The 72,089-nt window shown below is 34.9% G+C and overlaps 3 protein-coding genes and 1 pseudogene across 4 annotated transcripts; 2 read left to right on the top strand and 2 right to left on the bottom strand.

The window, feature by feature from the left end:
- Positions 1-15,833: 15,833 nt before the first annotated feature.
- LOC120186109 (leucine-rich repeat receptor-like protein kinase PXL1) lies at positions 15,834-19,022 on the top strand (the record flags this gene model as incomplete). Its single annotated transcript, XM_039190139.1, is given in 4 exon segments — positions 15,834-16,167; positions 16,170-17,042; positions 17,045-18,418; positions 18,514-19,022. Coding segments are annotated over 4 exon segments (2,991 nt in total), but the record flags the coding sequence as incomplete, so codon positions are not given.
- A 25,064-nt stretch (positions 19,023-44,086) lies between these two features.
- LOC120186087 lies at positions 44,087-60,263 on the top strand (annotated as a pseudogene).
- A 1,162-nt stretch (positions 60,264-61,425) lies between these two features.
- On the bottom strand, positions 61,426-62,766 carry LOC120186108. Its single transcript, XM_039190138.1, has one exon. It carries the CDS (start codon positions 62,764-62,766, stop codon positions 61,426-61,428), a length of 1,341 nt encoding a protein of 446 aa, XP_039046069.1.
- A 2,029-nt stretch (positions 62,767-64,795) lies between these two features.
- LOC120186088 lies at positions 64,796-66,621 on the bottom strand. 2 transcript variants are annotated; one of them, XR_005522178.1, is made up of 4 exons: positions 66,491-66,621; positions 66,162-66,364; positions 65,684-65,907; positions 64,796-65,199 (listed from the first exon to the last, which is right to left on the bottom strand). XR_005522178.1 is itself a non-coding variant. In XM_039190124.1 (3 exons), the coding sequence occupies exons 2-3, from the start codon at positions 65,803-65,805 to the stop codon at positions 64,902-64,904; spliced, it is 420 nt and encodes a 139-aa protein (XP_039046055.1). In that variant the 5' UTR covers positions 65,806-65,907; positions 66,162-66,483; the 3' UTR covers positions 64,796-64,901. The 2 variants fall into 2 exon arrangements, 1 of the variants encoding a protein (XP_039046055.1); XM_039190124.1 differs by lacking the exon at positions 66,491-66,621 and having other exon boundaries at positions 66,162-66,483.
- Positions 66,622-72,089: the final 5,468 nt, after the last annotated feature.

Raw genomic sequence — 72,089 nt, 5'->3', positions numbered from 1 at the left:
ACACCCCTTACAGACTTTGTTCACCCGAGCACTATGGCCTAAAGGATTAGTTACTATAATCTCATTACTCGTAGCTTCTAAGGGAATCATCAATTCCTTTACTAACTTACTCTTAATGTAAGAATAATTAGATCATGGATCAATCAGTACCAATACTAATTTATCGTACAGCTGAAAAGTACCTGCTATAATATCAGGGTCATCACGGTCTTCACTTGTCTTTAGATTGTACACCCGTGTGGTTGACCGAACTTCAGGTTGAGCAGAGGATCAGACGGGTTCCTTTCTCTGCCTCTTCCTCGTCCTCTTTGTGAGGCAAAACCAACTCTTTCAGATGGTGCAAGCTCACTAACCATCAATGGACAATCCCGGATAAAACATCCGGCATCTCCACATCGGAAACAAGTCCCAGCAGCCATCCGAAAAGCCCTATAATGGTTTTTCCCATAGTGCTGACACTGTCTCGCTTGACTCGAAGTAGATCTCCCAACACCAGATCCCACTGACTGCGTCTGTCTAGGTCTTGCCTCACTTGCTCCCCTAACAGATGATGCAACTGATTCTGATCTAGCTTGTGATCGAAATCCTGAGTCTCTTCCTCTTTTTGGTAGTACTGAGCTAGAAGAAGCACCCATCCTCTTTGATGTCTGAACTTTAAAATCCCTGAATCTCTCATTCTGAGCTCTTTCAAGAGCCTTGGCACGATTGATCACCTCTTGGAATGAGGACAAATTCAATACTATCAGCATCTCTTTCAATCTAGGGCGTAAGCCCTCCACAAACCATTCACAAGCCTATTTTTCAGTAGGCAAAAGCTCATATGCAAACCTACTCAGCTTGTTGAACTCACATTCATACTCATAGACAGAGCGGTTCATTTGTTTCAAATTCAAAAACTCCTGCTTCATCTGCCGAATAAATTGATCTTCTATGTACTTGTTTTTAAATTCATCTAAGAACAAAGACCAAGTCAACTGGTCACTAGATATCCTCATGGTGATGTTCGTCCACCATATCCTCGCCTGACCTCTCAGCAACGAGACAGCTCCATCTAACTTCTCCACTTCAGAACAGTGGAGACCATCTAACATGATTTTCAAATCATTTAGCCAAAGATCCGCCACAACCGGACATTCCTCGGCTTCTCCCTTAAATTCGGAGCTCCTAAACCTCTCAACTCTTTTGCTATATTCATTCTTTGAGTTGGTGGAGCAGAAGGTTGAAAACGCGACAGATAACGTCTAACGTTCTGAAGAATGTATCCTGATCTTGCACAGGCACTCCTTGAGATGCCTGTTCTTCACCTTCCCTAGCCAGGGCAGGTGAATTACTACTTTCAGCAGACATATCTTCTCCCGCTTCACTTCGGGAGCTATTATGTTCGGACATCTAATAAAATAAACACATTTTTATTTGCAAAACAACATACTCATACTATACCAGATCAGAAGTTCTCACTATTTGTTGGTATGTATCCCATTTAAAGACTCTATAGACTCTGGTTTATGCCTAGAATCGGCTAAACCATAGCTCTGATACCATTAAATGTAATACCCTCAACTCATATCCGACCCGGATACGAGTCTAGGATGTCACATTGACTAAACAAAACAATACTTAAAAAACGATAAAACATTCGAACTTATTTTATTAAAATAAAATAATATACATATATTAATACAAGTTTATCAAAATACTCAGAGCATACACAACTTAACCCTTTAGTTACATGCCAACATCCATTTACATAACAAAATGACCTACTGATTAAGTTGCTTCTTATCTGATAGTTACATGAGTAATGTTGTCCAACTGGTTAACCTCGATCGTCTACTTTATCGGATCTACGTGTGAAACACTCACACGCTAAGTCATCGACTTAGTGAGGCAATATAATAATAATAAAAAATATAAAGGAATTGCCAAAATGAGATGGTTTACAATGATAAGATGTATGGAAACAATGCAATAACCATAACCATGTTTCTTACACATATACTTGTCAAATTCACATTCATAAGTTCACCTTATTAAGTTCATTAGCCCATGGTACCATACTGAGAACCTAAGGTATGTGAGTATTCTGAGGTTGTGCACTATGTTGTCACCACAGCTCGTATAATTGCACCGAAGTGCCATGTAGAATTGCACCGTAGTGCCATATAATAATGTCCATAAGGATCACATATCATTCCTTAATAATCATATACATATACTAGGGATCAAGTATGTATCTCACAAGATTCACACATGTTCCAAAGAATATATATATATCCCGAAGGACCGCGTAGACTCTCTACCCTTGGCATGCCAACTATACCTATAGTTATCGTCTACATAACATGGGCTTTCACAATTCACATAATTTGTATCACATAGACATATTATTTTCATACCTTTATCACATAACTCATATAACTTTTTCTTGCATATTCATGTCACATAATGTATATGGTATGAATTCATGTCATGTATCATAATATGAAATGCGATCATGTATCAAAATATCGAATCTAGACTTATCACAAGTCTAGAATTGAATAGAATACATATTCATGCTATGCATATGCACTCACCTAGATTTCTTTGTCTTTCCCTCGATCAATCCTACTTGTCGATTGTTCCAGAACTCGTTTAGGCTCGATATCTACATAGTAATTCATCGATACTTATCAGTATACTAATTAGTATATTCTAAACTATCATTTCTTATGCTAAAAGAAAAGCCATTTTCATCTTTTAATGAAGGTATGCATCGATGCACTACACCATGCATCGATGTATAAATCCTATTCGATGTTTGTATTTAATGGGGTGCATCGATGCACTCCTTATGCATCGATGCATCGATGGCATTCGATGTTTGTATTTTAAAAGAGTGCATCGGTACACCTTGAACATTTCTGGGATTTATCCTTGATGCATCGGTGCACATTGAATGTGCATCGATGCACATTGCCCAGAAATGTCTTTTAAGCACTAAAATCTTTTCTTAATCTTCTCAACACTTATATATCCCCTCTTTTTATATCCCTAACTTGCATACTCTTACTTAAACTAATTATTATCCATTTAATACCTCTAAAACTTAGAAATCCAATTCTCCATATAGAATTTAAGAATCTAACCCAAATTCCAACATGTTCTAATTTGAATTCTAATACCTCATACTTCTTAGTTAGCTTTATGACAAGTCAAATCTCATTCTAATTCTTATTAGGAACTCTAATCCAAGATTTCACTTTTTTACTTCCTTTCTTTAATTCTTCATATACTCCTCATCTTATAGTTTTAAGATAATCTAAGTTTTCCTTAAGCTTAGTTATCATCTAAGGATCAATAAGCAACCTTAAATTCATTAAGAATTTAATCAACAAGAAAACTCACCTTTAGCTTAGTCTCTCGATGGAGAAGAAGAAGTGAAGAAGAAGAGAAATATGAAAACTTTTGTTCTCTCCATTTGCCTTCCACTTGGATTTAAATATCCTCATCTAATATTTAATTATTTCCCCTATTAAAAGACTCATTTACCCCTTTAGTTCCTCCTTCTTTGTTAATTGATCCTACACAAAACATTCCCATTAAATCTTTCAACTATTTAATTTATCTACTTTGGTTACTAAATTTTAGAATTTCACAATTTGATCACTAACCCGGTATGGAGGATGTTACAAATCTCCCTCCCTTAAGAAAATTCGTCCTCGAATTTTTATTGTATGAACAGATGGGGATATTGAAGTCGCATATCTTCTTCACGTTCCCACGTGGCTTCTTCTACATTGTGACTTCTCCAAAGAACCTTGACCAACGGAACTGTCTTACTCCTTAACTGTTTGACTTCATAAGCCAATATTCTCACTGGTTCTTCTTCATATGTCAGATCCGATTGGACTTCTACTTGTTCTGGTGCAACGATGTGAGAGGGATCAGACCTATATCTTCATAACATGGACACATGGAAACATGGAAAACATTATGGATCTTCTCCTTTTCCGGTGGCAATGATAACTGATATGCCACGGGTCTTATCCTCTTAACAACTTCATATGGCCCAATGAATCTAGACTTAACTTTCCTTTCCGACCAAAACGTAATACTTTCTTCCAGGGGGATACTTTAAGGAAAACTTTATCTCCAACCTCGAATTCAATCTCTTTTCTTTTAAGATCAAAATAGGACTTTTCCCTATCAGAGGCTACTTTGAGGTTATACTGAATTTCTCAAACTTTTTTTCCTACATCTTGAATTAAATCCGAACCAATAACACTTCTATCTTTGAGTTCATACCAATTTAATGGAGTACGACATTTCCTCCCATATAATGCCTCGTATGGGGCCATCTTTATACTGGACTGATAACTATTGTTTTAAGCGAACTCTGCTAGCGGTAAATACTTTTCCCATGAACCTTTGAATTCCATTACGCATGCTCTCAACATATCTTCCAAGATCTGAATAGTTCTCTCTGATTGCCCGTCAGTCTGAGGATGAAAAGCCATACTAAAGTTTAAACGAGTTCCCCATGTAAAGACTTCCAGAATCTAGAAGTGAATCGAGGGTCTCGATCAGAGACTATGGAAACAGGCACTCCATGCAATCTAATAATTTCTCTAATATACAGCTCAACGTACTTTTCCATAGAAAATATGTTCTAACCGGAAGAAAATGCGCTAACTTAGTCAATCGATCACCAATTACCCAGATTGATTCTCTTTTGTTCGGATTCAAGGGTAACCCTAAAATAAAATCCATCGTAAACTTTTCCCATTTCCATTGAGGAACGTAAAGCGGTTGCAATAATCCTGATGGAACTTGATGCTCAACTTTGACTTATTGACATATCAAACACTTAGATACAAATTCGGTGATGCTTCGTTTCATCCCTGGCCACCAAAATTGATTATTCAAATCCATATACATCTTGGTTCCAACCGGGTGCATCGTTAATGGACTACAATGATCCTCTGTCAATATTTCTTTCTTCTAATATTCATTGTCGGGTACCACAATTCTTCCTTTATAATACAAATTTCCATCTGACTTAACCTCAAAGTCTTTAATCTCTTTGCTCTTTACTTGCTCAATTCTTTTCAAACACGTTTCATCTTTACTTTGCAATTCTCCTATTCGTTCCAACCATGCTGGTTTAAGTTTTAACTATGCACAAAGACCACCGTCTCCAGTTAAAGATAATCTTGCATCCATAGCTCGTAATGCTGCAAACGTTTTCTTGCTTAAGGCATCTGCTACCAAGTTAGCCTTTCCGGATGATAGTCAATTATCACATCATAATCTCTCAAAAACTCCACCTATCTCATTTGTCTCAAATTAAGCTCTTTTTGAGTCATCAAATATTTCAAGCTCTTATGATCTGTATACAAATAACATCGTTCTCCATACAGATAATGACGCCAAATCTTAAGAGCGAACACCACTGCATCCATTTCTAAATCATGGGTGGGGTAATTCTTTTCATGTGGTTTCAACTGCCTCGATGCATACGCTACCACCTTCCCTTCTTGCATTAATATACACCCCAACCCGTTATGGGACGCGTCACTATATACGACAAAATTCTTACCAGATTCTGGTTGAACCAATACAGGAGTTTCTGTCAGAATTCTCTTTAAAGCTTCAAAACTTTATTGATATTCAGAAGTCCAAACAAACGGTACATTCTTTCTCATTATATTCGTTAAATGCAGCATTATCATCGAAAAATTCTTAACGAATCTTCGATAATAACCAGCAAGTCCAAGGAAACTCTGAACTTCAGATACATTATTTAGAACTTCCCATTCCATTTAGCTTTAACCTTATGATGGTCCACTCTAATCCTATCTGCCGAGATCACATGCCCTAAGAAAATTACTTCGTTTAGCCAGAATTCACATTTGGACAATTTCACATAAAGCTTCTTATCCCTGAGAATTTGCAAAACTAACCTCAGATGTGCGTTGTGCTCTTCAATGGATTTCAAGTACACCAGTATGTCATCAATAAAGACAACAACAAACTGGTCCAAATAGGGCTGAAAATCCTATTCATGAGATCCATGAAAGCAACAGGTGCATATGTTACTCCGAAGGGCATTACAATGAATTCATAATGACCATATCTCATTCTGAAAGCCGTCTTCGGAATATCTTTCTCCTGAATCTTCAATTGATGATAACCCAAACATCGATCGATCTTCAAAAATACCGAAGCTCCTTTTAGTTGATCAAACAAGTCATCAATGCGTGGAAAGGGATACTTGTTCTTGATGGTCACCCTATTAAGCTGTCAATAATCAATACAGAGACGCATTGATCCCTTCTTCTTCTTAACAAATAACACCGGAGCTCCCCAAGGTGACACACTTGGTCGAATAAATCCCTTTTCTAACAACTCTTGCAATTGATTCTTTAACTCTTGCAATTCTTTCGGAGCCATCCGATAAGGTGCCATTGCAATTGGAGCGGTTCCTGGCATTACTTCAATTTGAAATTCTACCTCTCTATCTGGAGGTAATCCTGGCAACTCAGCCGGGAAAACATCAGGGAATTCCTGAACTATTAAAATCTCATTCAATCATTTTTCTTTAGCTTTTGAATCTATCACATTTGCAAGAAATCCTTGACATCCCTGTAGCAACAACTTCTTAGCTGACATTACTGATATTACATTTGCTAAAGGATTAAACCTTTCACTACTCACACTTATCTCTGTTCCTCTTAGACTCTTCAGGGTTACCTTTTTCGATCTGCAATTAACATCTCCATAGTAACAGAACAACCAATCCATTCCCAGAATCACTTCAAACTCGTCAAAGGGTAATTCCATCAGATTAGCAGGGAATTCAATTCCCTGAATCTTTATGGGACACCCCTTACAGACTTTGTTCACCCGAGCACTATGGCCTAAAGGATTAGTTACTATAATCTCATTACTCGTAGCTTCTAAGGGAATCATCAATTCCTTTACTAACTTACTCTTAATGTAAGAATAATTAGATCCTGGATCAATCAGTACCAATACTAATTTATCGTACAGCTGAAAAGTACCTGCTATAATATTAGGGTCATCACGGTCTTCACTTGTCTTTAGATTGTACACCCGTGTGGTTGACCGAACTTCAGGTTGAGCAGAGGATTCAGACGGGTTCCTTTCTCTGCCTATTCCTCGTCCTATTTGTGAGGCAAAACCAACTCTTTCAGATGGTGCAGGCTCACTAACCATCAATGGACAATCCCGGATAAAACGTCCGGCATCTCCACATCGGAAACAAGTCCCAGCAGCCATCCGACAAGCCCCAGAATGGTTTTTCCCACAGTGTTGACACTGTCTCTCTTGACTCGAAGTAGATCTCCCAACACCAGATCCCACTGACTGCGTCTGTCTAGGTCTTGCCTGACTTGCTCCCTTAACAGATGATGCAACTGATTCTGATCTAGCTTGTGATCGAAATCCTGAGTCTCTTCCTCTTTTTGGTGGTGCTGAGCTAGAAGAAGCACCCATCCTCTTTGATGTCTGAACTTTAAAATCCCCGAATCTCTCATTCTGAGCTCTTTCAAGAGCCTTGGCACGATTGATCACCTATTGGAATGAGGACAAATTCAATACTATCAGCATCTCTTTCAATCTAGGGCGTAAGCCCTCCATAAACCATTCACAAGCCTATTTTTCAGTAGGCAAAAGCTCATATGCAAACCTACTCAGCTTGTTGAACTCACATTCATACTCATAGACAGAGCGGTTCATTTGTTTCAAATTAAAAAACTCCTACTTCATCTGCCAAATAAATTGATCTTCTATGTACTTGTTTTTAAATTCATCTAAGAACAAAGACCAAGTCAACTGGTCACTGGACATCCTCATGGTGATGTTCGTCCACCATATCCTCGCCTGACCTCTCAGCAACGAGACAGCTCCATCTAACTTCTCCACTTCAGAACAGTGGAGACCATCTAACATGATTTTCAAATCATTTAGCCAAAGATCCGCCGCAACCGGACCTTCCTCGGCTTCTCCCTTAAATTCAGAGCTCCTAAACCTCTCAACTCTTTTGCTACATTCATTCTTTGAGTTGGTGGAGCAGAAGGTTGAAAACGCGTCAGAATAGCTCTAACGTTCTGAAGAACGTATCATGATCTTGCACAGGCACTCCTTGAGATGCTTGTTCTTCACCTTGCCTAGCCAGGGCAGGTGAATTACTACTTTCAGCAGACATATCTTCTCCCGCTTCACTTCGGGAGCTATTATGTTCGGACATCTAATAAAATAAACACATTGTTTTATTAGCAAAACAACATACTCATACTATACCAGATCAGAAGTTCTCATTATTTGTTGGCATGTATCCCATTTAAAGACTCTATAGACTCTGGTTTATGCCTATAATCGGCTAAACCATAGCTCTGATACCATTAAATGTAATACCCTCAACTCATATCCGACCCGATACGAGTCCAGGATGTCACATTGACTAAACAAAACAATACTTAAAAAAACTGATAAAACATTCGAACTTATTTTATTAAAATAAAATAATATACATATATTAATACAAGTTTATCAAAATACTCAGAGCATACACAACTTAACCCTTTAGTTACATGCCACATCCATTTACATAACAAAATGACCTACTGATTAAGTTGCTTCTGATCTGATAGTTGCAGGAGTAATGTTGTCCAGTTGCTTAACCTCGATCGTTACTTTATCGGATCCTACGTGTGAAACACTCACACGCTAAGTCATCGACTTAGTGAGGTAATATAATAATAACAATAAAATATAAAGGAATTGCCAAAATGAGATGATTTACAATGATAAGATGTATGGAAACAATGCAATAACCATAACCATGTTTCTTACACATATACTTATCAAATTCACATTCATAAGTTCACCTTATTAAGTTCATTAGCTCATGGTACCGTAGTGCCACGTAGAATTGCACCGGAGTGCCGCGTAGAATTGCACCATAGTGCCATATAATAATGTCCATAAGGACCACATATCATTCCTTAAGAATTATATACATATACTATGGATCAAGTATGTGTCTCACAAGACTTCACACATGTTCCAAAGAATATATATATATATCCCGAAGGACCGCGTAGACCCTCTACCATTGGCATGCCAACTATACCTATAGTTCTCGTCTACATAACATGGGATTTCACAATTCACATAATTTGTATCACATAGACATATTATTTTCATACATTTATCACATAACTCATATAACTTTTTCTTGCATATTCATGTCACATAATGCATATGGTATGAATTCATGTCATGTATCATAATATGAAATGCGATCATGTATCAAAATATCGAATCTAGACTTATCACAAGTCTAGAATTGAATAGAATACATATTCATGCTATGCATATGCACTCACCTAGATTTCTTTGTCTTCCCTCGATCAATCCTACTTGTCGATTGTTCCAGAACTCGTTTAGGCTCGATATCTACATAGTAATTCATTAATACTTATCAATATACTAATTAGCATATTCTAAACTATCATTTCTTAGGCTAAAAGAAAAGTCATTTTCATCTTTTAATGAAGGTATGCATCGATGCACTACACCATGCATCGATGCACTACACCATGCATCGATGCATAAATCCTAATCGATGTTTGTATTTAATGGGGTGCATCGATGGCATTCGATGTTTGTATTTTAAAAGAGTGCATCGATGCACTTCATGTGCATCGGTACACCTTGAACATTTTTGGGATTAATCCTTGATGCATCGGTGCACATTGAATGTGCATCGATGCACATTACCTAGAAATGTCTATTAAGCACTAAAATCTCTTCTTAATCTTCTCAACACTTATATATCCCCTCTTTTTATATCCCTAACTTGCATACTCTTACTTAAACTAATTATTATCCATTTCATACCTCTAAAACTTAGAAATCCAATTCTCCATATAGAATTTAAGAATCTAACCCAAATTCCAACATGTTCTAATTTGAATTCTAACACCTCATACTTCTTAGTTAGCTTTATGACAAGTCAAATCCCACTTTTAATTCTTATTAGGAACTCTAATCCAAGATTTCACTTTTCTACTTCCTTTCTTTAATTCTTCATATACTCCTCATCTTATGGTTTTAAGATAATCTAAGCTTTCCTTAAGCTTGGTTATCATCTAAGGATCAATAAGCAACCTTAAATTCATCAAGAATTTAATCAACAAGAAAACTCACCTTTAGCTTAGTCTCTCGATGGAGAAGAAGAAGTGAAGAAGAGAAATCTGGAAACTTTTGTTCTCTCCATTTGCCTTCCACGTGGATTTAAATATCCTCATCTAATATTTAATTATTTCCCCTATTAAAAGACTCATTTACCCCTTTAGTTCCTCCTTCTTTGTTAATTGATCCTACACAAAACATTCCCATTAAATCTTTCAACTATTCAATTTATCTACTTTGGTCACTAAATTTTAGAATTTCACAATTTGATCACTAACCCGGTATGGAGGATGTTACAATATATTATTGTTTATAAAGTTTAAATTATATGGATAAAGAGCATATACAATAAATGAAAGATCAAGAGTCTAGAAAGATAGAAGGTTAAATCATATTCACATTTAACACTATATATTTAAATCACTCCTCATAGAGGTTCTTAAATATGTACATCAGGTAAACTTTTATTTGGAAAAATCATGAGGATAAAACTGGAAAAAATTAATAATACATCATAATTTAATATACATGACATATTATTTCATTAAATTTAACTTCTCAAATGTAACGATAGAAAGCATATTAATATATAGATATATCAAAATTTCACTTGAATAAATCTGTTGAATATCAATATCTTCACTATTTTATAAATCATGAGTGGAGAATTATTTTGGCAAGATATATTTTGTTCCATTATCATTTATGTACCATTCTTTAAGTTACGCTTTGTAGATTGTGTTATCTTCATATGAAACATAAAATACAACCTTTGATAAATTGCAAATCTCAACTCAACCACATACGTTCACGATTAGTTTTATGGATAATCAAAAGTTTAACATGATTAAAAAATTAAAAAATTGGCGTTTGTTTAATAGAGCACCAAAAGATTGTAGTACCACTATACGTGAAAATATAATTTGTTTATGATCGAGCCTTACGAGTATAAGATAAGTACCTTGCCTCTAAAAAACCAACTAAATTTGATTTAGATAAATTAGAGAAAAATAATATCATGTCTTTGTACTTTAAAGATAACGAAACATGTGTTAACATTATTCATGTGTCTTTCAGTTTGACAATAACTAGGTATTGTTAATATGTTGACGACAAATGATTTGACACGTCACATGACTAAAAAGATACACAAACACACCAATGACATTTAAATATGTTACTTCTAGATCAAGATCTTAATTATTTTCCTAGATTCGAAAATACATTTATTTACATCAAGCAACCTAAAAATTATTGGGGTGCAACATCTTAAAATCCCAAATCATAGATTCTTCGAATCTAACTATCAAAATATTTTTTTATGATTTATCGATTGACTTTGAATCTTTGAATATGAGTCTAAAAGGTTAAATTAGTTTGATTCAAATATGATTCGATTTGGGAATCATTTAGAAACTGAAAAGTGGTAATAAGAAGTTTAGGGACTATATTAAAAAAATGAAAATATATGAATTTTGCATGACAAATATTCCTTTTAATGGGATAATAGAATTAGTGAATAAATGTCGTATATGTGTCATTAATCCTTATTCTAAAGTTTATTTTATTATTATGATATGAGTAAATAAGTGGAAACACAAATTTCCTTACTAAAATGTGTTTATATATAGTAAGCTAAGGCATATAGTAAGCTCTGTTTAGGTGAGTGTAGTCAAAATTGAGTTTATATAAGTGTTTATGTTTTGAAGTGAAAAATATTTTTATTTTTATTAAAATTTCGCTAAAATGTTATATTAATATTAAATACATGAAATAACATTATTTTGTGTGTTTATGTTTTGGAGTAAGAAGTTCAAAAAATATTTTACAAAAATGTAAGAGTTAATTGCATCATATGTCCTCAAACTATAACTCTCATTTTAAATTAGTCCTTCAACTTTTGAATATTCTAATTCCATCCCTAAACTATGACTCTCATTCTAAATTAGACCTTAAAGTTTTGAACATTCTAATTTTATCCCTAAACTATGACACTCTTTCTAAATTGGTCTTCAAACTTTTAAATATTCCAATTCCATCTAAATATGTAATTAGTTCAACTATAGTTTAACCTAAATTTTATTTTTTTCAAACATATAATAATATAAATTGGCCTAATGATTTTATTAACAAGGGATGTGATTAGTATATACGTATAGTTTGAGATGAACTTGGAATTTTCAAAAAGTTTGGGGATCAATTTGTAATGAAGGTAATAGTTTGGGGATGAAATTAAAATATTCAAAATTTTGAGGACTAATTTAGAATGATAATCATAATTTAGAGATGAAATTGGAACATTTAAAAGTTTAGGGACCAATTTAAAATAAGGATCATACTTTAAGGATATTTGATGCAATTAACTCAAGATGTAAAATTAAATTACATTTAAAAATAATTTACACCAACCAAACATTGAAAATTGAAAAAAATCGTAAAATAAATTAGGAATTATCAAAAGAGACCCTCGTTAACAATCTCAAAGGCCTATTACTAGCCCCCAATACTGTAACATACAGACCCACTACAAAGGCACTTGCCCTGAAAACCCAATCTCTCATCTAATATTATTTAAATAATTCATACATTTTTTTATTAAGCTAATTAAGGTGATTGTAAAGTAATATTTGTTCTAAATGCTCTCAATCATTTGATAATAAACGTTTAATCACCCTTGCAGTCACTGGTGCTCGAATCCACGATCTCGAAGAACATTAATGATTTCTTTTATTACTGAGGTAAGTTGGTTCGAGCAAATAATTCATAGAAGTTAAGTACATGGAAATATTAAATTTAGATGGATAAATTTGATATAAGCAGCAAGAAAAAAACTATTAAATAATCTTTCATACAACTAAAGTATCTTCACTTAGTGATGAAATGATTGATGAAAATGGTGGGTTTGGCATAAATCCATGTGAACCGCATAATCTTTAAAACCCCAAATTGGTTCATCCATTATTATTTGTAATATATATAATCATGCATAGGCAGTTTCCATGAATGTCAATATGAGGAATGTCCCTACCAAATAATGAGGACATAATTTGAGTGCATTTTTTTAAAGGAAATTGGCCCTTTGCACATGGTCTCCAGCCTTCTCCACCTTCACTTATGCCTTGCATTATTACCCTTTCATGTATTATCTCTAAGTATTCATATTGGATTCTTATCATTTTTTTAGAAAGATAATTATAATAATTGCTAGAAGCCAGATGGGTGCATGTGCTTGGATATCAAGAAATGAGTGAATATAATTTTTTTAAAAGAAGGAATAGTGTTTGGTGGGCGAGAAATGGACGGATAGTTCATCCATGGGAGATCAAAATGGTTGAACTCTATAACATGAACATCAAGAGATGCTTTGATTTTTGCTATCCAAATTCATGTATTCGGACAAAAAAGATCTTGGATATATCCTTGGTATTGTTCATGTTTTCTATGTTTTTATAATATTTTAGGATTAGATTTAATGTCATTTTACAATTAACGTTTATTTCTTAAGACATGAAGAGTTGCTCGCAATCATCAAGGATAGTTTGCGATTGAGCTGAGATAAAATCAATATGTCAATGTACTATCATTGTCGTATGCATTTTTATATTAGTTAATGATGTTTAACTTTTATTGTCGATAATGATATTTGTTTGTATCTATCATTTTTCTTTGAGTTGGTTGGTTGAATTTTTAACTCTTTCTTTTTATGATCATATTTTACTCTTTAGTGACTAGTTTGTATACCTTGATGATTTTAGGAGAAATTATCGGTTGTTATGATTAATCTATCTTAATTTTTGTAAATTCTTATAGTTTTTTCACATTTGTTCAATACCAGTAACTATTATATTGAGTCTAAAACAGCAACTATATGTGTCAAGTTTTCAATTATATTTAGTTGAATTCAGAGATGCATCGGGGAACCGGTTAGGGGCAGTCATCTCCTGAAAGTTTTAGATTTTCATATAATTGAAATATTTTCTTTGTATTCTCTATTCATATAATATATATTTTCCTCCTAAAATTTTATAAGTTCACATCTAACATAAAATCTTACGAGAAGTTCGTCCCAGATTAAATTTATTACATTATTTTCATGTTTATTAAATTCATTATATTATTGTTTTATTCAAAATTATCAAATCTATCCAAGAAAGACCAATATACTCAAATACTATTAACAATTTTCCTAGATTAATGAAGATGATAGCTTTCAAGGAATCTATCGGCAAACGGACAACTCAGTTAAAATTATTCTCTACCTTGTAAGGAAAAAAATAATTTGTATAACCTTTACTTTATATTATTAAACTGTTCTGATTATGGCATAATGATGATAATGATTATGTGAGATGTTGCTTTGTTAAGAAGCCAAAAAGTACATATTTCTATATATTTTATAGCAAAACCAATGTTTAGAAATTAAAAGAAATGAATTCAACTATGTAAAATGCATCATTTGATTACCATAATTGCTATTTAATCAGTTATTTTACAAAATATGAGATGAATGTTTTTTTTAGTAAAATATGAGATTAATGTTGAATATGAGTATATGTCTGATTAGAGTATGTTTAGTTTTTAAATTTGTAGGTAAACTATATAATATAATATTGAATTTGACGTTTATATTATTGAACTATTATTGAACTCTTGGTTTCTTTAATTATAATATTAAATTTTGGTTTTAACTTTAATTATACACTGTTAAATTTTAATGACATGATGTAGATAGATACTTCCATCGCTGTAATGGACAAAAAACGTTGTTTTGACAACGACTATTGATATCCAAAATGATGTCATGATCTATCAATTTTACCACTAAACTTTTAAACATACCCATTTTTGACATTGTACTTTTTTGAAAAAATTTAACAGAGCTGTTTAAAAGTTTGGTAGTAAAAACGATTCATCCCTAAAGTTTAGTGAATAAAACGATATCGTTTTAGGCTTCAATAGTTGTACCAAAATAGTGTTGTTTTGTCCATTTCCATACACCATTTGGACTTTAGCAGCTTGGTGATATAATTGAAGTTAAAACTAAAGTTCAGTGTTATAATTGGAGAAATTAAAAAGTTAATAATATATACGATACACCGCTTAAAATTAATGGTATCTGAAATAATTTACCTTATATTTTTTATATTTAAATATGTATTGAACATATATATCAGATACAAATATTTTATAAAAAAGTAAGAATCGGAGTAACAAATAGTTTCGAATTTCTACTGCATTTGGTTGACTTACTATGATAAATGATTGAAGAAGATAACATAATGAACAAATTCTGGAAACACATTCCATCCATGTTTTAATGTCTAGGAGATTTGTAATAAGTCAAAGCTGTACAGTCATTAATTGCAGATAATTAGCTGGTGTCAATCCCAAGAACCCACGAACTGATAATACTAGCTAATTACAAGCTTAATTATTCTCTTATGTCATATATATTAACTTTCTTGGTCACTCTCTAGCTCCTTTGTTCCACCATAGCCATAAATGAAAAGCTTTTAGTTGGATCAAAACTTAGAACAGAAGAAAAATAAGAACACGATGAAACCCATATCTTGTCTGTTGTTCTTCTACTGTTCCATTGGTCTCTTTCTGGTTTCTGCTGGTGGGGCTGATGGGTTTCCAGTTCAAATGATGAAGAATCTACCTTGCAGTTGATGAAAAGTAGTTTGATCGATCCGTTGAAGAAGCTCGGAGATTGGAAAACGGCGAGTGACGTCGGTGGAACCGGATTGGCTCATTGTAACTGGACTGGAGTTTGGTGCAACTCCAGAGGCTTTGTTGAGAAACTTGATCTTTCCAATATGAATCTCAGTGGCATTGTGTCGGATCATATTCGAGGTTTGCGCGGTCTCTCGGTCCTCAACCTTTGCAACAACAGTTTCGATACATGGTTGCCGGAGTCATTCGCCAATCTCACTTCACTGACGAGCCTCGATGTGAGTCAGAACACTTCATTGGCGGCTTTCCTACAGGTCTTGGGATGGCTTCAGGATTGAATTATGTCAATGCGTCAAGCAACAATTTCTCCGGGTTTCTTCCCGACGATCTCGGCAATGCGACTTCACTCGAAACCTTGGACTTCAGAGGGAGCTTCTTGGAGGGCACGATACCTACATCTTTTAAGAATCTGCAGAAACTGAAGTTTCTTGGCCTTTCAGGCAACAATTTTACAGGAAAGCTTCCGAGAGATCTCGGAAAACTTTCGGCCTTGGAAACGATCATTCTCGGTTACAATTCGTTCGTAGGAGAAATACCGGGAGAATTCGGAAACCTCACCAATCTTAAGTATCTTGATCTGGCTGTTGGCACTCTCAGTGGTCAAATTCCACCATCATTGGGTATGCTTAAACAGCTAACCACAGTTTTTTTGTATAAAAATAATTTCACAGGAAGGATACCACCAGAGCTTGGAAATGTTACTTCAATGGTGTTCTTGGATCTTTCGGATAACCAGATTTCAGGAGAGATACCTGTAGAGCTAGCTGAGTTGAAGAATCTGCAGCTGTTGAATTTGATGCGAAATCATTTGAATGGTTCAGTACCTGCTAAGCTTGGGGAATTGACCAAACTACAGGCACTTGAGCTATGGAAAAATTCATTGACAGGTTCTTTGCCGATGAATCTCGGTCAAAACTCGCCTTTACAGTGGTTAGATGTGTCATCAAATTCATTATCAGGTGTGATTCCTCCAGGTTTATGTGATTCAGGTAACCTCACCAAACTTATCCTCTTCAACAACTCGTTTTCGGGTCCAATCCCTGTAGGTCTCTCGACATGTATGTCACTAGTTCGTGTTCGAGTGCAGAACAATCTGATTTCCGGACCATTCCGATAGGTTTCGGAAATCTCCCTGTACTTCAGCGTCTGGAATTGGCAAAAAACAATCTTACAGGCCAAATTCCAGTCGATGTAGCTTTGTCAACATCTCTTTCTTTCATTGATGTTTCTTGGAACCACCTTGAATCAACCCTTCCTTCCCACATTTTTTCCATGCCTAATCTACAAACATTCATCGTCTCCCACAACGACTTATCAGGGAAAATTCCTGATCAGTTTCAAGACCTCCCATTAATGTCTGTTCTCGATCTTTCGAGCAACCGTTTCTCTGGAGAAATTCCAGAGAATATAGCTTCTTGTGAAAAGCTGGTAAGTCTAAACCTCAGAAACAATCAGTTCACTGAAGAAATCCCAAAAGCACTTGCAACAATGCCTACATTAGCCATGCTTGACTTGTCCAAAAATTCCTTAGTCGGCTCGATACCTGCGAATTTCGGCACCTCACCGGCCCTTGAAATGCTGAACCTGTCGTACAATAAGCTTGAAGGTCTGCTCCCATCTAATGGATTGTTTATGACCATAAATCCTGAGGACCTTGCAGGCAATGCTGGTCTTTGTGGCGGCATACTCCCACCGTGCTCTTCTTCGAGTCCAATGAAAGCAGCAGAGAAGCCAAGGAAAATGCACATCAAACATGTTGCTGCCGGATTTATCGTCGGAACAGTGGTAATATTATCTCTTGGCATACTATTTTTTGCCGGACGATGGGCATATCGAAGATGGTACTTGTATAACAGCTTCTTCGGTGACTTCTTCAAAACAAGTAACAAAGAATGGCCTTGGAGACTAGTTGCATTTCAACGTTTAAGTTTTACAAGTAATGACATACTCGCCTGCATAAAGGAATCAAACATCATCGGCATGGGAGGAACTGGCATCGTTTACAAGGCTGAAATCCATCGTCCTCGAGCAGTAGTTGCAGTTAAGAAGCTATGGAGATCGGAGACCGACATTGAAAGCAGCGACGACCTATTTGGCGAAGTGAGTCTCCTCGGAAGACTCCGGCACCGAAACATTGTAAGATTATTGGGGTATGTTCACAATGAAGCCAATGTATTGATGGTATATGAGTACATGCCGAAGGGAAATCTTGGGACAGCTCTGCATGGTAAACAAGGAGGGAAGCTGTTGGTGGACTGGGTTTCAAGGTATAACATAGCAGTTGGTGTTGCACAAGGGCTGAATTACCTACACCATGACTGCCATCCCCCTGTCATTCACCGAGATATCAAGTCGAACAACATTCTTCTAGATTCGAATCTCGAGGCAAGAATTGCAGATTTCGGGCTAGCAAGGATGATGGTTCATAAGAACGAAACCGTTTCAATGGTAGCAGGATCATATGGATACATTGCTCCTGGTATGTTTACCATCTGTGATTTTGTACATCAGATTTCTGTCTTCTTTCACAAGAAACCATTTACTAATGTTTTGTTCAAACCTGTTTCATGACAGAATATGGGTACACTCTGAAGGTTGACGAAAAGATCGACATATATAGTTTCGGTGTCGTTCTGTTAGAGCTTTTATCGGGGAAAACACCATTAGATCCTTCTTTTGGAGAATCGGTCGATATAGTCGGGTGGACTAGAACGAAAATTAAGAAAAACCGAGGGCTGGAAGAAGTACTAGATCCGACCATAGCCGGCCAATGCAAGCATGTCCAAGAAGAGATGCAACTGGTCCTAAGGATTGCACTTCTTTGTACTGCAAAGCTCCCCAAGGACAGACCCTCCATGAGAGACATCATTACAATGCTCGGTGAGGCAAAGCCAAGGAGGAAAAGTGTATGTGAAAATGGGGGTCACCATTTTAGCAAAGAGGGTCCAATCTTTAGCAACTCACCTGTTATAGGGCTTCTGTAATTTTTTTTCTTCTTCTTTTCAGGCTAATATTGTCCATTAATTTCTTTTTTATGTACAAAGTTTCTTGAAAAGCCGGCTCTATTGCAGGCTCAGTTGCAACCATGCAGGCAACAAAGAGATAAATGCTCAAGTGAAATCAGAAATTCTGTTGAATAAAAGTATCTTCAATCTTTTCACAGAATACATGATAAACTTGATGACATGAACAAGTAAAATCTATAGTGAAAACATTTTATACCTATGCTGTTATTACTACCTGCGAACCTTTAACCCCTAAAACCAGACATGCGAACATAAGATTTATGTGAACCTTCATATATGCGGATCGTGTCCTGCGGACCACTAATAGTGATCGTATGTCAATCACCTACTCTCTCTGTGAAGTATCCCGTGTATGATTGCCACCGATCAAGTGCTGATACATGTGGTCTCCTAATTTAAGCAATCACTCCCTAGAACATCCAATCAATATTAATGTCACGATAACTTCTGATGAACACCTATCCAAGACATTATAAATAGTGATGCAGGAGAGAACAAGGGGACGGGAACACTTCACCACCAAACCAGATCAATACCATCAAAACTACAGCACCGGAATTATCCATCTACCACCTTCTACGGTTATCGATCACTTAATCAGTCAACACCTGTATTATATTTTGTAGGGTCATAAATAGACAAATCAACAGGACTACCATCAGGAACCCATCCACACAGAATCACCGTCCTTTTAGCTATCTGTTGCAATTTCATGAAAGTAACATGATGAAATAGTTCAAATGAAAATTGTTTCAAGTTATCCTAAGCTTTACTCGCACATATGAAATAGTGAGCATAAGGGACTTAAATTGCAGTTGTAGATAAAACGAATATTGTTACTGTAACACCCTTAACTACTATACGTACTCATATACAAGTTATAAATGTCACATCAATCATACAAAACAAATACTGCTAAAAAATCGGAAAATTTGTTTCTTTTAAAAGTCAACTAATATAATTAAAATAATAAAAATAACTAGTTAATTTAATAATCATTTAAACTAAAATAAAATACGATTTAATAAAATATTATTCATATATAATAATGTTCATTTAATAAACTAGCATGTATAGTTTAAATCAAAAAACATTTTAGGCATATCAAATCAGAGCATCAAAAATATAAATGTGTACATGCCAACTAAGAAATATCAAAAATATTAGAAAGATGTCATACTGATTCTGATTATCTGAACTAGATTTCAAAATATGGGATGTCTGGCCTGACTCCTTACTCCCCTGTTGACTTCCCTTTACCTACGTGTAAAACAATCACACGCTAAGTTTTCTACTTAGTGAGGCAATATAATAAAATAAAATAAAACTTTTAACATGTGGAACAAGTGATATCATATAAAAAAATATTATTAAAATTAAACTTGTATAAATCTAATTGCGATCAATAACATTATTTGCATATACTGGCAGTTATAAATTTATCTGTCAGTTCAAAACTCGTAATAAAAAGTTTACTTAAATAGTCTGACAATCAACAATATTGTGTCATATCAATTATGTACTACTCTATTTCAATTTGTATTATTGCCCACTATATCATCAAGAGAATATATGGTAAGCGAGTCAATAAACGAGTGTACACACTATTTGTAGTTTTATTATTAGTAACAGTTTGCACTTTTAGTATCAGTAATGTACTCATATTGTAAAACACAACATCACTGTACTAGTAATCCGATATGGATTTCACAATGTCACAACATTGTGAACCTACGGTACACATATAGTGCCAATATCATTAATTAGTGAACAACAATCATGTTGAAAACATTTTGATATTTCGATATAACAAATTAAGTTAAATGAATTTTAAGATTTTCCAAATGATTTTCTAAGTATATTCGATAGAATTATTCGAATATCAAAACATTACTCCAAATCTTTCAAAGATCATTTTTAATCTTTACTCAAAGTGTAAAATTAAGTTTTAATCTTAAAACAATTTCAAAATAATTTTACAAAGTATTTCGAACCATTTCAAAGCCAAAAATTCCAGATTGCTCAGAGGGAACCGATTCCCCCCAAGGGGGTACCGATTCCCCCCTGAATGGTTTGGCTCCAAGAATTCCAGTATGCTCGGAGGGAACCGATTCCCCCCAAGGGAGTACCGATTCCCCCTTGTATAACGGTTAAAATATTTGAATTTTACACTTAGGGAACCGATTCCCCATAGGGGGTACCGATTCCCTCCACGCTCCAAACTGTTTTATTAATTGTTTTCACACTAAAACGGCTATATTATTTTCTCTAATTATCTCCAACGTTCAGAAGTGATTCAAGGTGTATTTAAGCAAGCTTAGAAGCCATTGATCAAAAACAAGAAACATCAAGCAATTAGAATCAAGAGAGAATCAAAGAGAAAGCATCAAACCTCAAGTTTGAGCATTTCAAGCCTATTTTTCATTCAATGTTCATTTTGCTTTTAAGAACACTTATTGTGCTCAATTGTATTTATTCTTGAGTGTTCTTTCTTTGTTCTAGAATTGTGCAAACATATTTGCCTTGTGAGGTTTTTCTTGTAAGTTTGCAAATTTGTATTTCTCTTTAAGAAAAGAGTGTTCTCAAGAATTGGGGTATATTCTTGAGGGAGTTGTAAGGTTATCTCTTTGGCCTCAAAAGAAAGAACAAATTAGTGAATTTGTTGGAAAATCCTTAGTGTGGATAGCTAAGGTAGTGGACGTAGACTTTGGTTGATAAAGTCGAACCACTCTAAATCGCTGTGCAATTTCTTTCAATTTTTTACAAAAGCTTCAACCAAATTTTTAATTGCCAATTCACCCCCCTCTTGGCCATATTCGTCAATCGATTAACTCAACAATTGGCATCAGAGCCTAACTCATTTGAAGGTTTAATCACCTCTTGAGTCGATTCGAGAAGAGTTATATCGATAATCAAAGTCATCAATGGCCTCTGCTTCAAACTTCAACTCCGGTCTCGACTCGATGCCCGTCAACAAGCCTCCTTTCTTCAATGGAGCTAACTATGCCTATTGGAAGAATAGAATGATGTACTTTATTCAAGCAAGTGACATGGGAGCATGGAATGCTGTAGAAGAAAGATATATCAAACCTCTCACTCATCCAAAGTTGTGGAGTGAAGGAGAGACAAGAATGTTCCAGCTCAACTCCAAAGCCATCCATATCATTTTTTGTGCTCTTGGACCAGATGAATACGGAAGAGTTTCATCGTGTACAACCGCCAAAGAAATATGGGACAAACTTCAAGTCACTCATGAAGGTACCGATGAGGTAAAGAAATCTAAAATTAGTATTCTAACGCATAGCTATGAAAATTTCAGGATGAAACCAAATGAAGATATCAAAGTTATGACGGATAGATTTTCAACGATTGTCAATGGTCTCAAATCATATGGAGAGATCATTTCAAATGAAAAGCTTGTGAGGAAGTTAGTCTACTCCCTCCCAAAATCATGGCAATCAAAGAAGACGGCAATCATCAAGTCTAAGGACTTAACGTCCTTAACTCTTGAAGAGCTAATTAGGTCACTTCTCACTCATGAAATGATGCTCGAAGATGAGGTGGACCTCGACAAGATTAACGAGACACCAAAGGAGAAGGAGAAGAAGAAAAACATTGGAGTTGCTCTCAAATCCACAAAAGATGAGAGTGATTCGAATAACGATGACGATGACGAGGAAATGACATTGTTTGCCAAACGGTTCAGAAAAATGATGAGACCTTATCGAGGAAGAAAATTCAAACGAAATGAAGGCCTTAAAAATGAACCGAAAGAGAAGGACCCAATCATTTGCTACGAATGCAAAAAGCCAGGGCATGTTAAATATGATTGCCCACAATTGAAGAAAAAGGGTCAATCAAAGAATAAGCACAAGGCTCATGTGGCTACATGGAGCGATGAAGAAAGTTCCGATGAAGAGGAACAAGAAGTAGCTAACTTGTGCTTGATGGCATTTGGGGAAGATTCTAAGGTAACCTCTAACTCATCCGATTTTGATGATTTATCCTATGATGAGTTATTAGAGGAATATAATGGGTTGGCTTCGGATTATGAGAAATTATTTTTAAAATATAAAAATGATGTTTCAAAATTGAAAAATGAAAACAAACTCATATCCAAAACCAACAACGATCTTGAAAGTAAAATCAAAGATTTGCAAATCAAACTAGAAGAGTTTGAAAAGAAAAATTTAGATTTGCAAAATTTACTTTCAAAGATCAATGATGATCATCAAAAGAAAATTGATGATCTTAAAACTTCTTTTGATAAAGTTGGAACAAAACATTTTGAAAAAGGTGAAAATTCAAAATCCAAGTTTGATAGAAAAAGTTTTAGAAACTACAATCATAGAGGTCCCCAAAGAACCTCTAATGGAAAAATCGTTACAAGTATGTGGGTTCCTAAAGAACTCGTTACTACTAAAGATAAAAATATCCTACACAAATGGATACCTAAGGGGACTAGGATTTTGGAAACTAATGAATATGGACCCAAAAGAATTTGGGTACCAAAAATCAAAAATTAATCTATGTTTGTAGGGAAAGGAGCATTGCTACAAGGCATGGGAAACAAATTCAAATTCATGGTACCTTGATAGTGGATGCTCAAGACACATGACCGGAGACAAAAGCAGGTTCATTGAGCTTAACGCCAAAAATGGAGGAGAAGTGACTTTTGGAGACAATTCAAAAGGTCACATTGAAGGTATTGGTACAATAGGTAATACCTCTTCCATACAAATTAAAAATATTTTATATGTGAATGGATTAAAGCATAATCTATTGAGTATTAGTCAATTATGCGATAAAGGATTCAATGTCTTATTTGAAATTAATGGTTGTAAAGTCATTGACATTGCATCTAATCGGATTATGCTTGTTGGTCATAGAATAGGGAACATATACATGGTGCATTTAGATTCTTTTGATATGACTAATTTATGCCTAGTTGCTAAGGATGAACATGATAGTTGGTTATGGCATAGGAAACTAGGACATGCTAGTATGAGTGTTTTGCAACGGTTAATTCAAGGAGACCTAGTAAGAGGGTTGCCTAAGCTTAAATTTGATAATGATAAAATCTGTGATGCTTGTGCTAAAGGAAAACAAAAGCGAGTTTCTTTTAAATCCATTAATGATGTATCAACTAGTAGAGTTTTACAATTGATCCATTTAGATCTTTTTAGGCCAACTAGAACTACTAGCTTGGGTGGAAAACAATATGCATTTGTCTTGGTAGATGACTATTCTAGATATACTTGGGTTCTATTTTTAAATACTAAAGATGAAGCATTAGAACAATTCATCACATTTTCAAAAGTAATCCAAAATGAAAAAGGTTACTCTATAACTAGTGTTAGGAGTGATCATGGAACTGAATTTGAAAATCTTGGATTTACTGAATTTTGTAACTCTAACAGTATTAGCCATAATTTTTCAGCACGTAGAACCCCTCAACAAAATGGAGTTGTTGAGAGAAAAATCTAACTTTAGAAGAAATGGCTAGAACCATGCTTTGTGAAAATAATTTGCCAAAATATTTTTGGGCGGAAGCCACAAATACCGCTTGTTATGTTGTAAATCGAGTAATGATTAGGCCAATTTTAAAGAAAACTCCATATGAAATTTTCAAAAATAAAAGCCTAACATTAGTTATTTTCATCCTTTTGGATGTAAATGTTTTGTTTTAAACAACGGTAAAGAAAACCTTGGCAAATTTGATGCTAAAAGTGATGAAGGAATTTTTCTGGGTTATTCCTTAAATTCTAAAGCCTATCGTGTATTTAATAAAAGAACTTTAGTTGTAGAAGAGTTTATACATGTTGTTTTCGATGATAATCCCCTTCCGAGGAAGGATTCTTGTGTGAATGATGATGTAGGTGTTATAAATACAAATGACGTTAGACATGACGTTGGAGAACCATCATCAAAGGAAGAAACGAAAAATGAGGAAACTCATGATCCTCTTGAGAATCCAACCATTGAAGAAAGGGAAGTATCTTATCCAAGAGAGTACAACTATGTCAAGGATGGTGAAATTATAGGTGATCCATCAAAAGGGGTAACAACTCGATCTTCTCTTAGAAATATTTGTAATTATGTTGCATTTATCTCATGCATAGAGCCTAAGAATATTAAAGAAGCATTAAATGATGAACATTGGATTATGGCTATGCAAGAAGAGTTAAATCAATTTGAGAGAAGTAAAGTATGGACATTAGTTGAAAGGCCTAGTAATAAATCTACTGTAGGTACTAGATGGGTATTTAGCAATAAGCTTGATGAGAGTGGTAATATAGTGAGAAACAAGGCTAGACTTGTTGCTCAAGGGTATACTCAAGAAGAGGGCATAGACTATGATGAAACATATGCTCCTGTAGCTAGGATGGAAGCAATTAGAATGTTATTAGCATTTGCATGTTTCAATGAATTTAAATTATATCAAATAGATGTTAAAAGTGCATTTTTAAATGGTTTTATAAAAGAAGAAGTGTATGTGGAACAACCTCCAGGTTTTGAAGATTCAAATTTTCCGGATCATGTTTTAAAATTGACAAAAGCACTTTATGGTTTAAAGCAAGCTCCTAGAGCTTGGTATGAAAGATTGTCAATTTTTTTAATTGAAAAATGTTTTTCAAAAGGGAAGGTTGACACTACATTGTTTTTGAAGCATAAAGGTAAAGATTTATTAGTAGTTCAAATTTATGTTGATGATATAATATTTGGTTCTACTAATGATGTTCTTTGCCAAGAATTTTCTAAGCTAATGCAAAGTGAGTTTGAGATGAGCATGATGGGGGAGCTCTCATTTTTCTTAGGACTCCAAATCAAGCAAAGAAAAGATGGCATCTTCATCAATCAAGCTAAGTACGTCAAAGATTTGCTCAAGAAGTTTGGACTGGAAAATGGGAAACCTCATGACACTCCAATGAGCTCTTCAACAAAGCTTGACTTAGATGAAGGAGGTAAATGTGTAGATGTTAAATTATATAGGTCAATGATTGGATCTCTACTTTATCTAACTGCAAGTAGACCGAATATTATGTTTAGTGTTTGCTTATGTGCTAGATTTCAATCATGCCCTAAGGAATCACATTTACTAGCTGTTAAGAGAATCTTTAGATATCTTAAGGACACTCCTAGTTTAGGACTTTGGTATCCTAGAGACTCTAGCTTTAACTTGCATGCTTTTTATGATGCGGATTATGGAGGATGCAAATTAGATAGGAAAAGCACCTCCGGTACTTGTCAATTCCTTGGAAATATGCTAATTTCTTGGTTTTCAAAGAAACAAAACTGTGTTGCATTATCTACCACTGAAGCCAAATACATTTCAGCTGGTAGTTGATGTGCACAAGTTTTATGGATGAAACAACAACTTTTTGAATATGGAATTGAAGTAGGTACCATTCCTATCAAGTGTGACAATACTAGTGCTATTTGTCTCACTAAAAATCCCATCCAACACTCTAGAACTAAGCACATTGAAATAAGACATCACTTCATTAGAGACCATGTCACTAAGGAATATGTAGTTCTAGAATTTGTTGATACTTTGCACCAATTAGCGGATATCTTTACAAAACCTTTAGACAAGGAACAATTTTGGACACTTAGGAGAGAATTAGGTTTGACCAATCTATCTTCATTGAGTGTTTAAAATAATTTTAGCACTTTTAATAATAAATGAAAAATGCTTATAATAGTAATTTTTGATTGCATTCATTGCTATTAGTTAGGGGGAGTTTATGATTCTTGATAAAAAATTAATTTTATGTTCAAATATCGTTTAAAGATTAATTGAATTGTTTGAACATGATTAATTTGCAAAATATGAGTTGTCAATACCACTAGAGGAAATTAATTTAGCATTTTGGGTGTTTAAAATCGGATTTTAGCATTTTGGTGCAGAGGGAATCGATCCCCCTTGAGGGAACCGATTCCCCCTTTGAAGGGGAACCGATTCCCCCCACAGGAGAATCGATACCCCCTAGGGTTTGGTTTTAACACGGGCAGAACCCAATATTTGCTCAAACCTCTCTTATTTTTTCTCTCTTCCGCCGTTCCCTCTCAACTCTCTCCCTATCTCCATTCTTGCCTCAAATCATCGATTTTAATCAGAATTCACTTCAAATATCATCTCCTAAACTTGCAATCATCATTAAAATCGTGCAAACAACATCAAAATCCACTCAATCTCATCCTTCAAGGTAAAATTTTCTAAACTCCCTATTTTATTGATTTTGAACATATGACTTGTTTTAATTAGTTCTAGGATGAACTTTAGATCGGGCATTGATTGTTTAGTGATTAGAAACTAGATATTACAACCAATTTCATCAAAAACACAAGAATTTTCCAATTTTTTTAAATTTTTGAAATTAAAAAAAATGTTAATTTTCAAATTATTCTGTTTTGATTAAATTATGTTATTTTTATGAAAACTATACATATATTGTTTCTCAAAACCATATTTTTCAAAAGTTTTTCAAAAACTTTGCCCATTAGAATTGATTTAGAGAACCTTGAAATATTGAGGACTCAATTGAGTTTTGGGATTGATTAAATTGCATACATGTGTTTTCTAAATTGCAGGTTATCAATTCTATTCCGATTTCCTAAACCATGTCCAATCCTAAACGTGCTAGGTCTTCATCTAGTCGTTCACACCATAAACCAAATCCACCTCCAAATCCTCCACCTATTCCAATTTCTAATCATAATCCTATTGATTCTAATTTGACTATCCAAAATTCTTATTTCAATCATCCTGGTCCTAGAAATCATCGTTTTTGGTATTATCAATATTTCGACTCTTACAAAATCCGGGAAGAACGTATTCCTTCTCGTCAAGCTATGTTAGCTATCAATTTTAAATATCTTCCTCTTTTACAAGAGTGGAAATTTGATAAACTCTTTGACCTTGAACCCATCGTTTACCATCAACTTGTTCGTATTTTCTATTCTAATGCTATTTGTGTTAAAAACAAACTGAAACCGAAACCATAGGAATTCGTTCCTACCTTCTAGGACAATTCTTATATATTGACTCGGCTTACATAGCCAATACATTCGGATTATATAATGATGGGATTTCAAATGAAAAACATGTTTTAGGATCTCGTTATAAAAGAAGGGATAGTGCAAGTATCCTAGACCTTCATGAACGTTTTCTTCATCTAATGATTTCTTGGTGGTTTCGACCATCCGGAGGTCGTTATTCTACTCTTAGAGCCTTAGATCTTTGGTGGTTACATTGTTTCGAAAACAATATTAAAATCAACCTACCTCAGATTATTGTTGCTGAAATTGTTGAAACCATAAATCTTGTTCCTAACAAAAAACTCTGTTCATCTCTTGTTTACGGTTGTATTTTGAGTAATCTGTTTTCCAAAGCTGGGCTTAGAGTCGGTCTAGATGTCGTTTTTCCTCTTAACAAATAAATTAACCTTCTTTCCTTAACGAGAGCGGGATGGATTAAGGATAAGGAAACCGGTGAATGGGTTCGATCTTCTGCAAATACTCCGGGAGCTAGTTCTTCACAAGCTCCACCCGAAGCTGACGAAGATCTTGAGCTTGAGCAATTAATGCGAGACATCGATGAAGCCGAAGATGAACCTGAGCAGCCCGAAGAGCGAGCACAACAGACGCATCCAATGCCTCCATATTTCCAATCCTTTATGGAGACATTCGATTTTCGATACGCTACTATGGATTCGCGCTTTACTTCTATAGAGTCCTATTTATCCACAATGGGAGCTCAACAATTAGAAATTCTTCAGGAAATGCGTGCAAATAATGAAGCAACCAACGCACGTATTAATGACCTCACTAACGAAATGGCCGCTATGCGAGCTCGTTTTCCTCCTCCTGATCCGGATATGTGATTCAATGTTTTGCTTTGAACTCCAAACTTGTTGTTTTAACATTTTGAATATTTTGGAATGTTTGAATTTGTGGATTGATTGACTTTGAATTTGTTTGGATTCATGAATGGTTAGAAATTATCTATTTGGTGTGATTAAATTTATTCATTATTGCATCATTTACTTCATGATTAGATATATGACCAATTTTGCCATTTCACATTAATTATGAATATTGATTATGAAACTAATGGCTAACGTTTCTCTTGCTTATGATCTTAGCAGCTTATATTATATATAATCAATTGGCTAAATGATTTCAAAACCTTGTTTGAATTCTTTAAAATGTCTTTTTGATTTAACAAAAAAGGGGAGAAGTGTTAAAGGTGTTTTTAAATGATAAATGGGAGAAGTGTTAAAGTAAGGGGGAGTAATTTCAAAACTTGAATGATTTCAAAATCTTAAAATTACTAAAATGTTTTTGTTATATCAAAAAGGGGGAGATTGTTGAAAACATTTTGATATTTCGATATAACAAATTAAGTTAAATGAATTTTAAGATTTTCCAAATGATTTTCTAAGTATATTCGATAGAATTATTCGAATATCAAAACATTACTCCAAATCTTTCAAAGATCATTTTTAATCCTTACTCAAAGTGTAAAATTAAGTTTTAATCTTAAAACAATTTCAAAATAATTTTACAAAGTATTTCGAACCATTTCAAAGCCAAAAATTCCAGATTGCTCAGAGGGAACCGATTCCCCCTGAATGGTTTGGCTCCGAGAATTCCAGTATGCTCGGAGGGAACCGATTCCCCCTTGTATAACGGTCGAAATATTTGAATTTTACACTTAGGGAACCGATTCCCCATAGGGGGTACCGATTCCCCCCACGCTCCAAACTGTTTTATTAATTGTTTTCACACTAAAACGGCTATATTATTTTCTCTAATTATCCCCAACGTTCAGAAGTGATTCAAGGTGTATTTAAGCAAGCTTAGAAGCCATTGATAAAAAACAAGAAACATCAAGCAATTAGAATCAAGAGAGAATCAAAGAGAAAGCATCAAACCTCAAGTTTGAGCATTTCAAGCCTATTTTTCATTCAATATTCATTTTGCTTTTAAGAACACTTATTGTGCTCAATTGTATTTATTCTTGAGTGTTCTTTGTTCTAGAATTGTGCAAACATATTTGCCTTGTGAGGTTTTTCTTGTAAGTTTGCAAATTTGTATTTCTCTTTGAGAAAAGAGTGTTCTCAAGAATTGGGGTATATTCTTGAGGGAGTTGTAAGGTTATCTCTTTGGCCTCAAAAGAAAGAACAAATTAGTAAATTTGTTGGAAAAATCCTTAGTGTGGATAGCTAAGGTAGTGGACGTAGACTTTGGTTGATAAAGTCGAACCATTCTAAATCGATGTGCAATTTCTTTCAATTTTCTGCAAAAGCTTCCACCAAATTTTTAATTGCAATTTCACCCCCCCTCTTGGCCATATTCGTCAATCAGTTAACTCAACAAATCAGTAATTACTCCACCTCATGGCATGCCATTTGTACCACTAACTCTCAGTCTCATACAATAGGCGTAATTCAAAATCATATACAATTCATATAAAACATACATATAATTGAATATAAATAAAAATATCATAAAAATCAATATTTGGCAATTCATACCCAAAATATTCACATGCTATAAAATACACAATAAAAAATGTTGTATCGATTGAGATTTGACTCACGCAAGTCATCCTCGTATCATTTTATATAAAAAGTTAGTTGCACTCAGATATTGCCTCACTAGCTTTAATACTACGACCACTTCACTCTCGAGTTTTATCCTTTTCTTTTAATTCACTTTTAGCTTGCTTTTGGTCGTTATCTATACATCAATCGATTTCCCGACATATATAATTTCGAATATTTATTAGTATTTCAACTAATATACTAAACTCAAATTTGCATAATATTTTAGAAATGTTATCGACGTAAGTTTGATAAAAATTTTAGTCACCCACTCGAGAACTAACTTTAATTCTATCAAATCCTTAAATTATCATTTATCACTATATTTTCACTTAACTTTTCAACCATTCATTTTTAGTCACCATTCAACCTTTCTTTAAAATTAAACTCAACATTTCACTAACATTAAAATTAATCCTTAATCCAAATCAACCATCACATTTAACCAATTTCACAATACTTTCAAACAATACTTCAACATTGCCAAATTCTCATTTCATCATAATCTTTCCAAAACTTACAACTTGATCCCTAAGATTTATTTAAATCTTAAATCAACCCAATACAACATTCCATGTTAATCTAAATGCAACATTTAATAAATTCAACCATAATTTCCAGCATGGTACTCTAGTTTTCCAAAAATTGTCTATTAATCCTTCACTTTTCAAACCATGCAAAATAGTCCTTAAAACCCAACAAAATTTCAATTCGATACAAAACACAATTTCCAACAAAACACAATTTCCAAGCATCTAAGATCATTCTAAATCATTCACATATCAAACTAACAAATTTTTAACATCTCTTCATAATACCCCATCATAGCCAAAACTTTCAATTAAGTCCCTCCTAATCATTTCCAATCAATTTTCATATTTTTTATACTTTCATAACACTCCAAAAGTTAGATTACAACCTTATCTCAATCAAATTCAACTTTCTCTTCAACCATCATAAATAACCACTTCATCATTTAAGCATGAAACAATGAAATGCATATACCAATTAGTAGGGAATTAAGTGTAGAACATTTTCTTATTTCACACTTTAGTCCAAATTCTCACTAAAATGAATCAAAAATGAAAAAAAAAACTTTTCTCACCTTGGCTATGGTGTAAGGGCATAATGGAGAAGATGGGAGGAGAATTCTTGAATTTTCCATACAAATATCTCTTAATTTATCTTAAAAAACCAATTAAAAATTCAATTTAGCCCAAAAGTCAAAATTACCCTTAATGAATTCTAATTTTTACCACCATGCCATCCTTTTATCTCCAGTCTAATAGCATTAAATAAATATAAAAAATCTTATTTATCAATTTCCGTCTTCACCCTTCCAATTTCCCAAAAATTCAATTTAGTCACTAAATTTCTCTATTCCACTTTAACATGGAGATTCCTCCAAATTCCACTAATTCACATCAAATTATACTAATTAAAAATATCAATATAACTTATCTAACCTCAAACTTTCTTCTTTCAAATTTTGTAAGTTTCTGATTCGATCCGATTATCCGAATATTTTCAAAATTTGGGATATTACAGATACGATCATTGTATGCATCACAATCATTAATTTTTGGTATATCTGCACAACTTATTGTAAAACATAATAATTTTAAATATCGTAATTGAAGGTTAGGTTTCTTTTTAAATTTTACAATAACAGAACAATAATAAGAATATCGGCTCGCTATTACTACAGTTGTTCATTACCTGTTAAATTTCGATCGCAATCTACTATTATTGATAAAATTTCGTTTTATACTGTTATTTTACATAATAATAATTTTAGACAATACTGTTATCCTTATATAATGGTTATTATTCTATTATCCGAATGTTATATAATTCTGTTATATAATGGTTATTATTTTGTTATCTAAAATGGTTGTCCCTTGTTCCCATATGTAATGGGGTAAGGGGGAGGTAAGATAGTAGGCTGCCCCCAACACTAGGTTGAGAACATCTTCCGTAGAAGACCTCCAAATTATGAAATGCCTTCCATGAGACTCGATCCCACGACCTCAAGATTAAGAACTTTGTGCTCTACCAATTGAGCTGGATGATCATTTCCTCATGTTATTTAAATCCCGAGTGAGAATAGGATTATATCAATCTCCTGACCCTGCTTTAGTTCTGACGCAGAAAGAAAATTTTCATCTTCAAAAGGCAGCAGCAGTTGGGCTGCAATATATGACCTAAAGCTTATCTGACCATATGGCAATGGACTTGAATATTTAAAAGGGTAAACTACACGTTTAGATACCTAAATTATTATCTATGTTTCATTTTGGTACTCAAACTTTATTTTTTTAAAATCACATCTCACGTTTAGTTTAAGTTTCATTTTGGTAATCCACCGTTGAAAACTTAAGGGTGATTTTGACGTGTCATCATAAGATAATGTCACGTTATCATTGAAAAATAAAATATATCACGTCAGCAATTATGTTAATTTTGTAACGGCGGGTACCAAATTAAAACTTAAACTAAATGTTAGGTGTGATTTTGAAAAAAATGAAGTTTGAATATCAAAACAAAACAAAAATAATAGTTTAAATACTAAACTTTTAATTTACCCTATTTGAAATGAGAAGAAATTTACAGACATAAAGGGTGAGTTTAAATATTCTATTCCATTGCTTATTTGACCACATGGCTTCATTGAATTAATCACATTTTTTAGTGATTAATATGAGTCGGGTTAGGTTAGGTTTCTGATCAATATGATTTGATTTGAAAAATATATACTCTTCACTCAAAACTCAATCCAATATGATTTTAGAGTGACTTCACTTGATCCGAAACTTGATATGTCTTTTGAGGTAAAATTTGAACCAGATTAGACCTGACTTGAAATAAATATATTCATAAAAAATAATAATTTTATTTGATAAAATAGAATTCTAATTAAAAAAATAATATAAAGAGAATTGTAATTATCCTTAAATATATAATATATAATTATACTATTTTTGGGGTCGTGTCGTGTCGAATATTTTTCATGATGAACTCGAATCCAATTTGACTCAAACTTATCCTCAAAAAAAATTTAACCCGATCTGAACCTATTTTCTTTTTAAAAAAAAACCCAGCTCCTTCAAATTCGAGTTCCATCCCAATCCCTTCACATTCTGCAGATCAACTTTGGTTAAATTTAGGACAAGGTGATGCACCAGAATTTGGCTAATTTGCTCGACAGTTTTAGTTTTCCCCACTCATTTTGGGGTCACGCTGCTGAAAGTCTGCACAAGCAGTACAAGTTAAACTTACATAATTTGGTTATAGTTACTTATTTAATACCAAAAACATGAGTTTACCCCCCATTAAAATGGATTAGTTAAAGGATAAACTATACTTATGATCACTTAATTATTCTTCTTTTTTACTTTGACCTTCAATTTTTTAATTTTATCAATCAGACCAGTTAACTATTTAAGTGTCCTCAATCAAGTCACGTGTTGTTAACATTTGACAAACCTCAGGATTCGAATCACTGACCCTACTTATAGGACCTAATACCCTATCCCAATAGACCAATTAATTGTTGGTATTTTCGTAAATATTTTAATTTTGTAACATAAATTATATTTTCATATAAAATTAATATATTTTAATTAATATTATAAATATATTTTTATAATATTTTATATAATAAATATAATTAACTTTAATTATAATTTAATCTAAATATTACTTTTATCAATAATATAATAACTCATTAGCTTGGTACCATGGCAAGAAGTTGATGTATTTCTTCCCAACACTCAACAGACTTGAGTTTGCTATTGTAATGTAAATTTTCAAACTTCAACGGTAAAATAGAAATTTATCAAAACCTAGTGGCCGTTGATTATATTTTACCAAAAAGAAAATACATACAAAAACATAAAGAAAAAATAACCTCAGTGACCAAAATGCCTTATAATATACGATTTTAACCAATTTTTTTTGGATTTGCCAAAATGAACAACTAAATCGCAATGCGGTCAATAATTCGTAATGCGATCTCCGGTATCGCAAATCAGTTTCCAGATTCGCAACGCGATTCTGACTATCGCATTGCGATTTCCCAAATTCGCGTTGCGATTTTCCTAAATCGCAACGCGATTGCGTAAATCGCAATGCGAATTAGGAAAATCGCAATGCGAATACGTAAATCGCAATGTGAATCTGACTATCGCAATGCGATTTACATAGCGCCATTCGTATTAACGCGTATATTTTTTTTTCAAATTCCAAAAACGGATATATTAATATATTAGAAACTGAACCGTCCACAGTATATCCCGTAATCGCAACTCATAACCTAAAACCTAAAATCACAACTCAGTCTCATCTCCATCTCTCACTCTCTACGGCAAAATCCGTCCCCATCTCCGAAGATTTCCGTCCCCACTGCCAGCGAAATCCCTCAAAACCATTCACGGTCAGAAATCCCTCACAATCATTCAGAAATGGAAAATCAACCTCCGAGGGTTAGTTTTTTTAATTATTTTTATTTTGAAATTTTTGATTATTTTAGGTTTTTCATATTTAAATTGATGATAAGTTTACTGGTAATTTCAATAATAGATTAACCATTTCACTTAGATTTCTTATTAAATTCATTCGATTGCTGCCAATACTGCTAAACTGTTTAGTCTTTAACCCTGTGAAGTTAGTATTTGTCTTTGTTTTGTCTTTTGGTTGAAGTAATGCAGAAGAAGAATAGTTTCTAAACTTAAAATTGCAACATGAAAATGAAAATCGCAACACGAAAAATGACTATCACAACGAGAGAAATGAAAATCGCAACGCGAAATGAAAATCACAACGAGATAATCGCAACGCGAAACCAAAATCGCATTGCGATTTTCATTTCGCGTTGCGATTCTCTCGTTGCGATTTTCATTTCGTGTTGTGATTCTCTCGTTGCGATAGTCATTTCCGCGTTGCGATTTTCATTTCAACCAAAAGAAAAAACAGTGTTGAAAATTTTAGTTTCAAGAATAAACTAATACTCTTTATGTTTATTGTTTTTTGTATATCTTCACAGTGTAGTTTTTGGTATATCTAACTTGGTATGTTTATTGTTTTTGTAGAACTTTTTTTCGGCTTCATTGACATTAAGGAATAAAGTTAGCCTAGCCACTACAATTGCTTCGAAGCTTTCACCTGCACAAAGAAAATTGTTTGAGGAAACCTACTTCGGGCCATGGCTAAGAGTACAACATCCGGGTGGAGATGCTAATTTGACCCATTTGTGGCTTAAGACCATGACTAGCGATCTACCCGACAGTATACAACGTGGTGAGGAAGAGATATGGTTTCATTTTCCACCGGCGTATACTTGTTTTGGGCGGAAGGAGTTCTGCTTAATCACTGGTCTACGATTCGGACACGCTGATGTAGGCCGGTACACTCTTCATATCACCCTCCCATCATGGTTATCCCGAGTTTTTCCTGATGAGTCAATAGAGAAGCCGAACTTACACATCGACGACCTGAAGAAATTGTTTAATAAGAAAGATGATTTTACTCGGATGAATGACGTCGATGTTGTCCGAGTATGCCTTCTAGTACTTTTGTATGCCGGCTTTTTAGGCAGAGAGGCCAGACAACCTATTTCTCAGAAGCTAATATTATTGGTAGAGGACATAAATGCATGGAATCTGTTTCCGTGAGGTTCGTATATATGGAAAGCTACCTGGACTAAATTGTCGTCTGCCTTTGATGACCGCAAAAGTTTGCGTGGCGATGGGTCGAAATACACTTTGTCAGGCTTTGTCTGGGCCTTTAAGGTAAGAATTTCTATATAATGTTTTCAAAATTATAATTAATTATTTAACAATTACTAATGTTTGTTATTATATTGTTTGTAGATTTGGATATTCGAGGCTTTCCCCAGCATGCAGACATATGCATTAAAAACTTCAAATGATATTCTTAGGGCTATTTCCTGGAAGAGGAAACGTCTGTTGGATTGGGAAGACTTAATACCATATGCGACAATAAATAATGTAAGTTAACACAAATACTATCATATATAAACAAGTTATTAATAGTAGACGTTTAACTTTGTTTGAGTTTTTATATTTTTAGGAGGCCAACACTCCATTACAGAGACTGACACCCACGGAGGCTGAGCTTGCCACTGATTGGTGGCAAGCTAGTCAGCGTTTTCTTGATGGCACAAATGATGAGCAGCATCCACTTCCTCCACTTCGAGAGCCATCACCTCACCCAGAGCCATCACCTGATCGACCTGACTATACACCTCTACAACGAGAGCCATCACCTATCCCGTCACATCATCGAGCCTCTTCTCCACCATCACCTCATGATTGGCGACCAGCAAAGATGCCATGACTTCTATCTCCATGTTCTCCACCTCCACCTCCACGGGATGAGTCAAGGGAGTTACGTGATGAGGTCAATGCCTTGCGTGAGGAGATCGGTACTCTACGCGATAACGATGGTGCATGGCGTGTGGAGGTGTCTACTTTACGTAGTGAGGTTGCCGCTCTACGTGAGATGGTAGTATTGTTACAGAATGAGGTTCATACTCTACGCAACGAGGTAAGTTTAAGATTTTTCATATTTAACTTGATGATAAATTTACTCGTAATTTCACTTAGATTAACCATTTCACTTAGATTGCTTAGTAAATTTATTCGGTTGCTATCAATACTGCTAAATTGTTTATTCTTTAACACTGTGAAGTTAGTATTTGTCTTTTGTTTTGTCTTTTGGTTGAAGTAAATTTATTCGGTTGCTGCCAATTCTGTTAAACTGTGTATTCTTTAACACTGTGAAGTTAGTATTTGTCTTTGTTTTATCTTTTGGTTGAAAGTAAATTTGTTCGGTTGCTGCCAATTCTGCTAAACTGTGTATTCTTTAACACTGTGAAGTTAGTATTTGTCTTTGTTTTGTCTTTTGGTTGAAAGTAAATTTGTTCGGTTGCTGCCAATTCTGCTAAACTGTGTATTCTTTAATACTCTAAAGTTAGTATTTGTCTTTGTTTTATCTTTTGGTTGAAGTAATGCAATCCATTCAAGTTTCAATTTGCAGAAGAAGAAGAAATAGTTTACTTTCGCAACATGAAACTTAAAATCGCAACGTGAAAAATGACTATCGCAACGCGAAATAAAAATCGCAACGAGAGAATCGCAACGCAAAATGAAAATCGCAACGCGAAATGAAAATCGCAACGCGACACTATAATCGCGTTGTAATTTTCATTTCGCATTGCGATTCTCTCGTTGCGATTTTCATTTCGCGTTGTGATTCTCTCGTTGCGATTTTCATTTCCCGTTGTGATTCTCTCGTTGCGATTCATTTCGCGTTGCGATAGTCATTTTTCACGTTGCGATTTTAAGTTCCAGAAACTATTCTTCTTCTGTAAATTGAAACTTGAATGAATTGCATTACTTCAACCAATAGACAAAGACAAATACTAAGTTGACAGTGTTGCAAGTTTGAAACATATTTGTCTTTGTTATCTGATGCATTTTGTGAACTATGATAGAATAATGACTTGGGTGAATTCAATGCAAGTTTGAAACATATTTGTCTTTGTTTTCACTGTTTAAATATCATGTTGGTTTATTTACTGATTTTTGTATTTAATTATTTAGCGGCCCGATAAGGTGGATGCTTTACGTCGGGTTTTTCTTGAACGACAAAGTTCACGCATCAGACGGCGTGCACGTGCTATTAAGTTTCCATACACCCCAATAGTGCGAAGACACCGCAAGAAGAAGCCCGACTCACCTTTCATCCCTCAAGAGTCCACTCCTATAGTTGAAGAGGCCCCTATCATTCCTCGAGAGTCCCCTCCCACAGTTCAAGAGGCCACTGTCATCGTTGAAGAGGTCCCTCCCACCATTCAAGAGCCCGATTCACATGGCATCATATGTAAGATTCTTGAGAAACCCTCTGACGTGCCGGACATGATGGATGAGAGTTGGCTCTCGTATGAGTTACCGGCCAGTACCATTCCGGTATCTAAAGTGGAGAGGAGACAACTACCGGACACAATTCTGGATAACACCCTTTGGGCTAAGACCGCAGTTGATTTTTATCTACATGAGCGGAGCCAGGGTTGTTTCACTGACATATGCAAGCTCAACGATGATATCTATTTGTTGCTTGATCGATCTTGGTGGGGCGTATTATTAGGGGTCGAAGACAATGGCTATTTCGATGGAGGGGTAAGTCTTATATTTTTCTTATATTTCAATTTGATTTTTTTTTAAATTTATGTAAGTCACTAATATATGTCTTTTTTTGTAAAACAGCATATCGATGCGTGGGTGTCACGTCTTCTAATAATTAGGAAACTTAAGGAAAATAAAAGAAATACACGATATACAATTATGCCGACGTCTTTTAACGCCGTTCACTTGAAGAATCAACGAGATGAATCATTTACGTTGGGCAATGGACAAGCTAAACTTTATCCTGCATGGTGGGAGGTCGATAAGGTTAGTATTTATTTTAGATTGAGTTTAAAGGTATTCATAAATAAGTGCGCAAATGAATGAATTATTACTTATGATTGCAGGTGTTTATCCTTGTTTTGGAACGTAAACATTGGCTTCTCGTCGAGCTTCAGCTCCCATCCCTTAAGGCAATAGTATATGACATCATGATAAATTACATATCATTGGCTGATTTAAGAGATATTATTAAGGGATGGAGCTCTCATTTGGCTAAATTCTTGGATGCGATAAATTATTGGACTCGTTCTGGAAACAATAAGCCAAAGAAGCTCAATATTACAGTTAGCAGAGACGAGACCGCACCACAACAAACGAAAGGACCCAGAGGGGATTGTGGTCCTCTCGTATGCTTGGCGTTGGAGCGTTTGATCACAGGAAGTATAAAGTATCTACCTCCCACCGATAGAGATAGAGCTGCAGTAGGCTTGTGGTTTCGGTATTATATGGCTAGATTGATAAATACGAGACGCTGCCTACCTGCATGCGCGTTATAAAAATGTCCATAAACAATTGGTAAGTTTATAGGCTTTTGGTTTGAAAATGTTTGGTTAAGTACCTAGAATTCAATAATTTGATGTTTGTAGGTTTTAGATGTGTAGAAAGTGTTGCTTGAGCAAATGTTTTGTTTCTGCAGGTTAATCTCAGAAGTGAGCTGCGTGAAAATGATGTATGACTGCAAAAGTTGATTCAATAGTAGATGAGGAAATAAGAATTATTGCTTCTTTTTTGATTGTTTAATTGATTTGTAAAAGTTGATTTGTTTAATTGATGTGAACATAATTCTTATTTGTACTTGTTTAATTGATTGAAATGTAATGATTGATTTTGTTGATTTCAATCTGCATTATGTTGAAGGCAAAAATGACTATCGCAATGCGAAATGAAAATCGCAACGAGAGAATCACAACACGAAATGAAAATCGCAACGACAAAATCGCAACGCGAAACTAAATTCGCGTTGCGATTTTCATTTCGCTTTACGATTCCCTCGTTGCGATTTTCATTTAGCATTTCGATTCTCTCGTTGCAATTTTCATTTCGTATTGCGATTCTCTTGTTGCGATTTTCATTTCGCATTGCGATAGTCATTTCCGCATTACGATAGACATTAAGATGATTGCGAACGTCATTTCCGTGTTGCGATAGTCAAATGAATGCCTAATAAGTGATAACAACTGAACAAATCATAGCAATTTTCAAACTCAAGTTACTAATACATGCCTAACTGAAAATGTTAAAAGTTCACACATAAAATCCATATAATACAATGTTTGCATTTAAAAATCACCTAAGTTAACAGTCCCAAAAGGTGAAGCCGGTTGTGATTGGGATTTTAAAGATGATTGTGATTTTGATTGCCTTTTGCTTGACACCATATGAGCTTTGGGTTTTGATGAGGATCCATATTTTGGTAGAGGAAAAGATGATTGTAATGGCACTGGTGATCCACATGTCAACCTTGTATGACCACTTTCCTTGCACCGACTACATGTCGATCTCTTCTTCTCTTCACCCTTAGAGGGTATACGATCGTGACTTTTTGGTCGGCCATGTAGCCTTCTGTCCATGGCTGGTGGCAAAACTGTTTGTAAGTCATCTGGTATGTCCCACTCAGAAGGATGTGGAATAGGGTAGACAATCTCGTCATAAGTCTGTCGATATACTTCTGTAGTGTAGCAATCCATAGCGTATGCGCTTGAATCATCTTGGTTTAGATGAAGAGAAACTTTTATAACATGGCCACATGGATAACCAGATGTTTACCATTTCATACAACTACACGTCTTTGCATTTAGATCGACAAGCCCATTTAAGTTATTATCCAGTACTTCAAACAAAGTGTTTGAACATGGTTCAACTCTCCATGACGTTGATTTCACAACACGTTTCGTTATCTTTTTTTCTGTCCATGGTGTAACACGATGTTCCAATGTTCCTGTAAATTTAAATAAATAATACTTAGTAAAATATATGATAAGTTACGAATTTAAAGAAATAATACCTGCATGGTTTCTTTTCTTGTAGTACCACTGTTGAGTAGAGGCTCAAAAAAACTCCATTAACATAGTAATGGGTAATTTCCGGGAATGACGACTTAGAGCGTTGATTGATTCTGCACTATTAGACGTCATGAAACCATATCTTGCTCCAAGTTGATGTACTCTTGACCATCTTTCAAACCCGACATCTTCTAGTGTTTGAGCACACTGAGGCAAAACACGTCTTAAACAGTTTATATGCTTATTAAAATCCACTTCCCGATAAGCTTTTACACCTTCTAGTATGTCCATTTGTGATTTTTTATACCAGCAGACCTTGATTTTAGATTTCTATACAAATGAACACCACAAAGTCCATGAAAAGCATCTGGGAAACACCTTCTAACAGCGTTGTCAATTGAGTTTGCCCTATCGGATATGATTGTCAGATTGCTAATAGGACCTATGCAATCCCTAAGATGCCCCATAAACCTTGTCCATGAATAAGAGGTTTCAGATTTGCCAACCCCGTAAGCTATTGGCAGTATCCCATTGTTAGCATCCATGACTACTGCTAATAAGTTTACTCCAATGTATTGACCTTTTAAATGTGCTCCGTCAACTATAATAACTGAGCGCATGTAATTAATAAACGAACGAATCTACAAAATCATATACACAAGAAATATAATCATTTAAATGTGAAATGCATGTAACTAACAAAAATGAGTCAACAAAATTATATTGATTTACTAACCGCAGCACCAATGGCGATAAACAGCAACTCAAAGCGTCCATCTCTATCTGTTTTGATATGAGTTACCGACCCATGATTTTTCTGCTTTAAATTGTGACAATAAGCCGGCAGTTGGGCAAACGATGCTTCTGGCGACCCCCTCAACAATTCCAAGGCATAACATTTGGCTCTCCAAGCTTGAGAATATGAGATACTAATCTTGAACCGAGCATTCATGTCAGCCATAATTTCATGTCCCCGATATACCCTACCATTCAAAAACATTAACTCAGCCAGAAAACCACCCAATACCTTTTTGTTTACCTGTCTATGGTGAGGAAAAACTTGGGTTCTTGAACATGTATGTTTATCAATAAAAGTCCTAACTTGAAACATTTCGCAAACTTTTATCCTCTTTGCAATCATACGCCACATACAGTTTTTGTCAATCATACACCTTGTTTCGAAACGATCTTTGCTTGATTTGTTAACTTTTAGTTGATAGCCATCTTCCACACATTTCGTATACAAAGCTATCTTCAAGTCTTCCTTTGTATCAAAACAATCATCTTTCTTGATACGAATAATTTTTGTGTAACAATCTACTGCTATCTTTACCAACTCTTCTTCCGGTATCTGAAGTAATTATGGCATATTCCAGTTATACTCCCGTGGCATTTTCTTCGGGGACTTTTCTTTGGGGATTTCTTCTTCTTCTTTTTCTTCTTCAGTGTTATATGAATTACAGAATGATGTTCAACATGTTCATTTACAGTCGTAACTTCCTCTCAATCATCCTAACATCTTCCTCAAAATTCGGGTATCAATATCAAAATCAACATCATCTGTTTCTTCTTCTGAAAAATCATCAAAATCCGAGTATTGACCAAGATCAAAGTCCGGGTATTGACCAAGATCAAATTTTGAATACTGACTAGTACTCACAATGTTTTCTGTTGGCTCATCATCGTCTAACTGGTCAATACGAAAACCGGAATTTGGTGCTGAAAGTCGATTGGGATTTGGATTAGGGAAAGGTTGTGGGTTTTGAGATTGTGTTTGGTATTGGAAATGTGGTGAAACAATATTTGCTTGGTGATGAAATTGTGGTGGAACCATTAAATTTTGAGCACCATAACTGGGGTTGAAAAACTTAGTTGATTACTACCCGCTACTGACCCAACTTCACTACTTCTAGGTTCAACAACATACAATGAAACATCATCACTTGAAACACTAATATAAGCAATGAATCGTTCAACATCTTCATTGTCGGTTAACAAATAAACTTTACAATTTCTCTGATAAGATAGCCTAAATCCACTTAGGGGCTCTAAATTCAATTTATTTGCAACACGTAACATTAGAGTTTCATAAGTTAACTTTTTTAATGACAGTTTTAGTTGAAGATTCATGGGTAAAGGCATATATTGTAAAACACCATGAACATTCTCCCATGACCCTCCAAAACACAAATCTATCCAAACATGATCAACATTAGATGATTTCATTATTGTAAATTAATTTACTAAACAAACGAGCTGCGAAACTAAAACCTGTTGCCGGATGGGGAAGGATGTCGTTGGATATAGGAACGGATGTCGCCGGAGAGAGTGATAGATGGAGATGGAATGAGTTGCGATTTAGGGATTTAGGTTATGGGTTGCTGCTGCTGCGTAGTTATATACCCAAAACATTTGTGTTGCGAAATTAAAACCTGTTGCGAATTCAGAAATCGAGTTGCGAATTTGAAATTCAGTATTACGATAGTTAGAATCTCGTTACGATTTACTAAATCGCAACGCGATTACGTAAATCGCAATGCGATAGTCAGAATCGCGTTGTGAATCTGGAAACTGATTTGCGATACCGGAGATCGCGTTGCGAATTATCGATCGCATTGCGATTTAGTTGGTCATTTTGGCAAATCCAAAAAAAATTGGTTAAAATAGTATATTATAAGGCATTTTTGGTCACTGAGGTTATTTTCTAAAAATAAATTCATTTTTTTTATTAATATGAGGTAGGTGAAATGTATAATATGTTTAAAGATAATTCAATTATTTGACATTGAACGTTCACACTCCTGATATTCATGATACTTGAACTCTAAATCTTAAGAAATAACAACAATTTTTTTACCACCGAGGTCATTTGATTTGTGCCAAAATTTAGTCTTAATAGAAGGACTAAAATAAAAATTTGATATTTTGCAGAAGTTCCCCTTCAAATGTCACAATCACCAAAATCCCCCATTAGAAGCACCCTAAAACTTTACTTTTGAAATTATACAAAACTTCAAAGCCTAGCTTTTTGTATTTTCGGTTCGATTTTTTCATTTCTATTTTCGTGTCCTAAAAAAAATAAGAGTATATTAAACGTTTCCTCAAGTAATCCGAGTTGGATTTCCGCTTGAATCGCGAATCTTCTTTCCCTCCGGTGAGTCAACTCGTTCTCTTGATCTCTGAATCCAATTCACTAGTCCTTTAGGCAGTGTCTCTGCTGAGTCGCCGCGGGTAGAAGTTAGATAAGAGTTCGAACTTAAAATCGCGTCCTCGTTTTCGATCATTTCTACTCTTAGTTCTTCGTTCCCATAAATCTTATCATTTTAGGGTTTCAAGTGATTTAGCATTATGTTAATGGCGTTGTTGTTTTAGGGGTTTGAAGGAGTTCTTATATGAAAATGGGGAAAATTTGAAAATATTGGGTTTGTACAAGTTTTATTTTTCTTTTACCGCTTTTAGAAGTGGAAATTGTTGCAAATGTGATTATTTCTTTCTATCAGGGAATTGCTTAGTTCAAAATGATAATTAACCTAGTATCAGTTAGTTGCAGTCACCTGTTTGTGTTTATATTATCGTTTGTTTTTTTGTTGGTTGATTTGCTTTCTGTGATTTATTCTTAGTTAGGAATTTGTTATTGCTCAACTGTATTAGTATGAAGCAATTTTTTAGCTAGAAAGATATTAGATTTGATTCAAAAAAATTCAAACATAAATGTAGAAGTTTTAGTTCCGGTTTCTTGGGTCATCCTTTTGTTCTCACTGAAGTTGTTGTTTTTAATGTGTTCTTTGACATAAACACCATAGGCAGAAACCATTTTCTAGTAATTTTGAGGTTAATCTAGGAAATTGAGGAAACTACTTGCAAGTAATCACGAATGCTTGCTATCTCTGCTTCCATTTTGTTGTTGTATGCCGAGAGTGTGATTTTCTTAGTTGATTGATCGGTCCTTTGCTTGGTTTGCTTATATGTTTAGTTTACATATTCGTAGCTGCTGCTTTGGAGGGTTATTCTCTTTCTTGATGCAACTTGAATAAAGATGGAGGAAAAGCACAACGAAGCTGAAGATGTTGACAGAGCTTCAAGTGATTCTTTTTTCATTGATTCAGACGACGATGAGCCATCAACATCTGGACAAGATGATGGGTTGCGTTTTGAGGTAAGTCAATATTGATGTTTCTTATCAGAATATTATTGTATCTTTTTGATGGATTCTAAGAACTTGCCATCCTCCTTAACATTGCTATTTATATCTTCTGTGTTTCTAATGCTTGCATTTTTTTTTTGCACTTATACACACTTTTCCCATTGAATTTGTAGGAGCATTTGACTGAGAAGGAAATAGAAGAGCTGGTATCTGAGTTTTTGGAGGTTGAGAGCAGGGTACTATGTTTATTCAGACAATTCAGATGCTTTCTTTTTCTTTATTATGTTGGAATGTTTTCTCACACTCATTTCAGGCTGCAGAGGCACAAGAAACACTTGAGAAGGAATCTCTTGCTAAAGTGGAGAGTGAAGTGAGAGAGGAGCTGGCACAAAGTCTTCAGGGGGATGATGTTAGTAAACTCTCTTGTTTCCATCTAATCAAAATTCCGTTGTCCTTTCCTACCTCTGATTCTTTTTACTTTGTTCATAGTTGGAGACAGCTGTTGCAGATGAAATGGCTACTTTCATAGAGCAATGGGAAGGTGTGCTAGATGAGCTTGAGACAGAGAGTGCACAATTGTTGGTCTGCTTTTTTCTCATGTCTTTATTACTTGTGCTTCCTAATACATATATTATAGCATGAATGAGTACTAATAGCATTCATAAAATTAATTTTCTGTAGCAAACTAACATTTGAATATAAGCTCAGAGTTTATACTTTAAAGTTTGTTTGTGCTCTATTGGCCAACCTTGAGGGATGTTTGGGTCATGAATGGATTTTTGTTTATTCTTACTCTTTGCCACTCCTCTTCCTGGCTGCGCTGAAAAGAGAAGAAAATGTTGTGGGCTATCCCTAGAAGCCTTGATTTCATTTGGCTGCAATATTCTGTTTCAATTTGTTTTTTGACTATATTTTCTTCCCAACCAAACATCAGTACTTAATTTAATTAATAATTGTATTTCAATATATCATTGTTAACTTTTTTAATCATATGATTATCTACCAAAATTTGTTTTAGTGTCAATTGCAGTGTCTTATGCTGCTGCCCCATCTCCCCTTTTTTACCCTGTCTAGAAAGTATGGTTATTCTTGACATCTCTATTCTGAACAGGAACAACTTGACGGGGCTGGTATTGAGTTACCCAGTCTTTATAAGTGGATTGAGAGTCAAGCTCCAAATGGTTGCTGCACTGAAGCTTGGAAAACAAGAGCACATTGGGTAGGATCTCAGGTGACTAGTGAAGCCGCTGAGTCTTTAGCTGGTGCTGAAAAGAATCTTCAAACCCTGAGGCCTGTAAGGAGGTATGATACGCCCTTAGGATTCTGAATTTCAAGTAGCAATAGATCAGTTGAATTTGACCATACTGTTTGAGAGTGTTGCTAAATGTACCATACAATGTAGATAAATATTGCCCTTGTCCGTGTGCGACATTTTAACATTTGAATCCTTAGCCTTTACTTTTTTTCATCTTAATTGTTGAATCATACCGAAAAAGAGGAGAAGAATATGTTAGTATTAGTTAATAGGCCACCATTTTGTGAAACATTACCCTTGTATATGTAGTTAATTAGCCACAAGTAACTACTGCTCAGCCTAAGGCCTTGACATAAACCCAAGGTCCTAGTTACAAGATTGGGTGTTATCTTGACATGTCAAATTCTAGAACTGAAACCAAGTATTTGTGCTTTAAAAGTTCATCAACACATAGGTTTTAGCAATAAATTTGGTCTCCTTAGTTCTTCTCTGAAAGGCTTCAGTTGATATGTGGTTCTATGTTTTTGATTCAGGAAACATGGTAGACTATTGGAGGAGGGCGCTGGTGGATTTCTGCAAAAGAAGCTTTCCAATGATGCTAGCCAAGAGGCACCAACAGGAAAATCGGACATAGACTGGAGCTCATTCATGAAAATATGTTCTAATGGTTTAACTGAGGATGACACTGGCTTTGGCAGCAAGAATTGGGCTTCTGTCTACTTGGCCAGCACCCCGCAACAAGCTGCACTAATGGGACTTAAATTTCCCGGAGTTGATGAGGTGGGGAATTCCTTTTTTTTTGCATAGGCTAGGACTAAATCCTTTTAGAAATCTCATTTTGATATTATCAAAATGATTTTTCAAGTTCTTGAAATTCCTTTTGTTTCCCCTGGGCACAGTTCAAGAACTAGGGAGTATTGAAGAAGGGAATTGGACCTTGGACCACAACCTTAGAATAATTTCTTTCCTAAAGTTACCACATGCAATTTTATTATGTTATTTATTTCAGGCTGAGACTGCTGCTGAAAAGCCTTTTTGATTCACTTGAGCATTTGGCTCCATAGTTGTGGAATCTGTCATTTGACTTAGAACTGGATTTTGAATCCTCTCATCCCCAATGTGTTAAAGAACAAAACCTTTATGGGGCTCGCTAATGGAGAGAAAAATGGGATTAATTTATCAAACCCTAAACACCCAGTTTACCTCCTTTATCCTTTGTACCAAAAAAATAATCTACTGCATGCCTTGACTCCTTACCTATTATATCTGCGCTAGAACCTTCTTCTTCTTGGGGTACCAATGAATTTGGCAATCAATTTTATTTTATCTTGTCTTGTTTTTCATTCATTGATATAATTTTTTTCAGAAGTTATATTTCTTCATAATGAAAACATTTTACGATGATTTACCTTTTCAGTGCTTAAAATTTCCCTTTTTATGAAATATTTAGATAAAATTTCTGATAACTTTTTTTTGTTAGGTTGAGGAGATTGAAGATATTGATGGTAGTTCAGATAATCCGCTTGTTGCAGATGCCATAGAAAATGAGAAAGAGCTGATTCTTTCTGAAGAGCAAAGAAAAAGTTTTAGAAAGGTTTGTCAGTGTTGTTTGATGCAATTATTCTTCGTTCCCAGACTTCTTACGCATGGAAATGTATATTTAGTTTCTTATATATCCATCTATTGATGTTTTTAATAGCAGTTCCATGCATTTATCACCTTCACCTGGATCAGTTTTTCCAACAATTTTCTGTCATGTTTTGCAGTTGATACATTCCGTAATTTTTTGTTCATCTTGTAGTGACTACTGATAGAATTTGTTCAAAGTCATGGGTGATGTCTGAGAACAATGGAAAACTTGGAAAACAAATAAAGGGAAAGAAAAGACTGAACTATTTTCTTATTTCTGGACTATCGAAATAGGGTTCATAACCCTTTATTTTATATGCTTAGTTATCAACTCCTAATAGAAGACTTACTGTAGATAAAACCCTTATCTAAAAACAACTAGGACTCTTACACATAAGAGACTTCCTAAAAAATAGTAGATACTTTAATTAAAAACAGTAAACATTAAACGATAGGACTCTAACTCTAAACATAATTTGACACTCCCCCTCAAGCTGGTGAATGAATATCTGCTATTCCCATCTTGCTAAGAATATCATGAAACGTTTTACTTGATAGTTCTTTTGTGAGTATATCTGCTAACTGGTTTTTTGTTGAAACAAATGGTGTGCAAATTAGTCCACTATCCAAAACAGATAATCTTGTCTTAATGTGTTGGTGGAGACCCCTCGAGGAACCATATTTTTAGCGGAACTGGTAGCTGTTTCCGTCATGATGAAGGGAAAGAAAAAAATCAGGGCTGGTATTGGCTAGCTGTTTAGCCTTTTGGTTATGTTTGGGTCTGTTATTTTTTTACTATGGGTTGGTGTGTATAGGGAGTTTATATGATTGTTCCCTAAGTATTATGTAATTTATGTGTTTTAATGAATTATAAGGCACTCTTTTCCTCCTTCCGCTGATTAAGGAGCATTTTATGATCCATTAATCATGAAGGGGGTTTTTAACGAGGCCTGCCATTCCTATCAAAAAAAAAATCAGGAAAGAACCAAATCTGATACCATGTCAGAGAACAGAGAAAAACTTGGAAAAACTAAAGGGAAAGAAAAGATGGAACTATTCTTTTATTTCTGATCTATTGAAATAGGCTTCAAAACCCTTTATTTTATACATTTAGTTATTAACTCTTAAGAGAAGACTTAATGTGATAAAACCCTTACTAAAGATAATTAGGTCTCCTAAGAGACTTCCTAAAAACAGTAAACTATATACAATAGGACTCTAACTCTAAGCATAATTCGACAGGCGAATATAGTGTAATATATGACCATATGTTATCTTCTGTGGTCCGTAATATAACCATTTGCTATCTTCTACGGTATTCTGCTTGTCAATGTTTTAACTCCTACAGCTCATCTATCCTTGCATTAACTTCTAATATGTATTGACAGGTCAAAGAGGAAGATGATGTAAATATTGACAGGAAGTTTCAGCTGCATTTGAAACAGAAGAGACATCGAAGGAGATCAAAACAGGTTTTACAGTTAATTACATTTTATTTTCTTTTTGTGTCGCCCTAGATTAATTGAAGAACATTACTAAATATATATATTGTGTGTATGGGGACATATTGTTGACTTAACGTAATGAAACTTTCACGCATTAACGCTGAAGGTAGATGAAATTTAAGTTCCCTCTGATATAGCTTTTAATAAGTTCAAAAGCAATCGAGCTTAATGTTGTACCAACTTATAAGAGTGTTTAGTGAATTGACTTCCCCATATATAGGACAAATCTAGTGAGTTGGGCTTAAGAAATTTTCAGGTGTTGCTGTTACAGTTGTACTTTAAAAAGTTGCAAAGATTTAGAAGTCAGTTGGGGTTTGATCTTGTTATTCTTGAAGTAGTGATAGTGGTTTGAATGAGGCTACCAAGCTTCTTTTTTCTGGTGTCAAGAAAACATGGATTTTCAGTTTTGCTTGTAAGATCAGTTTGTAAGAGTTGGAGTGAAAATTTTGTAGAAGGTTCAGTGGTTTGATGGTACAAAGCAGAGGTTTTGATTGCATTGGGACCATGGAATTAGTTTAGGGGGTGCAGCTATGGTGTTGTCAGTAGTTACTAGTGTAAAAAAAACCACCAGTTACATTGTCAGAAATGTACTAGAATATTGAAAGTGTGATGATGGTATTTGCAGACTTTTGGACTAGTCCTTGTACGTCAGAGACTGTTTCCTGCACTGGAGAGTACCCTAAGTCCTCCTTTCTCAAGGAAAAAAAAGGAGTAACAAACAGTCAACTCTGTACCCATTGCATAATACAGTAGGAACTGCTTAACAATAAAATCCAATTACAGAAAAGAAATCTTCTTAGTATAATTATCTCTGCCTGTTGATGAAATGGAAACAATTTAGCACATCAAAGGACCTAACATTCATTAGGGCCTCAGATGAAACTAACATGAAATGACTATGCATGCAAAAACTTCAACATTCATCTATTTTTTATGTTACTGAACTTGTCCCTCAGAGAATTTTACCCTTTTGATCAGGTGAAGGATAGCAAGTTAGAGCAGTCCCAGCCTTTTGAAGATGATCCTAACTCAGTTTCAAACAAGGAACATCAAGAAGAAAGGGATTGTGTGCCTAATAATGAGAATGGGGTTGCTTGTCGGACTTTAAAGAATGACATGCTTGACAGTTTTGAATCATGTAAGCCGGACTGGACACAGTCTAGTCCTAACAGAAAGTCCTCTGAGCATTTTGAGTCAGATAAGTCTGGCTCTGGAAAACCTGTTGGGTCCAAGCGTTCAAATGAAGATATGGATGCTAATGAAAATAATAAGAAAGCCCGGACTGTTATTATAGCTAGTGATGATGAGGCTGATAGTACAGTGAAGGATGAATTGATTTCATCCAAATCGGAGGATCAGTTTATTATGCCTGAAAAATGTGGTGCTGCTGTGGGGGTTGAATCGATTACTGAGAAGTTCATTTGTACTGCTTGTTATAAACTGGCTGTTGAAGTGCAGCAACATCCTCTTCTTAAAGTAATTATTTGCAGGGAATGCAAATACTTCCTGGAAGAGAAAATGCATATGAAGGTACTAATTTTGCAGGCTAATTACATTATCGACAATGCTTTGGTAATACTATTAAATATTCCCATGAAATTTCCCATTGCATAATTCGTTTCATAAGGTTCTTCTGTTAACTATCAGTGCATACGCAAGTATGACTCTTTCCTGTTGTGACAGGGTCCGGACTGCTCAGAATGTTATTGTGGATGGTGTGGACAAAGCAAGGACTTATTAAGTTGCAAGTCATGTAAAACATTATTTTGTATGAAGTGTATAAGAAAGAATATTGGTGAAGAATGCTTGCTTGAGGTCCAGGCCTCTGGTTGGCAATGTTGTAGCTGCTTGCCAACCCTTCTGCAAAAGTTAGCATCAGAATTGGAGAGAGCCATAGCATTTCAAGATACAATCGTTTCTAGCTCTGATAGTGATTCAGAGAATTCCGATACTGATGATATCAATACTTCCATCAGGTATATCCTTTCTTGTCTGAGTTTTATATTAATATTACTGTGTAACATCTTATTGGGTCAAGAATGATCTTTAGCATGTGTTAGTTGTAGGATGTTAAGGTTGCATGTAACATAATTTTTCTTTGTTCATAAAGTAGAAGTTTGTTTTCATTTCTCATTTTCTCTGGAGTCAGGCCAGGCCTAAGATGTTATAATTAATGCTTCAATTTATTTCTTTTTCTAAACCATGCCCCTCATGCATGCAGCATTGATATGACACATGAATGTTATTGCCTCTTATTTAATAAATTACTGTTCAGGTTTTACTTTTATAGATGTAGTTTGTGCTATTTATGGTCCTTTTCTTTTGGCAATTTGGTTTTTGGTAGTCTGTCTAATGTCTTCTCTTTTTATGGATACTCTGCACCATTTCATTTACAATAAGTTTAACTATGTGGTTGACTCATTCAGTAGGTCTAAACCATTGTTCTATAGCCTATTCCTCTTATTAGCTATTGATATGAACGCATTGGGGTTTTATGGTGTCTATTATGGTTGATTTCAAATTTGAACATTTTGCATTTAACATTACCAAATACAGTAAGGGTTCTTTCTCTGAGTCAATTACCAGTTGTGTGTTTCTGAACCAGTTCTAAGAGAGAGCCAAAAAAGAAAATTCGAAGGATCCTTGATGATGCTGAATTAGGAGAAGAGACAAAGAGGAAAATTGCTATAGAAAAGGTATGAGTTTCTTGTTTTTCAGTTGACCTGGTTTCTGGTACTGATTTTTTCATTGTGCTACTGCTCCCAATTTTGTAGGAACGTCAAGAGCGCTTAAAGTCAATGCAGTTTTCAGCCAAATATAACGTGATGAATTCTTCAAGCTGCAGTAGGAACTTATTAGATGAAGCTAGTTTAGAGGTGCTTGGTGATGCCAATACAGGTTATATAGTGAATGTTAGGAGGGAGGATGGTGAAGAAGCTGTGAGAATTCCTCCTAGCATATCAGCAAAATTGAAAGTCCATCAGGTTTCTCCCTCATAATTGTATAAGTTGTCGATATAAACTTGCAGTTGATGTTGTTACCTGGGCTATTCATCCTTTGCTTTGAGCATGCTATCATTTAGTTTTCTTGATCGTGTCGTGTTCTGTTGTACTGAAAATTGTGAGCTGGCTCTAGTTGCTTTTTTATATACTGCTGTAGCTTTCAAGTTTGACTTCTGACATAGTGATCTTGGATTTCTTGAGAATTCTCATGAAAATGTCATTGCTCATGATTGAATCTAGATACATCGAACCATTCTCATTGCAATATTTTCACCCAAGGACTGGTAATACAAACCTTTATTTTATATGGAGATACAGAAGTGGGGTTCATATGGTTCTTTTTTTCCCTGCCCTTCTTTGTTCTGACTATTATTAAAGAAGTTGGTTGAAGATTTTTATGGATGGTGCTGCTAGTAAGCTCATCAACTGCTGAATGTCTTTTTTGGTTGATTTATTGCTGCAGATAGCTGGGATCCGATTTATGTGGGAAAACATTATACAGTCGATCACAAAAGTGAAGTCTGGGGATAAGGGTCTTGGTTGCATTCTAGCTCACACAATGGGCCTTGGTAAAACGTTTCAGGTATATTTACCCCTTCACTCTCTATTTCCCCATTTCGGGCCTCGGACCCCTTTTTCCTTTTGGTATTATTATGCAGGCATGCTTGCTAGTATTTGTTCTGGTGTCAGTGCTGATCTTGTGTTACTCCCATTGCGAAAGATCTATTTAGTGCTCCTTCTGGTCCAAGTTTTTTGGTGGTTAGCTTGCCTGACATGTCTAGTTTTAATTGCAGGTTATAGCTTTCTTATACACAGCAATGAGAAGTGTTGATTTGGGATTAAAAACTACACTTATTGTCACTCCTGTAAATGTTCTGCACAACTGGAGGCAGGAGTTCATGAAGTGGAGACCTTCAGAATTAAAACCCCTCCGTGTCTTCATGTTAGAGGATGTGACAAGGTTCAGTTGATTTTTTTAACTAGAATTTTATCCTATTTTGCCATGTGTTACTGTAGTTATAACCTTATAAGACTATTATCAAGCACGTTAACCATGGTGTACGCAAATTTTATGCCTCTTCAGGTGTCCGTGTGAAACAAAGATTTCTTTTCTTTGATGAGCACGTTTCATCAGTATAGTGTGGAAAAATCATGCCTTGTAGTTACCCTCGAAAAATTGAAACTTATTAGCATAAAATAGGATGTGTTTTCCGGTGCTAGAAGTAAAGTTTTATAACATGTGTCCTAGAGTAAGCAACCATATGGAAAAGATTAGTTGTATCAGTGTCGGTAGAATAAAGTGGAAGTTCTGCATGTTCTGCTGGGTGAATACTAAGATAAAACTCGGGGAAGGATAGAATCTATAATTGGAAGTGTAAGTGTGGGAGTAATAAATTTGCATAATCTTAGAAATGATCATGAACTTGTGCAATCAAGCCTTTTAAGTGAAAAAGGAAAGAAAATAACAATGGCTCCTAGAAAGATGTTGGTTAATTTGTGTACTCCCTGTAGAATTTAGGTAAAGAGAATTGAGTTTTTATTCTCTTAATTTTCTGATTATAAATCATGTAGAAAGCAGCCTATTTATAGGTTGAGTACATAGGTCTGATTTACTAGGACTAAAACACATCCTCATCTCTACTTAAGATAAGATAAGACTATATGCTTTAAATGGGATAAGACTTAGACTACATCTAAATTACTGACTCCTAAATACAATAATTAACAGTAGATATTTGCACTACTCCAATCTACACTTCCTTACCTGTTCTCTCTTCCATTTTGTAGGAATTTCTACAGATTGAAAGGTGAAGAAAGAAAAAGTGAAAAATATCAATTGTCTAATATGTGCTTGCTGCAATCATTATTTTTTTCAGGGAGAGACGGGCTGAATTGCTTGCCAAATGGATAAGGAAAGGTGGAGTTTTTTTGATAGGCTATACTGCTTTTCGGAACTTGTCTTTTGGAAAACATGTGAAGGATCGGAACATGGCTAGAGATATTTGTTATGCTTTGCAGGTGATTGTTATTATCTTCAGCAGCATACCAGTAAATTTTGTTGATATTCATTTGGTAAATTTGACTTGTAGGGAATAGTGATTTAACTGTATGGTCAACGTAGATTATTATTTGATTAGTTTAAGTTTTGCTGCTTTATTAGCAAAATAGATTTAGATTCATTTTATCAAAGCCATTTGTCATGAGCACTCTTAGATGTAAACTGGGCTTGTTTATGCTCTGTGCTGCAACGCTAGATCTGTGTGGTTATTGAAGCATTGCTTTGTTTTCAAATCGAAAATATGCATGGATATTGTATGTTTTTGAGGTGATTTGTCTATATAGTATAGGTCAGTGATTGATGATTTGCTGCATACTTATATGTATTCCTTTGACTCAGCTTTGTTTCCAATTCCAGGATGGACCTGATATACTTGTTTGTGATGAAGCCCATACATTAAGAACACTAGGGCTGATACAACCCAGGCCTTGAAACAAGTGAAGTGTCAGAGGAGGATTGCCTTAACTGGATCACCACTTCAGAACAATCTCATGGAGTATTACTGTGTGAGCTATTATTATTTTTAGCTAGAAATCCTTTTTGCCTAAGTGTTATACAGTATACACAGTTCTTATTGGGTTTCGTCGGAGCAGATGGTCGATTTTGTAAGAGAAGGTTTTCTTGGAAGCAGCCATGAGTTTAGGAACCGGCAAGTCGCTAACTCATGTATCATCCTCTTTCGTCCATGTCTCCTTTTTTGTTTTTTTGTCATTTTGATGTAATCTTGGTTTTCTGCATATGCAGCTTCCAAAATCCAATAGAAAATGGTCATCACACAAATTCAACCCATGAAGATGTAAAAATTATGAATCAAAGATCTCACATCCTTTATGAACAGTTAAAAGGATTCGTCCAGAGAATGGATATGAGTGTGGTGAAAAACGACTTGCCTCCTAAAACTGTCTTCGTTATTACTGTAAAGCTTTCTCCGCTACAGCGGAAGCTTTACAAGAGATTCCTTGATGTACATGGTTTTGCAAATGATAGACCTTCTAATGAAAAAATTAGGAAGAGTTTTTTTGCTGGGTACCAGGCCTTGGCTCAGGTACAATCTTATACAGCCTTCTCTTTAAATTTATAAAAGCTGCTTTATCACATCATTCATGCGTGCATGGACGCCAAACAACTCCTGTTGTTGTTAAGATTATGATAGAAACCAGCATGTCCTTAATTTTGTATTGGTATGTTTGTCTATTATTGAACCAATCACGAAGAATAGAAAAAGGAGATGTAGATTCAACTAACCAAATAAAATATATAGAAATGCATGGAAAACTTAAAACTTGAGCTCAAACCAGTGAGGTTCCACACTATCCTACTAGTCTGACCAATAGAGACTTAACACGTAACATCCTTCAGTGTCAATGAATGCAATTACAAGCCACAGCCTGTACATTTCCTCGGAGGATCTTCAAGCCTAATGCCGTTATTGAATTACTGTGTTAGATCAAAGTTGTTTGTTAATTATTTTTTATGAAATTACGTAAGTTCAATATGTTCGCACTTGAGATTTATAGGGTTACCTAAGTAGATCCATGATATCGTATAGGACTGGACAAATCTTTTTTAACCTAAAAGTAGGTGTTCTTCAACTTTAGAAAATAATACGCTCATGTTTTTGGCCATTTCATAGGCAGTCTTGTTTTCGAGATGCTTATGTCCTCGACTGTTCTTGAAAAAATATTCAGTGCCTTATTTTTGAAATGATGCAAAATGTTATCTACTTCATTACCTTTGGGGCATTATACATGTAAAGAAGCTCATTGATTGGTTTCAGTAAATTGTCAACTAACAAATACTTGAATTTTGAGATATTAGAATCATGAATAAACCTAGATATTTTCCTAAGTTCTAGGTTCCATGATGTTTTTAACATTCTTTTTACTTGCAGCTTTCCTATAATCTTTCGGTTGACGATGATAAGAGTAGGATGATTCATGTTAATTTTTCTCTTGTATTTTATCTTTCTACTTTCTTTCCCCTTAAAAGAAATAATTTTAAATGCATGTTGTTTTGACAACTATTTCTTTTCATTAGTAGATATGGAACCATCCTGGGATACTGCAATTGAACAAAGATGCTGTTGAAAACTTCCTTGCAGATGAGAGCTCAAGTGATGAAAATATAGATTATAATGTGGGTGTTGGAGGTATTCACTGTTTCTATTTAAATTCTTGTACCTAGCATTATTTACATGTGGACTGTGGACATGTCAATTTGCATGCTAAATATGCTAGTTTAAAATTTTGGTTCCACTAGGTATGGTTGATATTTTCTCTCTTTTCCCTGAAAGCAGTGAACTGATGTTGCTTGTTTAGAATGGATGTGTATGCTTATTTGTTCTCATGATCTATGGAATTTGGAGGGTTAAGATTTGTATGGAACTCCTAGTAATAATAATAATATATACACACATTATTAGCTTGATAAATCTGTAGTAAATCTCAAATTATTAGCACATATGAAAAATAAGAGGTTGGGGGTGGGATGAACCCGAAACATTGTCTGTGCCCTTTTAGGGTGTGAAATTGCTTATTGTGCAATCTTGTTCGTTATCAGGTCTGGTCTACTTACTGCTTTCACTATCCAGGCAATTGATTTGTTCTCATGATCTATGGAATTTGGAGGGTTTAGATTTGTATGGAACTCCTAGTAATAATAATAATAATAACTGATTAAGGAGCTTATCAACAAGCACCTTCAATCAAGGAGGTTTTTAATGAGGCCTGAAATTCTTATAAAAAAATAAATAAATAATAATAATAATAATATATACACACATTATTAGCTTGATAAATCTGTAGTAAATCTCAAATTATTAGCACATATGAAAAATAAGAGGTTGGGGGTGGGATGAACCCGAAACATTGTCTGTGCCCTTTTAGGGTGTGAAATTGCTTATTGTGCAATCTTTTTCGTTACCAGGTCTGGTCTACTTACTGCTTTCACTATCCAGGCAATTGATTTTACTTGTTATGTCAGTAAATGAGGTTGAAAACAAATTTTGAGTAATTTGCAAGTCAAAGAGTATTGAAATTTTGCGGTTTCTTCCATTTCAAGTCATTGGGACACATTTATAGTTTATAGAATCATTGGTAGTTTTCTCTGTTCAATCATTAGGGTTTCATAGTTTTGTGTTAAAATGGTCTTTGCTTCTATTTCAGATAAAATGAGGAGCATGAATGATTCTCTGCACGAGAAAAATGATTATGCATTTATTCAAAAGGTATGTGAAATATATTTATTTATGTGCGCCTTTTTTAAAATTCTTTATACAATAGCTTATGTTTATATTGATTTTTCTTATCACGCTGATGCTTGAATGTTTCTCTTTACTAGGGCTGGTGGAGAGATATTCTTCACCAAAATATTTATAAGGAACTTGATTACAGTGGTAAAATGGTTTTGCTGCTTGACATCATAACCATGTGTTCAGATGTGGGTGATAAAGCACTGGTTTTTAGTCAGAGCATTCCAACTTTAGATCTGATAGAATTATATCTTTCAAGATTACCTAGTCGTGGAAAAAAAGGGAAGTTCTGGAAAAAGGGGAAAGACTGGTATAGGTGCGTTTATATCACTGGAAACTGTTAGGAAGTTGTTAAAATTGTTTAATTATCCCCTTTTGACTCCGTATCTCTCTGTTAATTCACTTAGTTTTGTGAAGTGTGTTTGCTTTTATGCCAATTTTTTTTAGCAAATGGTTATTTCTGCATTAACATTTCTGTATTATGTTGTAAGCTTCTCCAGAAATGCACCTGATTTTGCTGGGAAGCTGGTTTATTTTTAATATATAACATCATATTGTGATCTAAGTTTCATAAATATGATTGTTGTAAGGAATTCTGAAAACTAAGATGTTTGAAGCTCTTTTTCGTTTGCTATGTGCTCTATAGACTGGACGGAAAAACAGAAAGTTCTGAAAGGCAAAAGTTGGTTGAGAGGTTTAATGAACCAACAAACAGCAGAGTCAAGTGTACTCTGATCTCTACGAGAGCTGGATCTCTTGGGATTAATTTATATGCTGCTAATCGTGTTGTCATTGTTGATGGTTCTTGGAACCCTACATATGATCTTCAAGCTATATACAGGGCCTGGAGGTGGGTTTAAGTCCATTATTTCTGTTAATTTTCACTCATATGTTTTAGCTGTTGCATTATATGTTTGTTATTATAGGTATGGACAGAAAAAGCCGGTGTTTGCTTATCGATTGATGGCACATGGGACTATGGAAGAAAAAATTTATAAGCGTCAGGTAAGGGAAATATTTCCCCCTTATTTGGTATTTGTTTTTTGAATAACCTTTTAACTCGAAAATGGTGCAAATAGGTGACAAAAGAAGGTCTTGCTGCAAGGGTGGTAGATAGACAACAAGTACATAGGACTATCTCTAAGGAGGAGATGTACATCTGTTTGAATTTGGTGAGGAAGAGTTGATGGAACTTAGTGAAGAGAATGGAAACCAGAATACAGCTAATGAAGGTGAAAAGTCACTGAAGCAGAAGATTCCTCTTTCTCATGGAAGCTGTTCCTCTGATAAAGTAATGGAAAGTTTACTTGGCAAACATCATCCAAGGTACTATCTATCTGTTTTGGTCTATCGGTTTCGGCTTTTATTTACCACGAATCAGTATTCTCCATTCTTTCTGTTGCCAGTTATGCTGGAATAGGCATTATCCATTCTTTCTGTTCCAGATGTTCTTTTTCCTTTTGAAAAAAAAAACAAAATTAGAAACTTCTTTATCTGATTCTGCTGTTTGAGTGCTATGTTATACAACATAAAGAAATTTCTTTGCAACGATCATATAAGTTTGACAGTAGTCCCTTTCGTAATTGGAGTAACTCCCCTATTTTTGATATTTTTAGGTGGATTGCCAATTTCCATGAACATGAGACCCTTTTGCAAGAGAACGAAGATGAAAAGCTCTCGAAAGAAGAGCAAGATATGGCTTGGGAAGTCTTCCAGAAAACCTTAGAGTGGGAGGAGGTGCAGCGAGTATCCCTCGATGAATCAGCCACAGCAGCAGAGCGCAGGCCTGTTGTTCCCGAAGCATCCCCTCCAAAACCAGACCCTGTGATGAATCACCTAACAAAACCCCAGGGCATTTTCAGAAGTAGGATTGTGCAACGGAAATGTACTAATCTCGCCCACCTGCTCACTCTCAGAAGCCAGGGCACAAAATTCGGTTGCAGCACCGTATGTGGGGAGTGTGCCCAGGAGATAAGCTGGGATAACTTAAACAGGGACAGCAAAATCACAAGGTAGTAAAAGAGTGAATGATCAATTTTCTCTCTCTCCATAATATTGACACTTCCAATGTAATTTGTTTGTGATTATAAATGACAAGTTATATGATCTCAGTTCAATCCCATTTTGAACACACTACATTATTGTAGGGGCCCCTTTATTGATGCCCATATACAGAAGTCATATTTTCCTTTTGTTTAGTTCCTTTGGGTAATGGCTGGGCCTTGGGAGGTGTTGGATGGCATACATGTTGAAGATCATAGTGGTGACCTTTTCCAATATTTTGAAGGGGCAAAGAGGTAGAAGGCAGTGAAAGACCTGAACTGGACTGGACTGGAATTTGCTCTCTTTTAATGAAATGAGTACATCATAGTTTGATCTTCTTGTGTTGTAATCAATATTTGCTATATTAAATGAATCTTTTACCATGTTTATTTATGCAAAAGTGGTCAAACTCTAAAATACTGGAAAGTTACAAATTTTGTACTATGCTCCAAATTGTGGAACTCTTTCATCTCAAGTTTTGGGTACATCCTAGAGGCTTATATGATACTTATCAATATCTTATAGGGTTATTAGGCCTCCTAACTATGTATGTGCAAACGGTTAATTAACCAAAAGTGAATTAATCGAATCTTTTTCTTTATTTGTTAACCCAATCAAAATTTTTCTTGAAATTTATCAACTGAAATGAACTTTGTTCGGTTGAAAATTTTTTGAGTTTTTTTAGTTAGGTTAATTTAGGTTTAATACAAGTTTTTTTCGTTTAGACTAAGTTTTGATTGGGTCTTGAAAGTTTAATAATTCGAGTTGCTGCATCTGAATCTGTGTTATCAATTGATTAAAAAATTAAACAAATATTACTTTGTTATCATCTCAGATTATTCAAAAGAATAATATATATAAATATATAATAAAAAATATTTTGTTTTTTGGGTTAATTCACTGATTTTATATACCAATAACTCAAATCGATCTAATGTCCAATTAATCGAACTAAATTTTGATTCTATCAGTTGATTCGGTTAAAATCAAACAATATAGAATTTTAAAGTCGAGGTCTAACATCATTAAACTAGCGAAACAGTTTTCAGATTTAGCAGATTAAATTCAATAATTTCAAGGGAATGTGCAAGACACAAGCATAAGCAAAACAGTAAAGAAGCTTTAACCACAACTATATTTAAGAATCTAACTAGAATGAATGCCAAACAGAAGAATTTTATACAACTCGAATTCTTTATCGACCCGGTTGCATCAGAAGCTATTTTTCTATTCACCTTAAAAGAATTTGTATATAGCACAAGAAATGCATGCTTAGATGCATACCGAATTGTGCCAGGAGCATGACTGTATCCTTTGTTCTGGAAGAAGAAATCCGGTCACCGGTTCTACCAATCTAACACAACGGAATAATAACACTGCCTTTTGCAGGTCTAAGAATACAACACAACTATTACCTTGTATGATTTGTACACTCAAATGCAAGGTATCGTGTCCATCAATCGGTGAAGCTAACTTCTTTCATCTCCTAGCCAATTATCTTTCTGCTTCGGTCCGGTTGGCCCTTCCTCGCCGTACAGTTCTGTTGGAAAAAGGTCAAAGATGTTCTCCACGGAAAACCGAACCAAAAATGGAAGGAGGCTAATGATCTTATCCAGTTCAGATCTTGAATCGTATACTATGGTTGGACCCCATTCTCTCATGTACTGCAACCAACATGGTTCTGTAACTACCCCATCGCCAAGGTACTCAGCCGCAACAATCTGGTACCTAGTGCTCGAATCAACAAAATATTTGCTTCGAGCAGCATCATTATATTCCAAGTTGAAAGCATCAACCCACTCACCACCACTATGCTGTGAAAAGTATACTTTCCATAGTTCTCCAGTGAAGTTACTGATCCGAAGAGTGAAGTGCTCCCAGTCACCTACATGTTCCCCGATTTTGTTCATCTGTATACTCATTAACCCGATCTTAAGGTTGGCCGGTCCATTGAAGGGGCAAAATATCCACATGACGATATCGGTAAATGTTCCTCCCAATGCTGGTTTTACATGAACGTAGAGCTCTGCACTTTCCAAGTTTCCATTTCTAACATTTTGTCTTGCATTATCATCCCTAGGTAAATCTATCCAAAATGCACCATCATTTGTCCCTCCACTAGGCAAGTTAAAGCCCAAATAATCAATAGGTTCACCTTTAGGCTTTCCATCTTTGAACAAAAGTGCCCCATTTTTAAAAAACCACTGCACCGATGACGGCATACAATCTTCATCGGGATGAAAGAAAACCGTTGCACCGTAGTGCTTGATGAGAGCGTGGATTTGGTCCAGATTCGGCATCGCATGTAATGAAGGATCAAGATTCTTCAAGCATGCAATCTCCAACTCTTGATCTTCGGAAACGAAGTAGGTGCAGCAGAAGAATGTGCCGACGGAAACACCTTTGCAGAACATACCCCTTTTGCAAGGTCTCGTGGTCCAAACCTGAAATGTGTTGGCATCGGCGGCAAGCAAGGTGTCCATAATCTCACAAGTCTCCGTAAGATCTTCTCGGACACATCTAACTTCTTCCACATTAGGCTCATCTGGGGTGTCGGTAACCACAATTCCCATCGCTTTGTATCCCAAAGGCGGGTTCGGCAGCCAGAAGAAACCACAACCATTACCATAATCCGTACTCCAAACCAAGGAGTAATTAACAGGCTTTCTTAACGCAGTAAAGTCTGTATCGGAATCATAGTCACAATAAACTTCTGGACTCGAAGGTTCCCTCTCACGAGCCGCAATAACATACCCTCTCAACGGCTGATCATTTGGCTGGCAATAATATCCAAAGACAGAAGAATCCATCTGGAATCCCCACAGGTCTATAAAATGTGACACCTTTTCCATGCAACAAGCTGCAGCTCCATACGCTCTCGAACTTGGTGATCTTAACCACTTCTAATTCTCCTAGGTTAATTTTTCCAGTAGCAAATCCTTGACCTGAGAAAAATGGCAGTAAATCATTATCAAAGTGAGTTGACATATCTAGTCATGATGTTTCATAGCACAAGTACCATAGAATAGTCTCTCTCTTTGAAGTAAAGGAGATGGGAAACCCCACCCCTCAAAAATAAAAAAGCTTAAACAAATTAAAAAAAACCCTAAAAATTAAATTAAAACATAAGTAGAATTAGATGCTAATCACCTTTTATAAAGGAAAAAATTCCATGTCAAGCATTAAAGTTTCTAGCTTTCAAAGTTCAAAACTTTCAAGCATCCTAGATATGTTTAACAATAAAAGCATGGACTAGCTTCTTGTTCAAGTTGCTTAAGCTATTGTCTTGGTTATCCACCACCATCACCATCATTTAGAAGGAAAAATGTTAGTAAGTGTATATATTTATAGGAAGAAAATTATATTTTTTAATTCAATATAAATAGTATTGGAGATTTACTTTTTGAAATGGTAATCAAAATATAATATTTTACTTATTAATATTAATTAAAATTTAATATTTAGGATCATAGTTGAAAGAAAGAAAAGTGTGTGTATGTATATATGGTGTAAGTTAATTTGATGTCAGAGAAAAAGAAATAAATTCCTTAAGAATGAATGAAAACAAAGATTAAAGAAGGTTGAGGGTTTAGAGGCAAATGAGATTTCCAAAGTTCCAACCCCACTGCATCAAATGACCCATTAATTTACAAAATCCAAGGCAAATAATAGGCCACCACCACCTCCATAAATGCCTTTTTTTATGTAGTTAAATTTGTTTTATTTTTATATAACAAAAATTATCATATCATTTTCTTTTCCTACTTGGGATTAAACGGTTATTTTTAAAAAATAGATAATATTTATATTATTATCCAAATAATTAGCTAAAAATCTTCATAATCACCATACTAAACTCACATAAGAAATGAGAAAAGAGAAGGAAAAAGGAAACCCATATCTCAGGTCATCATGATAATCAATTTTTGAAGGGAAAAAGTCACATAATTTCAATCAAAATTTCCTGGAAAGTATATCAAGCAAGCAACACCAAGAGGAAAAAAGAAAGGAATTTGAGTTTATGGATTGTAAATAGAAAAAAAAAGAGGGCAAGGGCATACATACCTAAAGGCCATTCTGGAATAGGAGATGGCAAGGAAAAAGGATGAGGCTGAAGCAAAGGCAATTCAACATCAGTATGTTTATGCCAACAAAAACATTCACAGCCAAGCATCTTATTAGCTCCTTAAAACAAACTCAAAACCAAGAAATTTATCTTCAATAGTATCAAATCAACCCTCTTTCAAACATATATATAAAAAGAAACCCCAAGAGAAAGAGATGTTGGAGAGGAAAAGTATAGAGCAATTCCTCTCTCTCTCTCTCTCTCTAAGGAACAAACAAAAAAGACAGGTTTTTCTTGTAAGACAAATGATTGAATAGTATGTCTCAAGTCTCAAATTTTCTTCTTAGAAAGACGAGAGAGAGTTTGGGTTTCGAGGGAAAAAGTTTGACGGAAGGTGATGATTTCAAGCCTGGGTTTTGTTCAATAATTGTACTATAATATACACAAATTCATATAATAGTATATTATCATGTTTTTCATATGTATGTTTTAATTCTCTGTCTAATTTGCTTAGGTCCGTTTGAAAATATATTTTGGAAAATGAAATCTGAAAAATGAATTATATTTCTGAAAAATATTTAAAATATTTTTTGAAAAATATTTTTCAGTGTTTGGATGTTACATTGAAAATATTTTACACTATTTAGTTAATTTTTTTGAAAACAATTTTTAAAATCTGTTTTTAATAAATAAGCATACATATTCGATATGTTTTTATTTTTTTCATTATGCCATTTACAATATATATACTAAAAGGTGTCAATGGACTTATTATTGGCATATTTCAGCTGTCAAGATGTAAAACACACAGAATCTGTACTCATAGAAGCTGTTCTCTGTCAAGCTGGGAACAACTATGACAAAAACAAAACATGACATCTAAGTGAAATATCTCATGAGATCAACCTGGTCATGACAATTCAAAACCAGATATTCTACAATGCATGATAACACATTTGCAATGTTCAAAGCCCTGACATAACCATTCTGGGCACCTATCCAACTAGCGAACCTTACAGTCCAACTAATAAGTTCATGTTCGAGCTGCAAAGTGGCATTAAGATGATCATCGCTAAGCTTTTTGCCGGATCCAATAGAACCTAAACTTTTGGCTTCTGTAATCACCTGACATTGACTACGATGGCATTCAAGCATGCGTTTCCACATTATGTTTAACCTGGAAAACGAAATTGCAAGAAAACAATTAAGGCAAAAAAAGAGAGTAAATGATAAGCAAATATTGGTTTGTGGAGTGACGAAAAATTGCACATTCAGCAAAATCAAGGAACATGCTTCACTTCACTTATAAAACTCCCTCTAACACTTCAAACCCTTTAAAGAGCTCTAGGCCAGTACTCCCATTATTGACATCCACCGCTCATCACCGTATACTTTTACAAGCTTCAACAGCTAAGACAAGAGATTCCTAAATATTAATGCAAATTACTAAAATGCCAAAGCAATGTCATTATGCAACCAATAAAGATAGCAAAAGGATTCTGATTAAAAATGCTAATTAAAGATATCAAATGACAATAAAAATGGCAAGGCCAAAAGTAAGATGCAATTATGTCAGTTAATAACAAAACACTAGCAATGTACGTAGAGAATAAAGAATGAGATAGAAAAAAGTAAAATAGTTGAACAAGCAAAAATAATACCCTTCAATCAGTTCATTGAGCAGAGGCCATAACTCCTCATCCCTGATCTTATTAATTGTCACAAATATCTTGTCAACAACTTGAATTGCAATTCTTATCTTTGTGGATAGGCTCTTGATCATATGCCTGGTTGAATCATTTTGTTTGCTTCAGCACCCCTTTCGTCTAGCCATTTCAACTTAACGACATTTCCTGTCATAAGCCACCCGCATCTTCTCCTCGGCCTACATTGCATCAAAAACTTCTAGCTCAGGAAAATCAGAAAGGTTATGAAACTAATAAAAGAAGAGGCATAAAGCTGCTCTTCATCCAGGGAATAACCAAGTCACAGACTCACGGTGTTCATAAAGTAATCCTAAAATGGCCTTTCTTCATATTTCAAAAATCCACCAAAAATTAAAACTACCCAAATGCCCAAATCAATAGATTTCAACAGAAAGAACATTAAAACTAAAAACACAACAAGAATTCAACATACCCATGAGTTCTCAGCAGTCTCCTCTGTGGGAGAGTGGCGCAAATCGAAAGCAAAGACAAGAGACTAGCTCTCCTGATCCTCACCGGCTGGCCTTTCTTTAAGCCATCGAGCGCGAAATTAACCTCGTCCACATGCTCCATCATTTCCCCGAATTCTTGAGCCTCCATCAGACTCGAAGTCGACGAATTCCACGAAAAACTGGGCTAAAAGCTCGGTTTTTGATTTATGCCGAGCCGGTGAAAATGAAAATGGAGGTCAAGGAAGATGAAACATCTATTAAAAAAGGAGGTGAATGAAGATGAAAAGGGAGAATATGAACAGAGAGATACCTGAGAAGACGACTGCCCGCCTCGCCGGTGGGAAGGAGGCCACTGGATCGATCGATTTTACGGTGTGGAGCAAGGGACGGGAGAACGAATTGTTTTCTGTGTGGAGCAAGGGAGTTGCAGAACGATGTAAAACAACTTACCCTTTCCAAACGGTAAGTTATTTTACCGTGTTTTCCTTCAAGTTTTCCGTTGACCGGAAAATAAAATACGTTGACCTCGAGTTTTACGCGAACCAAGCACATAAAAATGAAAAAAATATTTTCCGTAAAATGTTTCCCTCAACCAAACAGACCATTAGTTGGGGGAGGGTTTAATTTAAGTATTGATTATAGTTAACCTTTAATTTGTTTTAGCTTAAATTACTTATTAATTGATCACATTTTATTTAGTTTATGTTTTGATCACTCAAATATTATCTTTTTCAGAATTACATCTAATATTTCGTTTTGATTTTATTTTGATAACCCGTAATTAAAAAATTATTAATAATACTGATGTGATGTTTTTGTTTTTTATTATTAACGTGACATTACCTTTATGATGACACATAAATATCACTTTTAATTTTTTTAACGATAAATAATTAAAACAAAATCAAAACATAAAATTAGACATATTTTTAAAAAATTAATAATTAAATGACAAAAAAACAAATAATAGGTAGATGATCAATAAGATAATTTATTTATTTTTTCAATAATTAAAATCAAAATGTTCCTACTCCAATTTCAAAGAAAGCGTTCTTCACTCTCTCTTTTATTATCTTTTAGTCTTACAGGGCCCACATATTTTTTCTCCTAACAATTTCCTTCTTATTCAATCCTTAGGAATTATTATTTTTCCTTTGTTTATTCTCATCCAGTTTTTTTTTTCTCCATTATCATATTAAACTTCTATCTATAATTGTTTGTTCAAACAATATTTAAGTTACGAGTGTATTTCTTAATAAAAGAATTGTTGTTATTCTTTGAAGATTTGGGTTCGAGCATCATAAATATTAAGAGTGTAAACGTTCAATATTCAGAAATTTAAAGTTATATTTGAACAGATAGTATCTTGTACTTACCTAAATTAATAAAAAAAATTATGAGTATACTAATTTTGTTTGATTGATTAAAATTTAACTTATTTTAATTAATTTAAAAGTTTTAGTTTTTCTCACATTTAGATATTCAGATTCATCGTTTATAAACTATATTTTATCAGTTAAATGATCAAATATTATATTTTTCTTATAACTACAAAATATCAAATTATTTATGAAATTTTACAAAAAATTAATATATAAAATTGAATGATTTTCAAAATATAAATCGTAGGAGAATCATTTTTTTACATTAATAATATAAAAAAACATTTACGTTATTAATATTTAAACACAATAAATTATTAAAATGGCATCTATATACTAAGTTTCTTCATATCGAACATTCTTCATCAAAATTTTCATCTTCGTTGTCGTCTTCATTTCAATTGGCATTATCTCTAACATTATTGACACCACAATATTCTGATTGGACAAATTCGTTCATTGATACACTTCATTCGTACGATAATAGATGATCTATGAATAATAACGATCGTGGAAGTATTTGATCAACAATACCACTACCAAATGGGGTGATTATAACGAAAAATCACCTTTTCAAACATTATATACCTGTAGACACCCTTCCATCTTTATTTACTAATCTAACACCCTTTATAGAAAGACGCGCCCCCTGAAGCGCGCATTATGTGATTTGGCGTCACGTGGGGTAAGGCGCCCCCCTGAAACGTGCCTTATGCTGACATGTGTACACGCTGGCTAAGGTGCAGCCCCTAGGGTGTACCTTATGCCACGTAGGGGTATAGCGCGGTGCAGGGGCCACGCCTTCCTGCAATTATGACACGCGTCAGAAAGGCGTGCCCCTTGAAGCGCATCTTTGCTTTAATTACACAACCACCCCGCCCGTTCACACCCCATTCCCTCCCTATAAATACTTCCATTCTCAATCACTTTCATCACACCAAATCCTCTCAACTTCTCTCAAATACTCTTATATTCTCTTATAGCTCTTTAAGGTATATTTTATTATATTTAGTATTTTGTTAGTATTTTATTTAACTATTTAAATTTTTTAATATTTTATTTAATTAATTTTTTTTGTAGTTATAAAATGGAAGGCGGTCTACTTCGTTTGGATGGAAATCATATATCTCGACATTTTGTTGATACGGTAAAATTTTAATATTTTAATTTAATTTAAATTATTAGTAATAATTTATTTATTTAATGCATAATTATTAGTTTATAAATTAATTTTTGTAATTATTTATATTTTAGGAGAGCGACCGTATATTAGATCATTTTATTAGGAACCTTAAGTTAGCGATATCTACCCATGTTTGGTCGTATTTAGTCGAGGCTGGATTCGGTCACATAGCTAGATATAAAAGTTATTGTAAGGTAAAACCAAACTTAATTTCTGCATTATTGGAGCGGTGGAGACCGGAGACCCACACATTCCATCTTCTGTGCGGAGAGTGCACGATTAAGCTTGAGGATGTTTCTATGCACTTGGGGCTTCCGGTGGATGGAGATGTGATTTCAGGGATAGCACATGGTAGTTGGACTACTTTGTGCCAGGATTATCTAGGAGGTGTCCTGCGAAATTTTAATGGTGGTCGGATACTGTTAAATTGGTTAGATGCAAATTTTTGAATTTGAGCGAGGATGCCTCAGAGGATCAAGTTAAAATATATGCACGGACATGCATACTAAAACTGATAGGAGGGTTGCTGATGCCGGACAAATCGCGCAACCAAGTTCATTGTATGTGGTTGCGACATCTTGGTGACTTTCTTCTGGCTGGATCATTGAGTTGAGGCTCGATAGTTTTGGCATTCTTGAATAGGGAGATGTGTCGAGCGACTGACTACAGGAAAAATGCTATCGGCGGATGTCTCCTTCTGCTACAGTCTTGGGCATGGTATCGATTGCCCTTTTTATGTCATGTTGTGAAGAACCCGTTCGTATTTCCGCTACTATTGAGGTAATTATAAAGCTGATTTTGTATATTAATCATTTTATCCAGTGTATAATAAATTTTTTCCTTGAATAGGTGGTCTACTAATAGGAAAAATCATCGGGAGCTACCTGATGATTTAGAAAAAACGAGGGTGCTAATCGATCAGAAGGCTGTCATAGAGGTATGCATTTTAATATTTAAAAATCGATTTTGTATTATAATTATATAATTAGATTATTATTTTGATAAAAATTATATATATTTGTTTTAGTTTGAATGGGTTCCATATTCTAACGATGATGTTAGGATGTGCATCCCACCTGAGTTGAGGGGCCCATCAGATGTTTGGATGGCGGTGATCCTTTTGATCTGTTATGCAATTATCGAGTGACACTCCACTGATCGCGTGCTCCGGAAATTTGGTTTTGTACAACCAATTTCGGAAGAACCTTGCTATATGGACGAGTTGCATAACACATATCGACGCGGCAAGTCGGATACAGATTGGCTGGTGAAGCATCATGAGTGGGTCGTGATGTGGGATGATCGACATCGGTGCCTTCCCCATAGAGAGCCCATTTATGATGACCTCTTGATGGTTGCAGATGATTATTATGAGTGGTTCAATAATAACGGGAAACCGTTTTTGCTTTCTGAGGATGCACGAGGCGGAGCTTTCATCGACGTCGATAGAGACGTGCACCATCACAACTCCATCGTCCTCTGACTCGTGGATGGAGAGCAGGCGCTTCCGGTTCGTCTTCAACTGCACCACTAGAACATTCACAGCAACCACCATCTGCAACGACCTACACCCCGCAGCCATATTTGATGCTGCCACCACCTTTCCCTTACCAGATGCCACTGCTGTCACCGTTACAGAATTTTATGACCTCATCGCCTCATATACTGGTTATTTGGCAGGTGCAGCCTCATTTTCCGCTATTTGTGAGTACTATATATGGGTGCGGAAATATGTTCAAGTATACACAATCGAACAAGTAATACAATGATGAGTGAGTATCGTCTCCACAGGGATTTGAGAAATTGATAAGTTCAATCAAAGCACTTTACTATGTCACCTAAGTAAAGTTAGTGATGTTATTTGCAAATGAAAATGATGTGGCAAAATGAATGGATGTTATGGAAATTCTCTGATGGTAATATGGTAGCAGATTAAGATGTTATGGCAAATTAAATTGTGCTGAGTGAAAACAAATGAAAATGTAAAGGCAAAATAAATTGTAAATATTTGATTTACTTATAAGAACTTTAGACTCCTCACACGACAAACTACTATGGGAATGAGTGATAGGAGTTACTTAGGAAATTTAAGTCCACTTCTCAGAATGGTCTTACTTCTATGCCTTCTCTGCCTGACAGAGTTTACTAAGGGTGCCATATGTTATCTCTAGTAAGGGACTTGACAGATTGAAGATGCCTTGGCAAAACCGATTGGCGTTAGCTAATGCAGGGATCCTATTGGTCTAAATAACAGGATATGTATCAATAATACCTTTTTGCGGCAGCATTAACATCTAACCTATCGCTCATACACAACTCTTTTTAGTCGAATGAAATCCTAGCCTTATCTCTAAGGTGGATTAGGCCTAGTTACTATCTAGAACCCCTTGCTTATATGGTTCCTCCCTAGTTTTTTTTGAACACTAAGGACGTGCTACCTAGACATTCTCTCGAACACTAAGAAATCTCCTAAGGAATGACTACTCTCGTAGCTCCTACAACCTTAAGGGGCTAAGCTTCATAAACAAAATAGAATAAAACATAGAAAAATAACCATTCATTAAAGCAAAACTTAAATATCCAAAATAAACTCCCACCAAATAGGATTAGTTCATGGTGGAGTTCGAAATAAGCAAGTACAAAGCAAGTTAATCCGTTCCTTACAACCCAAAAGATAAATATGAAAGCAAAGAGCAAAGGGAAGGAGAAAAAACCTTCGACGTGAACTTCCGGAGCTTCCCTTGGCCACCACGAACTGTCCCAGTGAACTAGCTCCTCTCGGACGCCTAGAACGCCACTCCCTCTAGCTTGTCAGCGGAGGAATGCCACGACAAAAACGATTGACGGAAAAAAAGAGATCTTTTGCTCCGAATTTTTAGGCTCTTGGCGGTTGTCGAAAATTCTCCAAAGTTTCCTTCAAAAAGTCAAGCTTCATCTTCTATTTATAGGGGATAATGGACCTAGGGTTTTGTGTTAAAATTACACTTGCACCCTAAAGTTCATTCCTTTTATGTGAGAGTTGGTGCAAAGATGGTAACTGACCCCTCCTTTAATGCTGATTGCAGAAATCACTTTTTATGCCATGACAACCGACTCTTACTAAAAAATATTTTTCTTTCGTTTTGATCGTTCTCGAAATGCCAACTGGTTCGACATTTGCTTTCTGCTCAGCAGTCTCCTTGTATCATGACATTTCCCTTTTGCTTTTCCTTGCTCCCAAATGTTGCACATTATTAAACAAAACACCTTCCCCATAATGCAGCGCTGATTACAGAATAAAATGCTGCGGCAAACAGAATTTCACTACCTGCAACTATATGCTCCTAAATGCATCTATATGATCC

Source organism: Hibiscus syriacus, unplaced genomic scaffold (assembly GCF_006381635.1).
Source record: "Hibiscus syriacus cultivar Baekdansim isolate YM2019G1 unplaced genomic scaffold, ASM638163v2 tig00113279_pilon, whole genome shotgun sequence".
In the NCBI taxonomy this organism is placed as follows: Eukaryota; Viridiplantae; Streptophyta; class Magnoliopsida; order Malvales; family Malvaceae; genus Hibiscus; species Hibiscus syriacus.
This window is presented reverse-complemented; position numbering and strand designations above follow the sequence as displayed.

Coding starts and splice junctions, on each gene's coding strand:
- LOC120186108 (XM_039190138.1), bottom strand. CDS start 62,766: ATGGATTCTTCTGTCTTTGGATATTATTGCCAGCCAAATGATCAGCCG.
- LOC120186088 (XM_039190124.1), bottom strand. CDS start 65,805: ATGATCAAGAGCCTATCCACAAAGATAAGAATTGCAATTCAAGTTGTT. Junction 65,200..65,683: donor CTCAATGAACTGATTGAAGG/GTATTATTTTTG, acceptor TTCGTTTTCCAG/GTTAAACATAATGTGGAAAC.